A 69,182-nucleotide genomic window follows, 5' to 3' on the forward strand; every position below is an offset into this window, starting at 1 on the left:
GAAGGGAGAAATGTTCACGTTGGCAACACCGAGCTGGTTTGAGATGGTTGCTGGAGGCAATGATGGCTGGTGGTGGGCTTTTGAGGGTTGACTATGAGATCTCTCGCCCTCATCAAAAGCAATGTGAGGAGAGAGGCAGGTGGTCCCTGGCTCTCTAGCCACCCCCATTCCTCCCCACCACACCTTGGGGAACCAGACACAAGCATGTGGAGGTCCCAAACATCTCACCAAATGGCCCCATGGAAAACCAGAAAAACTAAAGCCGGCCTGAAGAGATTGAGGAGCCTCCGGGGAGACTGGCCTCGACTGCAGACAGAGAGGTGGTTGGGGAAGCAACCCCTCCTTGCATGATTGCAGCTCCTCATGCCTCTGCTTTGTGTTCAGTTTTAAACCTGAGATAATTCGGTTTTGTCATGTGTAGTTTGATTTAAAGATAGAAATGAACGACGAGAGGAGGAACAAGGGAAAGGGAGAGAAACCATGTGGACCCAAAAAAGAAAAGAACATGACTCCAAGGATGACACAGGACACAGACACGCACGAACGGAGACCCCTGAGGTATTAGCTTTGCAAACTAGCGCGAGACGAGGGAGAAAGCAAAGACAGCCGCACGGAGAGATGTGCTTTGCAGTGGAGGCAGTTCAGTGCCTACAGGTCCAGAAAGCAGCTTCTTAGCAAGCCTGACATTGGGGTTCGGGGGCAAGAGCTTGGCTCCCCAGCGGGATGGGGGGAAGCAGCCAAACGCCTCTGAAAAGAAGTCGTTTGTGCCCCGTGTGCTTGCAGAGCTTCATGTCTGGCTGGCTTATCCCCACTGGAAGGTGAGGAGCTGGCCCGGAGGGGAACAGGGCCAGGGAAGTCCTGGCACCTGCGAAGGTACCCCCGTGAGTTTCTTGGATCTGAAGTGAAGGATTGGGGAAGCCTAAAAAACCACCAACCCCAAAGGGAAAATGGTGCCCATACTTCCCAAATAAAGTGGCTGAGGTGAGGGGGAGCCAAGGAGCTGGGGCAGGCAGCCAAGACAACCCCCGACAAGAAATCCCAACTACTACCAGCCTCCCCACCCTGCCTCCACTGCGGCAGCTTCCGATACCTTCCCTGCACAGCCAGAAGTGACACCCAGTACCCTTCCCTCCGCTTCAGGTGACTCCCTCCTTGCCCTCTCCAGCGAGCATGGACAGCCCAGGGGAGGGGAGGGGGGCACGGCTAGGATGGGTGATGGCCAGGATGGGGACAATGGCTGGGGTGGGATGATGGCTGGGATGGGGATTAGGAGAAGCAAACAGAGACCAAGGGGTGAAGAAGTGGCAGCAGCTTCCAGAAGAGAGTTTTCTGGCTCAGTTTGTGTTGTAAGAAAGTTTTACGGTTTGCTTGTTTGCTTGTTCATTTCTAGAAAAAGTGCCCAGAAGAGTTTCCTGTCCCCTTGTCGCTGTGCCCGGAGGGAAGGGGGGGAAAATCTTTGTCATTGACATGAGCTATAGAAGGAGCCACAGGCCTCAGATATTGCTTAGAAACTCGTATTTCAGATTTAAATACCATACACAGTAAAAACAGAGCTTGAAGTACCGCCCCACATTGTCTGCAAATCATTGCCAGAATGAACAACTTCAATAAATTAAAAACAAAACAAAAAAATTGAAATATTATTTACGTCTCAATAAAAATTGCAGTAAAACCATTTACCTTTTCCTTTGTGTGTGTGTTTTCATTTTTTTCTTTATATTATATATAATATATATTTATATATGTATAGGGCTGCTCCAGTGCAGCATTTTTAGGATACTTAGCCAGAGAAACATGGGGGAGCATGCTTAGTGCACCGGGGTGCAGGGAAGGGGTGGCCATGGTCGCCCCACAGGCGCTGTTCCCCATCCCTGCAGCCAAAATTGGGACCCCTGCCCCTTCCTGCTCAGATTTTATGCCCAAATTTTGAGCGCGGGTCTCTGAGGGTTGGAACCCCCTGGGGATGTGGGGAAAGGACCATGGCAGGTGCAGGCGGGACACTAAGCATCCACCATTACGTTTCCCGACTCTGGAAAGACTCATCTGCCTTTGCTTCGGTTTCAGCGCGTGCGTGCCCGAAAATGCACACGCAGGTATAAATACTCCCCCTCCAACCCTGCCACCCCCCTCCCCTCTCCCCCAGCTTAAATATTCCCCCACCCCATCCCTGTCCCAGCTCTCCAGGCACCCCGGGTGGATGTCAGGACACCTCAATGATCTCCATGCTGCCCGAAAAGCTGGACTGTTTGCCAATTTTGCCCAGCTCTTCTCGGGCCCTGCCCTCAGACATGGTCTCCTCGAACTCCATCTGGCAGCTCCTCCGCTTGAACTGCTTCTCGGCGCCAGCCTCCTCATGCCAGCTGTGCCGCCCGTCCCGTGGCTCGGCCCGCGCCTTGTCCCTCAGTCTGATCTCACAGCCGCCCACCACCCCGCCACAGCCGAAAGGTGGTGGATACGGGCCGGCACCGGTGAACAGGCTGCCGCCGTTACTGCCAGTGCTACCGGAGTCCATGCCGAAGTACCAGCTAGCCTCGCCGGAGGGGGTGCTGGGGGACTCCAGGTGCACCCCACTCCAGGCGGCGGTGGTGGTGGTGGCGCCAGGAGCAGCAGCCGGCTGGCCGAGCCGCGGTGGCAGCCCGTCCTCGGCGCCGGGGCTCTTGCGTGTGGTGCAGGCCCCGCCAACATTGAGGCTGAGCCCGTGGGCCGGCGAGCCTGCTGGGTGCCGGTGCTTCCGCCGCTGCCTCACCTTGGCCTCCAGCAGGAGGTCAGGCCCGCTTGGCCGGTCGGGGCTGTCCGCCCCTGGGGAGAAGGGGCCAAGGCCACCAGGGCCCGAGGGGCTGTCTAGCTTGCAGAGTTTGGGGGCGTCCCCAGGGCCAGGAGGTCCAGGGGGGTCCTGCCGCAGGCCGGGGGAGTAAGCAGACTTTATGTCCAGGGAGAAGGAGCGTTTCAGGCGGTTGGTGTCCTGGATGCGCTCGGAGGAGAGGTGCAAGCCGTTGAGCCCCTGCTGCAGGGTGGTGGGTGACAGGACCTTCGGGGTCCCACCTTGCCGCTCGGGATCGCTGTGGGGTGACACCGAGCCGGAGCCTCTTGGCACCTCCTCTGCCTTCTCTGAGGTAGGTGGTGGGGGGTGCTGACTGCCCTCAGCTGCCTCTGCTGGGTCCTGCTGCGTGTCCCCCTCGCCCCGGTCGCCCTTTGACTTCAGGGCCTTGAGGAGCTTCAGGCTCCTCTCGTACTCCAGGAGCTGGCCCAGGAAATTGAAGTTGGGTGAGATAGATGGGCGACGATCCTTAACGAACCTGCAGAGAGGCACAGACATCCCCGGTAGGCACTTCGTCCTTCAGCGGGTCACCCCTATTCTCTCAGACTCTTTGGGGAGAAGAGGCATCGTCCAGGACCTTCTGACCAGACCCTCTGACGAAAGGGGTCTTGGGGAACCATGGGGCCTCAGGATGCCCCAGGGGTAGAGCTGGGACTGCCTCCCCTCTGCCATTTTACTGCTCACAACCATTTCTCATTGCATGCACTCTATGAAGGGAGATTTGGTTTGCTTTTACCAGGACTCAGTCAAGGCAAGATAGAGCTTCAAGGAGCTCCCGCCCTCTCCTTCTGGGCTCAGCCTCCTTTCCTTCCCTGGAATGAAGTATACCCCTCCCTGCCCTCTGGGGAAAACTCACCTGTAAGCATCATCTGATGACATACCCATGGTCTTCATGATGTAGGCGATGGCAATGGTGGCCGATCGGGAGATCCCGGCCAAGCAGTGCACAATCACCTGGCAGCTGGACACCTTGGCCTTGTCTGGAGTACCATAGAGGAAACAAAGAGAAAAGCATCAATGTGGTCAGAGATGGTGAGCAAGATGACTCTGGCCTCGCTCCCCAACCCTGAACCCCTTTGTGTGAAAGAACAAGGGTTGCTAGGAGTAAGACCATGGAGGACAGAAGAGTTCAGGTTTTGAAGGCTGAGAACTGGAGGGTCTGCAACTATTGTAATGAAAGCTCACCAATGAATTCAATAGACTTGTCCAGCCAGGGAAGCAGCTTCTCACAGTAGTTGTCATTGACAGGAATGCGCATGAAGTGACTATCACAGATGAAGTCTGGCTTGGGACAGGAATTGCTTGCATTGAGGACATAGCTTATCCCGTTCTGCGTCATCAAGTCCTGGTGGGAAAGAAGCGATTGAATGATCATCTGAGTTCAGCCAGCAGCGAGTGCTGAAGACCTGCCTTACCATGCACTCCCTGCCTTTTCCCATCCCAGTATTTTCTCCTGTGGGTCTCCCATTGCTGCCTTGACCTAGTTGATGGTAGTACACCAGCAACCAGATGAGAAGGTTATGTCAATTTAGATGACACAGTTTTGAACCTCAGCAGATCTTTGGTCCAAGTAAAAGTAAGTAAGACCAAAGACACCTAGAAGGGGGTCCCAGAGGGGAAAACCGAAGAAGCCCAGTATGAGAGGAATAGGAAAACACAAGAAAGAAAATCAGCAAAAACTCTGGCTGAAAGCTTTGAAAGTATCAGCTGAGGGAGAGAGGAGGCATCTCACCAACAGAGTGGGGCAAGTCGTTGGTAGCACCCTATGTTAACCAATGTCAACCCTTATCTTTGCTCCCACACCCCTCAGAAACACATCAGGAGTTCTTACAGATTTGTTAGTTGTTCACTGTAAACATATGCTCTTGTGCTGGGACATAGGGCACGTGGTGAGGGGAACCATCTCTTCCCTCTTTCTGACACTGGAGCGAACCTGGACTTGTTTTCTGTGACTTTTCTGCTTTGGTCACTCAATGGCCACCATCACTGCCCATATTTCTGACTCAATAAATGCAATGGCACAAGAGACACCTTAAGTAAATAGGGTCAGATGAAAAACTGCAATGAGGGGGTGAGGTTTGACCCATAAATCATCCATCAGGGAACTGGCTTGCTGGGTGTGTACTGCTGCATCATTCTTCCCTCCCAGGGCTACAGCCAACTTCACCCGTATGTGGTGCTGACACCAAATTTATGGCTCATCTGACCCCTGTCTCTTTCCCAGTCTCATCAGATTAGGTATCACCTGTACAACTGGGGGCAGGATGGTTATAAAACATGGGGGAACATCTGTGCCAGCTGCTGGGTCTCAATGCCTGGTCTGCAGCATTCCAGGCAAGATCCAGAATTAAACAGGAGGAGAAAACATGGAGATAAAAGAGTCCTTCCACATGTCAGAGTGTGTGGAGCTACCATGTGGGTTCTCCCTCTTGCAACGTGCTGGAGAAGAGAAGCATCACCCATGTGCGGCCTCCACACTTGACCCGTGCTGCCTATGAATATAGCATCTTTTGGCCACATTGTGGGGATGGCAGAAAACACAGCTCCAAAAGATGAACAAAACCCTCTGAGGAGGCAGAAAGGAAAGGAAACCATCCATTTCCCTGCCTGATGTTGGCTCCACAGGAGACTGCACCAGGATTTTGGCCCTGGCTCTCCAGCGGCCAGTTCCTGCCCACCCCAGCAGGCTCTGCGGAGCCCAGCCTCAGCTCGGTGGAGCCAGCCCAGCTCCCGGGCTTACATTCTTGGCATTTTTCATCTTTCATTTCCTTCTACTCCCTGTATATAATTTCTCTCTCCCTCCTTTCTGTCTCCACCCCCTTCTGGCATCGTGGTCCCTCTCCCCCCTCGCCTGCCCCCGGCGAGGACGCCTGGCTGGCTCCCTCCTGCCCGCGGTAGGCAGGCGCCCAGTGGCATTTAACTGCAATTCCTCTTCTTTCTTTCTTTCTTCTTGCTGTTATTTTCCTTTAAACAAAATTCCTTCCCTGGAGTGACATCACAGCCCTTCCAGCACCTTTAAAAGAGCACTGTACCTCTTTTCTCCTCTCTCCTCACAGCAAAACTTTGCTCATTTTTGCATTTTTGGGCATCCTGGACAGCCCAAGCCTCTGCCCCTGGCCACAGCTGCCCATCCCCACACTGAGTGACTGAATACCCTAAGCTTGCTCCCACTCTCTCTAACTCCCAAGGGGATCACAGCGTTGCTGAAATTGGTGTTATCTGGCAACATGGCTGGCTAGGCAGGTGGGTGCAAAGCTGGCTTTCTGTTCCACACCTCCCTCCAGCTGTGGTAACTCCTCTTCCAAGCCCAGGCGTTTTCCTGGCTGTTGCTCCTCCTGTCCCTGAGTTCACTACGGGCTCTTGGGAAGAGTTTGACCAGCCCTAAGCTCATCAATATAAGAGGACTCATCCTGTGACCACTCTTCCCGGCTCTGCCAGGCTCTGCCTATGAACTCCCTGCCTTCAGCCTCCTGGTAGGGCCAGACTGACCATGGGTGGTCCTCCCACCTGGGCAGGAGAAGACGTCCTTAATGCCCTCACCTCTCTGCATGGCTGGGGTCCAAGATGGGACAGGCAGATGTGTCCCCTAAATAGGGCCGTAACCTTGTTCAGGACGTCTTTCTGGGAGCCCAGGTAGAGATGCGGCAGGATGCGTGTGGGGCCGACGTTGGCCACTGGCAAGCATGGCTGGGAGATGCTCATGGGCAGGATGGCAGCTGGTTTCCCCTCGCAGAGCCCCGGGAAGCAGGACGAGAAGGTGGCAAAGCCTCCTGTGGAGAAAATGGGGACATTGAGCTCGTGGCAGCGAGGCTGAGACCATCAGTACCTGGCACCCCAAGCCCCAGGCTGGGGACCCAATGGTGATAACCCTGCAACACTGAGAACAGAGCCTTGCAGAGCAAAAAGCCACCAGCCATCGCTAACTAGCGCAGACATGTTGTGATGACTGTGCCACGCACACGGAGAAAGGGATGGAGACCTGGGTCTGATTTTTCTTGCTGCAGCTGGATGTTAGGCATCCCGCACACCCTCCTGCTCTTCATTCAGACAAACGGCAGGAAGAGACAGTCTTTTTCTTGACTGCCTACTACTCTGAGGACAACCAGGGTCACTTCTTGATAGTTAAACCCACCAGGGCAGGATGACAACAAGTAAGCCTGCTGAGGTGCAAAGCTCCTTGGGTTGGGGAGGTCAGCCCAAAACTTGCCACAACAGCTACACTTACATATTGCGGTTTCTGACAGATGCTCCCTCTGCCCACCATGCCAGCCCATGATTTCCGCCACACTGGACTGGACTGGCACATTGGTACCTGCAGGCCATTGCTGTTTTTCAAGTTCTGACCTGAGTGTGACAGCAAGCAGCATCCATTTACTGCACCAAGCTGCTGGGCAGTCATACCCAGCTTGAGAATCTCGAAGCCCGATATTGAGAGAAAACCCCCAGCTGGGGCTTCAGTAGGTGCCATCTGTCACAGCTATTGCCACAGTGTCTGGCACAGTCAAAAGCATGTCTAAATGTGAATAAGCCTGCCTGAAAGCCAGTCCCTTAGCTCAAGTGACAAGAGTACTGACTTGAGCAGGGCAGCAAGCGTTGCCTTGCCTGCATGGTGGGCAGCTCGTGGAGCTGGAAAACCCACAGTGCTGTTGTATGTCCTGCACGGTTGTGTAAGGCCACTGGTGATCCTGATTTGCTCTTGCTCACCGATCCTGTTCTCCGGTGTAGAGCTGGGTCTGGCTAGTGGTGGCCCAACCTTACTCCCCTCCACCTGAGGACATCTGGGCAGCAGCTTGGTGAAACAGAGAGGACTTTGGGTCATATCAGCCCAACCAGTCTCCCTTGAGGTTTTCCCAGTCATGTGAATGAGCAGATGCAGCTTGACATCACCCAAAGGGCAGAAAACTTTGGGGCTTGACCACCTGTGACTGTCAGAGGGACCAGGATGCCCCCACAAGATCCTTCTGAAAGTCCAGGTCTCTGGACTCAGCACTATGGGAATCCCCGGCTCATCTCCACAGCTAAACAAGACCTTTTAATGAGCTTTTGGTAATGACCTTTCCAGTCAGTCTCTCTCCCCTTCAGAAGCAGGGCAGCCTTGGCACATTCTCAATTTACCTTCTCCAGCATCTTGCCAGCATTTCTGCTGACCCTCCTGGAGCACCTCCCTGGCTGCTGGCGTGGCACCCAGGCTCTGGCAGGGTATGACTGGTGATGCAGAAAACCCACCCCACATCTTTGGGAGGTGAAGGTGATGGAGTGGCCAGAGCAGCACACACAATCGTGCTCACACCACCTAGGAACATCCAAGGTCCTCCATCACCCTCCATCTCAGCAGCTCCTGGTATCAGCTCCCACTGCCCCAAGAGGGAGGTATCCTCCAACCAACCTCTTTCCTCCCCTCTCTTATGTTTTCCTGGCTGGCAGCTAACACAGCTCCAGCTTCAAAACCCAGCCAAGCTGGGAGGGGTAGAGTTAAAGCACCTTATCTTCTCTAGCATTTCCTTTTCTCTGGTTCCCTCCAAAATGACATCACCTCTCAACTGGGATATTAAATCAGAGCAAAAGCAGGAGGCCCAGCACAGGTGCAGTACAGCTCTGGTTACTGCTCATCCCTGTGCTGTGTCCCCATTGCCAAGGAGCGTAAATCACTGGCCAGAGCCCTGTGTGGACACGTGTGACCTCCCTGCTTCGCCTCATGCTTGAGCACATGCTGCTGATGCCTGTGGGATGCTCAAGCAGAAAACCTGTGGGAAGGGTTTCCTTCAGCTGCCCCCAGGGAAGCCTGCAGTGCACAGGGTCAAGTGGGGCACAGATTTGACCCCTGGACTTGTGCAAAACAACATGGGAATTTTTTCAAATGAACCTGGCACATTTTTGGGGAGCAGGGTGCATGCAAGCGCAGCCCTGGGGATTGGTGCCTGCTCTGGTCCCCAGCCTCTTGTGCTCACTCATGCCTATCAAGAGCTGCCCAGGGCTGTGTATGGCTTTGTATCTCTCTTTAATAGCCAGGAGCGCGGGGTGATCTCATAGCTAAAGCAGGTCGGGGCATGCTGCTCTCTTCCCCTTGCCCGCCTCCGCCAGCACTCGCCCGGCAGCAGATCCTCTGCCAGCCCTGTCCGGGGAAGTCCAGGCAGGGGCAAAGGCTGCTGTGAAGCAGGTGGGGATGTTTGCAGAGAGTGGCAACAGCACCCTCAGCTGCAGTGCCTACCACAGCATGCTGCCAGCAACTGGAGGATGCTGGCACCTGAAATGATGCCCATAGCTTGCCCCACTTGTCCCAAGCAAAACCTCAACCCTGTGTCAGGGAGCCTGGGCTTGCTCCCATCCCGCCTGTCCTCATTTCCCCCATGCTTGCAGCTGCTGAGGGCAGCCCAGGCTTGGGGGAGACCCCAGAGATGGGGCCGGGTACCTGACGCCATCCCAATCTCAAAGCAACGCTCACCCCACCCCATGCCAGCTGCTTTAGCATGCCTTTCATTTTTAGAAAGCAAAGCAGCTCTTCAAAACAATCCCAAAGGCAGTGAATGTCCCTGGCTGGGCTCCAACCGATACCTGGGCTTTCCCCGCTCCATACCCGGGGCCATGGATCCCAGCTTTTGCTGGGAGAGAGCAGCAGAGCCCCACGGGGTGAGGATCCAGGGCAGCACTACGTCTTTCTAGTCTTTCCTCTTTTATGCACAGTGCTGGTGCCAGGAGCACCATTTCTCTTGGCATGTGGGGAATTAAGCTCAGGAAGGATTTGTATATGGTGTGGAGTGGGTGCTTGAGGATCTCTGGCGAGGAGCTGGTCCCTGCGCGGCACAGCCCCATGTGCTGCACATGGCTCCAGCACTCCTGAGAGCTCTTAAAACCATTCCCTGGAAAACCCAGTGTCTTCCTGCCTCCTGCAATTACCTGAGGCAGAGGTGGGGCCCAGGAGGAGATGGGGGATGTTTGGGCACAAGGAACTAGGCTAGAAGTGGGGACTCCTTCACTACTCCTACTGAAGATGGAGGAAGGAGGAGCCAAGAACCAGCATCAGGTAGGTCTCTAGGAGGGCTGGGCAGTGAAATTCCAGCCCCAGCTTTGGGGGGTTCATTCAGCAATGCCCCCAGAGACACAAAAACCCTTAGTGGTGTCCAGCTCAAAGTGAGGCTGAAAAGAAACGCAGCTTTCAGGAGGGAGGGGAGCGTTATCACCTCCCCAGAAGAGGCAAACCAAGACATGGGGTCTTGCAGCAATTAAGTGCCAGAAGAGTGCAACAACTGAAACCTCATTTTCTTTCTCCATCCCAGGCTTCACTCATGGGGTGCTGACCCTCCTTTCCACCTCTGGCTCTGCCCTGCAGAGACCCCTTCGGGCCAGCTCCCAGGCCTGCTCTGCATGGCCCTGCGGCAAACAGAGGAAAGAGAAAAATCCTGTAACTTCTGCCCCAACACCATCTTTCCCAGGCCCTCCCCTCTGCACGTTTTCCAGCTGAACATCTACGACAACCTCCCAGTGAAACGATTTGTTGGGAGAACAGACACCGCAGAGGGAAAGCGGCCAGCCTGGGAATCCTTCCCAAGCCTATCCATCAGCCTGGGGGGGGGGAATGTCAGTAGCATCTTTGAATAAGCCCCTGTGGTACCAGCACTGCTGCAATTGTCGGGGAACCCTGCGACTTTTCCCCTTGAGCAGCAAACTGCACAGTGAAGAGCCCCTTTGTCAGTCTCTCTCTGTACCAGTGGCTGTGTAAGACCATGAGATGGCTATAACCAAAATGAACAAAAAGCCCCAGTGCTGGCACCAGGCTGATGGGCATGGAAGGAGATCAGAAGGTGAAAGAACAGAGGTGTTAAGACTACCGAGCTGGGACCCTGCTACACCTGGGGACTGCCCTGCTGCCTTGCCTGTCACCTTCAAGCGGTCTCTGGGGACATCCAGCTCATGGTTGGGTCACTGACAACATCTCAGACATCACTCATCACCTGCAACTTGCCCTGCTCCCCTCTTTGCCAAGGGCCAAGGCAGGGTAGCAGTGGTGGAGGGAGGGTGACACAGAAGGTGACAAAGTCCTGGCTAGGGACAGGGATGCAGTGTGGCATAGTTTTCCTCCTGGCGGTAAGCCCCAGCTTTGGGGATTTACAATCCATTGGGATTGTAACTGCATAGGACATTACGGGAGATGCTTCTGGGGATAAAAGAAGAGGTATGGGGCACATTAAGCAGGGCTATTCCAGCTCCCTGCTGCTGCCTGCATCCCTCCTTGCACTGAGGCCACCTTCCTAGGCTGGAGGCGTAAAGTGGAAACAGGGAAATTATGGGGGCTTGAAAACCCTCTGACATCTCACAGCTGCTGACTGCCCACTCATCTCCAGCCCCACGGACTTCTCTCTTTTAGAGTCCCTTGAAACAACTCAACAGCTCTGGTCTTGATGCTGCACCCTGCCAACTGCAAGAAGCCACAAAAGGGCTGCCCAGGGCACCTGCCTCACCCCAAAAACACTCTTCAGGAGAGCCATGTGCCTCTGGAACATCCCCAGGCCCATGAGTCTCCTAAATGCCCCCTCCCCCCTGCCCCGAGACACACCGAGCAGCAGAGACATGTCCTGTTCACCAGCCTCACATGTGCATGGTGGAGCACATCCAAAAAGCCCCCCAGCTGGAAACAGGGAAGAAGAGGTGACATGTCACCCTGCTGCGCCATCAGTCTGTGGCAGCAAGGAGGAGGGGAACAGGCACAGCTGGAACTGCAGACTGTCCCTGGGCCAGCAGCCACCACACCCTACCTCTTCACCCCCAGCTCTCACACCAGGAGCTGGCAGGAGACCTATGGGGGTATTAAAGAGGTGGTTTATAGCCCACCCTCATTGCTCCTATAATGAGTGCTAAAGAGCGGCAGCTGGAGCTACTCAGATACCGGTTCCCTGTGCAGGTGCTGGAGCTTTTCCGGCAGCCTGCAGCCCCACTGGTGGGTTTTGTGCCTTTGCTCATACTGGAGACCCTCTGCCCCCCTAAAGCTCCTAGCAGCTGAGGGGGCTGAGAGGCTGAGCTCTGCCCGGTTCTCATTAAAATGCCTGCGGTGGCTGGGAGCTGCTGCCAGGGCGGCACGTGGCGAGGGGCAGCGGGGCATGCAAGCGAGCACGCACCTCGGCTGCTGCTGAAGCAGCCACCACTCCAGCACGGCTCCTCTGCTGCGGTGCCAGCTCGGTGGCCAGGACAGTGCCTGGATGTGCCCTCCTCATCACCCCAGCCCTCTGGGGACATGCTGCTCCCAGTGTCCTGATACATCCATCCCCAATGTTAAACCATCTCGCTGAATCGAGGCATGGCAGGAGCTGAAGAGAGTGGGGGGACCTACAGAACCCCAACACTTGCCTGCATCGTGCTCAGCCTTTGCTGGGCAATGAGCTCGAGCATTTGGCCAAGCATCTCTGTGGCAGATTGGATTGAAGGAAGGAAAGTGGAGGGGCCAGGCACACTGCATGTCAACCCCCAGAGTCGCTGGGAAAATCCCTCTTTGCAAAACGCCATCTCCCTGGCTCTCGTGCTTGGTGGGAGCCTGTTGGTGCCAGCAGCTAAGCTGGGCGGCGTGATGAAACACTGCTTACTGCCACCCTTACTCACTGCACTCCAGGAAGCTCTGGGGCTTTGTCAGCGCTTCCCACTGCCTGGGACATTTCTGGGTTTTCCCCCTTCCTCCATCCTCACTGTTCCCCTCTTGGCACTGCAGCTTTGCTTTTCCCCAGCTCTGCCAGCGATGCCCAATGCAGGCAGCCCGCTTGCTTGCATGCCCTCCCCACCTGCTTGGGTGAAATCCTGGTGCTCTGAAGCCTGGCCAACTCTCTCCTGGCTGATGTCCTTTTACTTCCACCCATCTCAGTGCATTGAAGAGAGAAGTCCAGTGCTTGCCTAGTCCCCTGTACCCCCTGCATCCCCCTGCCCAGCCCCTGTGCTCTCCCCCAGCCTGGGTTTCACCCTCCCTTCACTCAGCACCACATTTCATCACCCCACTACTGGCTCCTTTTTTTTTTCTCTCCCCCCCCCCCCAGCAGTGGGAATAAGAAAGCCAATGAATCAGCCCTGTTATGGATTTGTGTGAATTCCCCATTTCTCCAACGGTCACCCCAAACAGCCTCTGCCCATCTGCTGCTACATTGCCCTGCTGCCTCCCAACCCGCACCAGCCTTCCCTGGCCTTGCAGGTTGGTCCCAGACCCTGCTCCCGTTCTCCCAAACAAGCATAAAATGTCCTTAAAAAAAAAAAAAAAAAAAAAAGGAAAAGCAGCAGAAAGTAAGCCCTCCACCCACACAACCACAGACATGCTCCCCAAGCTGCTGGGCTTGATTTGCCTCCAGTGACTGTGCTTGCTTTGGATCAGTATTACTCGTTCTAAGTAAAGAAAAATGTGTCATTTCCAGGAGTGACTTATTACTAATGACACCATCACTGGGTTATGTGCTTCATGCCACAAAAACCTGTCAGGCACTTTTAGCAGGCTCCCATTTTAAGTGGTGATGGAGGGGAAGTTTCTTGATTCAACCCTTTGGTAATCTAGGTCATTCCAGGCTCGGCATATTTTTAAGCTGCTCCAGTTATTAGCCCCTTCCTCCGTTTGCCCTTCACCCTGGCACCGGGGGGGGGGGGGGGGGGGGGGGGAAACACTGCAAACCCCCTTTCTGAAAGAAATCCCCCCGAAGATGGGCAGGCAGCAACGGTGCTAGCAAAGCGAAATGGCTCCGTCGGGCAGCTGCCTGGCTGCGGGCAGCAGCGCAGCGCTCTTTCAGCCGATTGTTCCTTGCACACCTCGACGCCCTCGCTTGTCCTTTCCCCGCCGCGCACTCCCCTTTGCCCGGGGCGCGGATGCCCGCAGACTCGATGACCCCTCCAAACCGGCGCCCGAGGGAGCAGAGATGCCGGCGGCAGAGCCTGGCCTGGCTCCCGCAGCCTTCCTCCTTCCCTCCTCCGCTCCGTCCGCGCTCTCGCCAAAGTTGCCTGGATGGAGAAGGGTTCAGGGGACCCCGGAGCGGTCTCCACCGGCCAGGCAGCCTCACTGGACTCCGCACCAGGTGGGAAAGCTCCCTAACGCCGGGACAGCTGCAGATGCCCCTGCCCGCTGCAGGCAGCCTCTCACCTGCCCGAAGGAGCTGCCCGCTCCGCGCAGCTCCTTTCCTGCTGCTGCCTGCAGGACCAGGCTAGCTGCCTCCGCAACCGCTTCCGCACATTGCCCGTGGCCGGGAACTGGTGATCGCTCCCCCTCCGCACGCTCTCCGCTCGCCTCCATCGCCCCGCTCGCCAGCTGACTGCGCTCTTTGTATCGCCAGCCATCGCGCTCCGCTCCCCGCCGGCAAAGGCGATCTGCGTCCCCCGGGCAAAAGGGCTCTGAGCAGACCCCTCTTCCCCCTCCGTCCCCATCGGAAGGAAAGGAGCCCGACGGCTGACAAACCTCTCATATCCCTGCTCTCCTTCATCCTCCGCACCCTTATTTTCAGCTTCATCTGCCCCTCGCGCATGTCTGTCCAGAACTGGTCCTCGGAGGGAGCAATCATTACATCCACGGGCATCCAGGCAGCTGGGCTGCGGCTCGCGGGGGCACCTCCTGCCTTAGCAAAACAACAACTGCCGGGCAAACAAAATACTAAAAAACCCCAAAAAGCCACCCCCACGGCAGAGCACCGCCAGCCTCTCCCGGCTCCAGCCTTCAGGCTGAAAAAATAAAAAGGATTTAAAAAAAAAAATAAGATCGAGCGAGGTAAGGGAGCCCGGCGCAGCTCCCTTTCCCCGGCCGCCCTCCTCCTCGCCTCTCGCTCCCTGCGTGCGCGGCTCCCGCTCCAGCCTGAATGAGCTCAGCCCATGAGCAACAGCCCTGCTGATCCATCCACCGCCGCGCTCATAGCGCGCTCATAGCTAACGGGTCAGGCATGCGACCGCATTCCTTACTCAGCACACAGACACGCAGGAGAACGCCGGGCCTGACATATGCTTCGCTCCCTGCTTAAAGGCGCAACTGCGATTTTCTCGCCCGCCTGAGGCCCCCCGCAGCGAGCGGCCGCGGCGGGAGATGGATCGCTGCACCACGCCGGATTTGGCCCCGAGGAGTTAATTTGGGGACAGGGACTTGGAGGGAGGAAGCTAATGTCCGCACCTCATTTCAGCATCAGCCAGGAAACCCCCGCGCGGAAGCGGGGATGCGGCACCGCTCTCCATCCCTGCTCCCTGCTGCCCCCCGGCTGGCGACGGGCACCCCACAGCTGCTCCTGGTGGGATCAACGTGCATCCCCTGGGGGATGTTTAACTCTGAACCCCAGCGCCAGGAAGAGCAATGCCACGATTTCAGTTTCCCAAGGGGGGAAACTGAGGCACAAAATATTAAATAAGTTCTCTGCTTCAGGGCAGAGCTGGGGACCAGACGGCAGGTCCCGAACCACCAGCTCATCTTTCCTCTTGATGTCTCCATCGAGAGCATCACCCAGGAGGGATGCTCATCCTGGAGTGGTTTCAAACAGCTGGAGGTGAATGGGCCCCAACAGCTGGTGGGGAAATGGGCTGGCGCTGGGCTGCTCACACCTGCGCACAGCCACGTCAGATGCAGTTATCGGCCCAGTCCCGGCAGAGCAGGGCTGTGATCTGAAGGAGATGCACCCTTCTTCTTTGTATTTGTCCTGGAGGAGAGAATTACATGTCGTCCCCCCCTCCTACTCGTGGGACTCCTTAATACGTCTCCACACAGCTCCTTACGAGTTTATTGGTCTGAGCCCAGGCCTCCAGACAAATCATTCAGATTATAGTAAGCGGGGGGGGGGGGGGGGGGGGGGCATGTATTGTGCCTTTGAAAATCTGAAGCTTTACAGGCTGAAAACCCCAGGCTGAGCATATGTGAGTGACTTCAGTGTTTTTCCTTTGAATGACATCACATGAGATGAGGTCATTAGCATAACTAAGTTGCTCTCCCCTCCCCCTCAACCCTGAGTGGAGCCAGCCTCCTAACGAGCTTTGTTGTTGTAACAAATATGGTCTGATTATTATCAGATGTGGGTCAGAGGTTGGATAAAATTCAAAATGTGCTCCAACTAGGCTGGAAGGGAGAGGATCAGCCTTCCCCTAGGGGTATGCTTGGGAAGTGGCTCCTACAGCAGCTCCCTAGGGGGTCTGTGGTCCCCCACATTTGCCACCTCAGTATCTACAAGGGAGGGTGTATGATGCTGGTGGCCAGTGCCAACGATTCCCAGCAATGGAGATGCCTCCATGTCCCACCACCACTGGACTGGTGGTGCTCTACCTGTGCTGCTGGGTGATTTTGGCTGCAACCTGCTCCACCAGCTGTGCTTGGGGCTCTGCTGGGGTGGAAACCATCACTGGGTCATGCAGGGGAAGTGGCTAGCTAGCTGCTCTGTGCTAGCAGAGGGGGATGCTGCAGGGAGCATGTGGTGAATTAGGGGGTGCGATCATCAACCTTCCCCCGACCCAGCGGTGCACAAGCATGCATTTGCCTTCCTTCGCTGCCCTCCAGTTGCCTGACTCCCTCCGGCTTGCAAGAGCCCACGGCACATTATTTCCGTACTGGCAGGTTCCATCAGGATGTGTTTGGACTGGTTCAGGGCTGCTGGGAGCCTCAGCTGGCGAGCCACGAAGCAGCTGTCATGTCCTTCCATGACACCACGAAGCAGCCCTTGATGCAGGAGACTCACCAGTGTCCCACATCCCTCTGACCCTCAGCAAAAGACAAGTGAGCACAGGTAGTCAGCAACCTCCTTCTTCCACCAGTGTGAGGTCCAGCCACATGGAGATGCCACCTGCAGCCACCATTCCCCAGGCAGCATCCTCCTCCCCACTCCCTCCCCATCTTCTTCACCCCTTTGCCAGGACCAGGTTGGGAGCTAGTGTTGGGGCAAGGGGGAGCTGGCAAGTAGAAAGATGAAAGGCAATGTCCACAGTGCAGAAATACATCCCACATATCAGCTACTGCCCCTCAGCCCCTTTCCCTGGATGCTCCTCCTGGCCAGGCTGTTGCCCGTCCTGCCTCCAGCCCCTATTTAGGAAGCAGAGGCACATCACCTGGGGAGAGATGCCCAGCCTTGCCAGCCCCGCTTCACTCTTATTGCCACAGCACTCATTGGAAAAACATCTACTGCAACGGGTTGGAGAGACTCACACAACCTGCCTGCAAGGGCAGGGGAGCAGAATGAGCCCCTGTTCAGCACCTACATACACTTCGTGACAGTACCTATAGCCTGGCACGAGCCCAGCTGGGCAGCAGCCAGCAGTTCCTCTTTCCACTCAGCACCGGGACCTCATAATAATTGCCAGTGCCGACCTTTCGCAAGCGTGTAGTGCAGGCCCAGGGAAAAGGGGAGGCGGATGAGAGGAGGCAGGTTTCTCAAAAGGAAGGAAACCATAACTGGGCAGTGGCTCCTGCCCATCGGGAACTCTTACTGGGGAAGTTGCCTTCCTCCTGTTGGCTTTCCAGAAATGAGAAACAAAATTACATGGTGGTTTTGTAAGTCTTCGCAGTCAGACGGCTGCTCTTCCCTAAGCCCCTTCTCCTCCATCCTTCTCCGCCTTCGGCCCTTTCACTCGCCTTTTCTGGGTCCCATGGTTAAAAACGCAGCCGGAGGGGGAGGGAAAGCTCCTTGGGGTAATTATAGAATCAGGAAAACAAGTTGTCTGACGACAGTGTTGCTAAACAGGGAGGTTTAGAGCATAGGTCTGGAATACAATCAGCTCGCACATACATGACCTGGCTTAACCCCTCCCAGGGATGCAGCCGCCGGTCCCGCCAAGGCTGAAACCCTCCCAGGCATCTCCCATCATGGCAGAGGGTGAGAACAGGGCACCTTACCCAGACACTGCGCCTTGGGCTGTGGGGCCTGAGAGCACTCCCTAGGGCCACCGCCAGGCTGGATGGCCAGGCTTGGATGCCAGCACACACTGGATGGGGGCTAGAGGGTGAGAAAACATGGTCCTGCCCTGGCCAAAGTGGTCCCAGACAGCTTTGCTGCAGGAAAGAAAGCAACTTCTGCAGTGCCACGGACCCAGGGATGTTTTGCGCAAGAGGGAGGGAGGTTTGGTTACCTAAACCTCCAGGACTGTAAAAATCACAAACCTTGATGTTACCATTTGAAGTCCAACTTCAAGTGGCAGATGCCAATGCTATGATTTTTAAAAAGCGGCTCTCCCACTAGGCTGGCAACAGAGCCCCACCTCCAGCCCTCTGGAGAGTGAAAAGAAAAGCATCACCGCCGGTAATCCCCCTGCACCCCACCACCTATGGCCTGAGAAAAGCTGGGCGTAACCCCCTTCGCAGCACTTCTTGCCCTTCTTCTGTTACCGAGCATCAGGCGGGGAGTTTGTAGATGAAGAACAACCAGGATCCCCATTCATATTGTCTGCAAAGCTGCTTCTTCAAAACTCCCAAATCTGGGAGCATCAAGAAATTGAAAGTCCCACACGAGCACTCTTTCCTGTCTCATCCCACCCCTGTGCACTTCTTATTCATACCCTCATACCCACACTCCTGCCAGCTGAGGATCTGCTGCTTTTGGTTCATCACAGCTATGGGATGGAGATGTCCATGGGTGGGCAGAGGTGCTTGTGGGAGATTCAGAGTAGTAATTAGACTTCAGAAAAAAAACTTGTGGGTACATCTGATGGATTCACGCTAATAAGTACACAAGTACTCTTAGACCTTGCAGTCTGAGGGTACCTGAAATAGCTCTAATGCTTGACCTAGCCATGCATCTTCAGGCCTGTGTACCAAGCAGAGGCTCTGCTGGAATCAGAGGACAAAGTCCACCACCTAGTGCATCCTGCACGTGCTGTGTCCCCAGGAGACACGCTCACGTACCAAAGACATCAGATGAACTTGTGATGCTGTCCAAAGTGGGCAATAAGGAAGGTGACTATCAAATAACCTGCTGCAGTGGGGTCCTGCTTCCCCACTCCCATCAGACAGTTTCTGACTGACAGCCAAAGTGTGGGTGTTCAGGGTGTTTTCTTTCTTAGGTTTTAGACTGTTTTTTTCTTACATTTGGTTTGTAAAGATACCTCGATCCTGGTTCTGGATCCTGCTAAGCTTTTAGCTTCAGCATCAGCCATGACAAGCTTTGCAGATTCATTTGTATTTTTGCTGCCTTTTGGATGCACAGGCTGTCTTCAGCCTCTGGGACTCTGACTAAAAGTAAGACCCGTCTGCTCTGCCCTGCCTATATGCTGCTTTTGCACCTGCCTAGCTCGGCTTTTTTCATTCATCTTCTCTTTTCCTCTAAAACAGCTCCAGCCCAACATGTTTCAAGAGGAGCAGGCAGCAAGGGAGATGTGATGTTGGCATGTGACTTCTCACCAACAAGACATGCAAAAGCATCGTGGTATTTTCAGTCAAGGATGAGCAAAGTCACATTCAGCTGCCCTGATGTTTAACCTCCTTTTAGGACTGTTCCTATGCAGCAAAAAAACCCCAAGCCAGGTGCTTTTTCTTTTATATTTTATTAAAATCATCTGTCCCTGAATCCTTGTTTCTAAAATAATTCCAGCCAGTGCTGAACCCACTCATGCCTGGGCAGCCCAAGTCAGCTCCTGCAATGGAAATCCCCTCTCCTTTTTCGCTACTTCATTTTGTCTGCTCTGAAGTCACCTGCCTTTGGTAGATTCCCCCAAAATCCCCCAAATCTCAGCCCCCTCCCGATCACCGCTGCCGTGCAATTACAACTCTCCCCGGCTGTGCCGGCTGGCCACGACACCACCGGGCTGGAGAGGACCTGGGTCACAGCCAGCGCTGCTCAGGCCAGCCCGCTCGCCGAGGAGGAGGATGGCGAGCGGAGGGCTGGGAGGGATTTCTTGCTGATGATATTGTTACATTCTTTCCGAATCCTGGGAGTAAACAGACACTCCAAATTTAGAAAGAACAGGACTGGAAAATTTAAACATTCCTTGAAGAATTGGTATGGGGGGGGGGGAGCTGAAGATGATCTCACTTGTGCTCCGGAGCCAGATGAAAAGCTCATGACTTGAGTTCAGAAAGCAAGCGAGGGGCCTGTTTCAGGTCAGAGCACGATATCGCAACGATAAAGCTCCCCCAGCACATGAAACTGCAATGAAAAGAGGAACAGAGCCTCTGCTCTGCAAGGAGGGTCCCAACCCCAGCGCTTGGGGCTGTGGGGACCACTGCTGCTGGTCACACTGCCACCCCAGTTTGGTCTCCAGCTGGCATATACAGCGTTGGGCGCAGGGGAGATGAGCCCGGTGCTCGGCCCAAGGACCAGGAGTAAGCACAGGATGCATGCCTGAGCGTTATCTGGATGAGCATCCCAAGCCCTCGGCTATCGCTTTTAGCTGCTGAATGGGAGCAAAGGAAGATCTGCCCACCCTCCGCTGCAGCTGGATAAATGGAGAGGAGCTGGTGAAGCTCAGCACCCAGGAGCTCAGCACTACGCTACGGCTCTGGCTGGGCTCCAATACAAGAGCTGGCAAGCGGGAGCCATCAGGGAGTGATGGAGCCAGACTGCTGCTGCTGCTGCTTCATAAACAGATAATGGCTGTTGATAAAAACCAAGCAAGATTTTGCAAAGGGGGAAGAAGAAGGGGGGGAGGGGGAACAAAAGAAAAAAAAAGAAAAAAAAAGGCAAAAAATATATTAAAAAAAAGGAAAAAAAAGCAAGGGTTTGTGCTGAAGTAAACAAAGGTTAAAGAACAGTCAGGCTCCTGCAGGAATAGCAGAGCTGGGCTGGGAGGGAGGGGGTATTACGTAATGCAGGAAAAATGTTGGCTCCATTCAGTTTTCCACCACTTCATGTGATGTCAGGAAAACCATATAAATCAACAGGCTTTCTGCTCCCACGGATGGAGGGCAGCAAGCAACACTATTTATACTTACACAATTAAAAAAAAAAAAAAAAGGAAAAAAGAAGAGAAGCTGATGATTTCCAAGACTGGGAATAATTGACTCAGATTCCTCCTTCCCAGCCCGCTGGAATCGCTGCTTCTGGGCTGTTAACCCTTGAGGGGTCCCCATGGTTGCTCTTGCCACCCCCAGCTCCCCTGTCCTTGCCCATCAGCCTCCACCAGCTGCTCTGAGGGTCTGAAGGACGATGAGTTGGAGGTGAGCAGAATGGCCAAGCACGGCATTTGCACAAGATGGGGACACTGAGGCATGGACGTGCATCACGCCTGGAGAAACATCTGCAGGGGCTGAGGAGAGCTGGGGAGCACACAGGGGCTTGGGAGGTTTTGGGGATGTGTAGGGGTGACACACAAGTTTGGGGACCCTCAGGACAGGGTTCCTTGGGTTGCTGACATCCACTTAGGGACAGGCTGAGATTTCAGGGCAGGACCCTGAGATTTTGGCAGCCCTTGGCAGCCCGACTCCCTGCTGGGGTCACAAGCCACCTCCAGGGAGGACAGAGGCACCTCTTCTGGGACACGGGATGGGTTGGGGCAGGACAAGATGCCCGAGCCCAGAGCGAACAGACCGAGGGGTTAAACCCCACCAGGGCGAGGGATCAGAATCAGGCCCAGCCCGCACATTCCCCCCCTCAGACCTCCCAAGAGCTGCCTCTAAAAGAACCCGGCTGCCGCCCACACTGCAGGCAGGAGGAAGCTGCGCGTGTCGGCAAGCATGCCCAGCCTCCCCCGGATGCTCTCCACAGCCGCTTCCAGTAACAATTTCCATGTAAAATGCCGCCGCCATGACCCAGTGTTCTACATTTTGGTTCCCGTTTTTTCCACCTGCTGGCAGCCCGTGTTGCCCATTAGGCTGCAGCCCTGCAGCATTTTTATTAGGGAGGTTTAAGCTTTGCTTGGCGCCTAGCACAGCCACATCCTGGCTTGGGGGTCTGGGCTCCTGCAGCCCAGGGAGATAGAAATGGCCACTCTGAAGATGGAGGATGTGTACACCCAAGCAGGGTGCAGGTTTGCTCGTGGGGGGCTCAGCAATGGAAATGCTCATGGCCAGGAGCCGGGGGGAGAGGGGCAGGTCGCCAGCACCCACCCAGCATGGGACATGCCATGCATGCCACTGGGGTGCACCAGTACTACAGGGAACCCCGAAGCCTCCCCTCGCTTTCCCAGGGAGGGGAAGGTTCCAGGGCTTTCAGGGCCATCTCATCCAGCCCCATCCCTGCTCCAGGAGGACTCAGGGTGGAGGGCTTGCAGCCAGCACACGGCACTGCCCCTCACTTGGCCCTGGGAAAGCAGCGGTGGGTTGGGGGGTGCCGGGGTCACGCCACAGAGGCTGTTTCCTGACCCATCCCAGTGACTAAACAGGTTCCTGCCCAGATGTGACCGAATCCGTCTTCTCCTTCTCCTGAACCGCGTGCCAAGCTCTGCCCTTGTTTATGCCGCAATGACCTTGGAGCTGCCGGCGCGGCCGCTGGGGCGAACGGGGGCTGCCGTAGCAAGCTCACAGTAGCATCCTCCAGCACTGTCCTCAGCAGAGCTCCTGCAACCCAGGCCATGCTAATTAGCTTTAACGTGATTTCATGTAGTCCCTGCTTGCTTTTGAAACCCTCGAACTGGGGGGTTTATTCCTACTATTTGTCTGCTCTTTTCTCCACATCACAATGCAGCCACTCCGATTCAACAGCACTTACCCATGCTGTGCATGGGCAAAGCTCCCTGAATGCTGCTTGCTTGTGCCACCTTCCCCGTCACAACTACTCCTTCCCAGGGTTTGTCACACTGCTGGGTTTGCAGGGATGGCTGCTCCATCCATCCCTGCGATGCCCCAGGGACACAGAGGTTGGTACTCTCCACCTCAGCTCCAAAGCAGTACCAAATCACCGCAGGACGAGGATGGGCTTTGTGAACGGAGATGATTCCCATCTCCATGCTTTTGGCACTATCTATGACCCTGGCTGAGCTCAGTGGGATTGGGGGCTGTGGGGGCAGTGCCTGCCCACCCCTCTGTGGGCAGAAATCTCAGAGGTGGGCAGACAGCCAGGCAGATGCCCGGCTGTCCCAGCCATGGGGAATTAAAGGCAGCTTTAACCCTCCCTTCGGCAGTTCACTGCCTCTTTCTCCTCCTCTCTGCTGGGTTGGAGTGTTTCATTCATCTGTCACCTGCCTTACATTTTGCTCTGCAGAAAGGCTGTAATTACGGCAATGCGTGCCTCCTCCTGCCTGTGCACCCGTGCCCGGACACCATCATCCCCAGCAGACCCTGACTCACCCAGTGATGACCCTCTGCCCCTGCTCTTCTTCCCCTTCCCAGCACATCCATGGATTTCCTCTCCTGCTCTCCCTTTAACAGCAGTGAGAGGGAACAGAGTGCCCAAACCAGGTCCGGCCCTTGGCACATTTACTGGGGATGAAACAGTGCCAGGATGGGGGAACGAAGGGCAGCTTTTGGGTGGCTGGATCCGTGACACCACGGCCCCTCCGTATCCTGCCCTCTCATTCACTCTGGCTGACATGCGCAGTGGGAGGGAGTCGGATGGTGCTAGGAATGAATGCACTGGGGGGACCCAGCAATGCCGGTGTGGGTTGAGCCTCCTCAGTCCACGTGTGGAGCTGCCCACTGATGCCACAGCCACCGGTGACCAGGAAAGCAGGTGCAGATGGACACATGTGGCCACAGCCCCATAACTCCAGACTAAGGGCATGAGCACCAAGGGAAGCACTAACGCAGGGCTCCTACCTGTGAGGACAGAGACGCTGTGGAAACAGCTGTCCAGTTTGCCCAGGAGGATGGAGAGGAAGCTGTCGGCAGCCAAGCCGGTCACGTCCCGCGTGCTCTGGTCGTAGACCACCACGTCCTGGTGCTCCTCCGCCTCCACCTGCAGGGGAACGGCAAAAACCGGCTGTCAGAGAAATAGGCTGAGCGCTGAGGATGCTGCTGCCCACACCACCACAGGAAGCATAGTTGAATTTAGCGATCACACAAGCAGGAGACCCCAGCTCCACACTGTCCCCACAAGCCAGCTTCACTCACCAAACGAAGGGTCCAGCCAGGCTGGGATTCTGCTCCACAGCTATGAGGAGTATGTCAGCACAGACGCCCATCAGAGCAGCCCCATCAACTGCGAGCGCTTTTCAGCATCCTACCCAAAATAGGGTCACTCCTCCCCATCGCCCACTCTTGGCTTGCCATTACTTAACCGCGTCCCAGAAGTTGCTGCGACTTCTTCCACCACCTCCTTCTCACCCAACCTTTGCCCTCAGATACTCCTCTGCAGCCTGGCTGGTGTCACAGGGATTTAGGGGAGGTTCTGCAGGCAGGGATGCTCCCAGCACAACCCCTGAGCTGTGGCTGGAGCAAGCGGGGCTGGAGCAACAGCTCTTCAGGGCTCAGCCTGGAAACACCATGCCAGCACAGTAACACCTCTGTAGATACTACCCCTCTGGAAGCTCAACCCAAACCTCCTGCAGATGACCCCTGAGGGCTGAAAGACAGGGAAAATTTCTTCTTTATCTTGGTCGATGCTCAGGGGGATGCTCTTTCTTCCTTTTGTAATGCATGGGGGGATTTGCACACTACAGAGATGTGCTGGGGAGAGGGAAAGGAGCTCTGGGGCTGCTCTTCACATGACTTTATGTGCCACAAAGAGCATCCAGCCCTGCTGCTGCTGCAGGGTCTCCGGGGCAGGTGAGATGGTGAGGTACCCCACAGGCAGGCAGCTGTCTGCAGGCAGGAGTCCCCCCATGCCTGGTGATGGCTGGATTGCAGCAAGAGCACTCAAGTCACAGCTGGCTGTTCCTGCACCTACCTAAAGGCCCATGCATTAAAAGAAGATAAAAATCCTCACAGAGGCATGGCTCAGTGCATCTGCTGAATAGCTGGGTGGATGGCATATGCCTACCTTGCAAGTGACTGCCCTCCCAGCCGGCAGGATAAGGCACATTCATCACCCTGAGGGAGGAGGAGGAGGCAGTGGTGGGCAGGGAGGGAGGGTCTGTACACCAGGGCCAGCTCTCTCCTCTGGCTTGTGTTGGAGCTGCCCATCATCCACCCCCTGCCTGGCCCTCTCCAAAATCTCTTTAGGAGACCATTTGAACTAGGAACCACTCATGGACACCTGCCACCTTTTGCAGTCTTACTGCCATGCCTTGTCTTACAAATTCGAGGAGATTCGCTCGGGGTTGCTGTCGATATTAATGCTGCTTTCACACCCTGCTGCAGGTGCTTCCCTGCTCGGCAACGTGAGCATCATCCAAATAAAACTGCAGGGTGCACCAATTTAGCTGAGCTCATCATGTCTCCTCGCCGCAGCGGAAGGATGGCCCCGCACTGACAGAAATCCCTGCCGGGGCACCACACACAGCTCTGTAATAGGAAGCAGGGAGCTCAAAGGAGCCACCTGTCCCCAGCCCGGCACTGGGCACTGGAGAGCAAAACTGGCCCTGCAGGTCAGTGGGATGACAGGAGGGATGAAAAGGCAGCGGCAGAATGAGAAGGAAAAGAAAAGGATGCAGGAATTTTAAAATAAGACACTGAAAAATGACTGAAGCCACCTGGGGGTAAGCCAGCTGAGGATCTACCCCAGCATCTCTTCCTCAGCTAGCCCTGAAGCAGGACTTTCACAGGAAGCCATCTCAAGCGCAGCTGGAGGGAAACATGGTGGCTGCCAAGCCATCTCAGAGCCGGGAGCCCACTAGTCCTTAGCAGGGCCACTATCCCTTCAAGCCCCCCTAGCATGTCATTAGCACATCCTGAAAACCCAGTCCCCAACCTGAAGCCCTACACCAGTGAAAGCATCTCCCCTAAAAGCACGGTGAGGCAGGGACCAAGCTGCGTTGGGGCAGGGGCTCATCCCAGCTGTGCAGACTCAGCCAGGGTGGCTGCAAGGGAGATACCACCAGCTCTGGCCAAGCAGAATTATCCCACAATAGGATTTAGTGTTCCCTCTGCATGGGGAGGCTTTGTTTGGGCCATTACTGCAGGGTTGCTGAGCGACGGCAGAGATGTGCGACACAGTTTACATCTTATTAAAGTTATAAGGTTTCACTCAATGTAAATGCCAAACAAGCGCTGGCCTTGCATGGCCTGGCTGCAGAAAATAAATACCCCACTTGCTGGGGTGAGGATGCCTTCAGGATGGTCCTGAGGAGCCCTCGTGGAGCACACAAGGAGCCTACACTGGCATGTCTGCTCCTTGACACAAAGGGAAATGAGAGGGAGATGTTTAATTGGGTCCACAGATCTCCCCTTAACCTCATGCAGTCCTGATATGCAGGGGAAGGCACAGCCCGATCTCTGGTCTTAAATATACGGAGGTTAAGAGCTAATTGGGGCCAGGGAGGAGAGTAAAGCTGAAGGGCCAGATTCCTGCCTCTGCCAGGGAATGGGCATGGCTGACAACAGAGGAGTCCCTCCAAGAAGCAGCACCTCCATGGTGGGAGCTCACTCATGGGGGTTGTATATTATCCCAAGACTGCTGAAGTAACCAAACCCCAAGGCATCACCCTCCAGAAAAGGCCCACAAATCCAGCCCAGAAGGGGCAGCGGGGCCAAGGCACAGCAAGTCTTTTGGCCCCAAGTAGATGTTGAGTGGGGTTTGCAAATCTGTGAATGCCTTTGAAAAGCTGTTGGCCCACCCCAGCACTGGAGGTGCCCCAGGGCACCTCCGCAAGGACAAACATCCTCCCCACAAGCATCTCAGCTGGGGAAGATGGCCAGCCCAGAGCACGGACCACCCAGCCAACAGCTCCAACCAAACCCCGGCTGAGACCATACATCACCTTCGTGCCAAGCCCAGTGCTCCCCATCACCCTCCCCAGCTCTGGCTGGAGGTAACTCGCTTATGGATATTCACCCCGGGCACGGGGTGGTTCAATGCAGTTTAGGTCCCTGCTCCACCTCTCCCCGGCTGCCAAGCAGGGATGATGATGCTCTATAGGTGATCCGGGCTAAGATAAGAGCAAGCTATTCTTATTATCCCAATTACTACCAACATCTCAGTCACATATTGTTTCAAAATACAGTGATTCACCCCACTGAAATAACAGGGCTTCCATCAACATAAAGAACAGCCAGGCACATGGCTCAAAAATAAGCCCCGGCTTTCCCTCAAGCAAAACAGCTGCTTGCAGAGCCATGCTCCTAATGCAAATAAATAAATATTCCCATCGCCCGAAGAGACCCTTGTCATGCCTCAAACCGCAATTATAGCTACTCTGAGATAGCTACATTTCAGGAAGTGAAAAGAGGTCAAGAGGTGGGAAGACTTTCCAGGGGGATCTTGAAGAAGTGAAATTTTCAACATTTCCCTCAAGAAATGCTAGTAAAAACCCCAAGCAGGAATTTCCCATAACCTCTGCCCCCGAAACCGTACCAAGGAGCTGAATTATTCCAGTTGTTATTGGAATTTATTATTGGGAGAATTTATTATTGTTAGTATTGGGACAAGGGTTCAAAAACAAAACCAGAGCAGTACATTGGTACCATTTTTGTGCAGAGGGAGACTATTGCTAATTGGAAAATAAAAAGCTGCTGCAGTTTTCCACCTGGGCACCATGGGAAGATACATGCGCCCAGTGGGATGCGGTGCATAATGGGGCTCGGGGAGCGGTGGCTTAGCTATGCCCCCAATCATAGCCACATTTCATTGAAAAAACAAAGGGATTTTTATTCTCCCCATTTCTTCTTTCACACCAAATGGTCCTTTCCTTTCCTTGCACCAAGAGCCAGGAGCTGCTGTTATCCCACAGCGTTGCTCCTAACCGCAGCACCCAGAAGCACCGTTAATGGTACGCTTCCTTAACAGCCGCATGGAAAAGAGGGGTGCGAGCACTGTAGACAAATGCTCTCATCCCCCCTGCACTCGCGCACGCTGGAGGAGCGGAGGGGAGAGCCAGGAGGGGTCCCCAAAAGCTTTGCTCTCTATCAGCCCCTGCACCTTTCCCCAAAAGGCAATGGCCACCCGGGCCATCGCAGAGCCGGGACGCGCAGGTCGAGCTCTCCTTCACTGGGCAGGCGAGGAGGAGCGGGACGAGGCGGAGGCTGAGGGCTGCCCTTTCCCCGTCCGGGCAGCTCCGCGTCGCTGCCTTTGTCTCGGCAGCCCCGGCCGGCCGGGAGCAGGAAGCGGGAGGAGGGCGGGAGGCCCGTCAGGAGGAATAATGGGGCCGGACAATCGCACCACTGATGTCACCCTTCCTGCCATCTGCTCCCAACGCCAGCCGTGCCCCCCGTCCCCCCCCGCTTCGCCCCACCCACCTCCCCCAGCCCCGGTGCGGGGAGCCAGGGGCAGAGCAGGGCCGGGGCGGGGGGGGGGGGGGGGGGGCGGTTGGCCAGCGATTGCAGGTGGAGGGCAGGGAAACGATATGGGAGTAACGGAGGTCTAAACCAGTTTTCAGCATCCCTCTCTGAGGGTCTGTGCACCTCGAGGCAGCAGACCACATTGATTTCTGGGGATCCCAAAACACGGCCACGACCCAAGTGGCTGAAATCGGAGGCGTGGGGGAAGAAGAAAGGGGGAGAGGAAAGTTCACCACCCCAAAATGCAAACTCGCAGATGCAGGCATGAAAAGGCTTGGACACACCGAGCCACGGCCACCACCCCTGCTTCATGCCAGATGAGGATACGGCTGTGACACTCCCCCACCACCCCCAGTCTCCCCCTCCAGCTTCCCAGGGCAAGTGGCTTAACCTCACAGGGGTGCCCTGAGGCTTAATTAATTCCCGGGGTGCGTGTACTGGGAGAGCCAGCGCGCAAAGCGGCGAGCACGGCAGGGGCTGCGCAGAGCGGGCGTGGGGACACGCTGCCTCCTGCCCGCGGATGCGTCGGGAGAGATTTCAGAGGAGAGGAGAGGAGAGGAGAGGAGAGGAGAGGAGAGGAGAGGAGAGGAAGAGAAAAGCCGTGAATTGAAGACGGTGGCAACGCCTCTCCTCCGCCCCCCTAGCATCCCTGGTTATAATCACGTCCCCAGCTGGTACCTGGACCATTGCGCAATGATCCAGGAGCGGGGAGGAGGCGATTGCTCCTTCTATGGGGACAGAGCAGGGACCGCCAGGACGGACCAGCCGACCCCTTTGAGAGCCACTGCTCCTCTGCGGCTGCCGAGCTGCAGGTTTGCAGGCAGACGGCATCAGCTGACGTTAACTCTTCCATGCTTCCCCCTTCCCCGTCATCCTCCTTCCTCCCCCTTGCGCACCGCTTTTGCTGCTGCTGCTGCTGCCGCTCCACGTGACGGCGGCCACTGCAGAGGTGACCCTCGCCGGGAGGAGGGCGGCCGCACCGCGCTCCCTCCTAGCTTGCGAAAAACTGATTATTCTGCTTTATTCTCCCGGGGCTTTAAGAGCAGTTAAAGCCGTTCAGGAATCAGTCTCTGCAATCCCCTCCAAATCGCCCAGCCCGGAGCATCACCGCAGCAGATTGGCGCGAGGCCGCCCCCCCGCGCCGCGAGCCCCCTTGATCCCGGCGGGGTGATGTCACCGACAGCCAATGCGGGCGGCGGTGGCTCCGCGGGGCGGCGGGAGGAGGGGGGGACACGCCGCAGATGGCTCCAGCTGGGCCCAGCATTTGATTAATCGCCTGAATTACCCTCGCTTTGCCATAAAATTACAAGGCGGGAGGGGGGGAACGGTAAAAGCGAGCCGGCGGGAGAGCGGGCTGCGACGGCAAACCACCCTCCGGCCCGGCCCGCGGCCCGGCGCCCACCGGCGCAGCCCTCCGGCAGCATCCCGGCGGAGGGCAGGACCCGGCCGATGGCACCGCCGGGGCACCTGGGGCTGTTCTGGCCGGGCCTCCAGCCCAGCTCCGTGGCTCAGAGCCACCTCTATTATTTAACCAGGAGCGATAGAGAGAGGAGCCTGGGAGAGATAATACGCCGTGACACCGGATAAGAGCTTCTGGCGTCACAGGGGAGGAGGATTACATGTCCCTGAATGGAGTTAGAGATGACAGAGGGGAGGGGAAGAGTTTTTAGCAGGGGATTAAGCTTACAGCTCCAGGAAGGCTTTTGGGGGTTGTTTGCTGGCGTAGGACAAGTCCTAAGGCTGATATACCTGTTAGACTTGCCTGGGGAGGGCTGCTGGAGCAGGGAGCCACGTCACTGGGGTGGGGGCAACGAACAGGTTCGTGAGGACAGCCCTGTGGCCACATGAGCTCATGCTCCAGCTCTCCAAAGGGTGCCAGAGATGTGGGCAGATACTGGGGTCAAGGGATGGAGGAGGAGGATGCACACACCAGGCACAGACCGGCCCTTAGGCCAGCCTGCATCCCACTCCCACCCTGCCCCTTTCTACCGGAGAAGAGGGTGCGAGCATCTGCCAGATACCCTACTAGATACCCTACCTTCATCTTGGAGGCAGGCTGGATGAGCTCCGTGATGGAAACCTTGTCCTGCTGGAGCCTCCTCTTGACGAGCTTGGAGCAGCAGATGTTGACGGAGCTGAGGACATGCCAGGAGTTGTACTCCACGAAGGAGCGGCTGTCGATGACTAGGGTGCCCTCCGCTCCGTTCCTCAGGAGGCTGGCCAGCTTCTTTGGGTCCATCACCTTGCGAGGGAGCCTGTCCCCAGCCATAACGGGCCCGTCCCCTCTATGATGAGTGCAAGGGGTGGGGGCAAGGGGTGGAAGGGCAGGGCAGGAACGCCAGCACCCGTCTCCCCCAAGGGGAATGAGCAAGGGGGTAAGGGGTAAGCAGGGCAGCACCTGTCCTGGTCTCCTCACACTGCTAACACCCAGGATGCCAATTCATTGTGCTGAACCTGGAAAGAGAGGAAAGGAGAAGATGACCGGTCAGCTGGGCAGGACATGACATTCACCTTGGGCCAAGTCCCCAAGGGCTTGGCCTTCAGAAGAGCGTAAGAGTGCAACAAGCTACACTTTCTAGGTATGTTCTCCCAGCCCATGGGCATCTGTGGCTCCAGAGGTGCCCAAGCCAGAGGTTTTCTCTTTGTATTTAATAGCCCTCAGTGGAGCTTTCTGCCATTAATTTGTCTAATTGCTTTTTGAAGCCATGTCAGCTTTAAACAGGCACAGAGGCCAGTGGCAGGGAGAACAGTTTGCCAGCTACAGTGAAGAAGTCCTTCCCTGGTTTGCTCCAAGTCTGCTAACCAATGGCTCCTCTGGGTGACCCTTACTACTTGCACTGGAAGAGGCCATGCATGCCCATTCCCTAATCACCTTCCCAATGGTTCTCACCTCATTTAGACCCCTTTTAGGAGCCTTTCATGTCAGAGCATCTACAGAGCTGCCTGTTGCACAGATGCCTTTCGTCACCCTGGCCAGCTCCAACACACCATGTTTGAGAGGCAGGCACACCAGGGACCTGCATGGGGCAAGATGTCTCCTCCTTTCCCTGTTCTCAGCCCAACAGCTCCTTGCAATCAATTTGCTTTTTCTGACCTCTGCTGAGCACAGAGCTAATGGTTTCACAGAAGCAGCTTAGCTCAGCTCTAAGGTTTTGCTGCTGCATGGTAATAGCTAGTTTGGGGCCCATCAAGCACACCACCAAATCAGGTTTTCTCACGCATGTCCATCACTTCACGCTGGATTTCACCTGCCTTTTTATCAGAGCCTGCTCATAGGTATCTTGCCAGCTTGCCTCCTGGCAAGTCAGGAGAAGATGATCTCTCTTGGAAGCCAAGAAGTCGAGTTGACCTTCACTCCTGCCTTCAAGAAACAGGCCAGGCATTAGGGTAGAGGCCCTGGGAAGCTGTACTTGGATCAAGATGGCCCCAAAACGGCTACTGCTTTCCAGCATCTAAATCGCACAGACTTTGAAAGGGGGTTCATATACCGGGGTACGTTATCTGGGCTCCATCTTAGGAGCTGAGCAGGTGCTCTCTGAAGTGCTACCAGAAGAATGAGCTTTCTCTACACCCAGCCCATGGGGTCTGCAAGAGCAATAGGCAAGCTGGGGGCCATTCAGCTCAGGCTGTCGTCTTAGGTTTTAATGGCACACGTCATTGCAGGCATGTTTTAATGGCATTAGGTTTTAATGCTGCTGCAGTCATTCAGAAAATAAGTCTGGGCTATTACCAGGCTCTTCTTGTCCCTGCCAGACGGTGTTTTAGAGAGAACCCACAAGCTGTTCCATGGAAGCTTTAATGCATCTGAATTAGGAGGACTATGAATACCATGTCTGAAAAGGCCAGAGTAAAGATTTTCATTGACTTCTGTAGGGCCAGGATTTGGTCCATGGACTAGAGCAGGCTTACGAGTCATCCTGATCCGAGTAAGCCAGCAGTTCTTGGAAGCTCCTACTCCCAAAGCCCCTGTGGTGCAGGCACCTACCGCAATGGCAGCTCAAGACACAAAGGAAATGCTTGGGTAGGACACGCTATGGGGTGAAATGACAGGGACCTCAGTTACTAGTCACCAAACCTGGAGGACACAGCCAGCTCGCAGGAGAAGGATGGAAAGCCACAGAATATGAGGATGGGGATTCCAGCATTTACTGTGGCTCATGACCCCAGCATTAACAGCCCCAACTTCCCTGGGCTACCAGACCTGCCTCCCAAAGCAGGGGGTAGATGTCCCAGCCTTCAGCCTCAGAATTCAAGCTCTCAATCTGAGGCCTCAGTAGGATGTGCATTCCTCTCCTGCCCCTGTATCACACCCCTGCTGCCTCTGACAATGTGTAAATTGAAGTTGGGAGGGGAGGGGGGAGAAAATCCCCTAAAAGCTGCAATAGTGATGGACCCTCCTGGCACAAAGCATTTTGGCAGTCCCGCAGCACTACGGCATTGCTGTCCCTGGCCCCACGGCGAGCTTGTATCACTCTGCAGCTCCTTGCAGCAACTCCAATTAGAGCTGCCCCCTCGGTGGGCGGCTGGCGGTCCCCCCGCCACAGGAACCCTGCTCCCCCCACCTCCCCCAGCACTCCTCCAGGAGGGCTTAAAAATTGAAACAGTTCTAATTAGGGGGTCTGAGGGGGAGCGAGGCTGGCTCCTGCTGCGATATGACACACCTCATTACGTTGCTACCGCCTTGCCAGAAGGCCCCCTGCTGTACCTTGGCTATAGAGCCAGGGCACTCAGAAAGGATGCAAATTAGCCAGCTTTTCCCCTTCGTCTTCCTTTCACACCCCACTCCCCAAATCACTTTCTGCCTCCCTTCCCCATCAGGATACCAGGCTGCGAATTCTTCTTGGCTCTTCCAATTACATCCAAGAAATAAAAAGGGAATGGAGAGAGTCTACAGACAAAAAAGGTGGGGACAATACCTCGGCAGAGGGATGACAGTGAAAGACTGAAGTGGGAGGAAGGAGTGATCTGACGTGGGGGGACACATTGCACCATTCCTCTGGAGAAAACAGAGTATCTGCTCTTCAGATAATGAGCAAGGGGTAAACTTCAGGGGTCTCGGACACAAATAGAGGGGTCTGGGAAAGATAACAGATCCTTGATTGCCTAACCACTCTGAGAGAAAACTGTTCAGAAGAGACTTTCATGCATGAAGTTCTGGCAGATGACTGGGACCTTCGGTGGGAGACTGGAGAAGACAGAAGAGGGGCTTCCCAGCTCAGCTAATAGCTGCCCCCCCCCAGAACAACTGGATAAACATCTGTTCCAGCACACCCAGGTGGACCTGGTGGCATATCAGCCAGGTCCCACTCCCAGCTCCACCCAAAAGATGTGGCGGAAGGCAAGGGAAGGTAGGCTCATTGTGCCTCTCTTTCTGTGAGCCTTTATGGGGGATGGAGATGACTGACTGAGCACGGTCATAGGGAGCTGTAACCTTGACATTAGACCCAAGGCACAGGGACTTCTCTAAGAGTATGCCCAGCCACGTCAAAGGCAGATGAGACACTCTGTGTGAGCAACCACAGGATGTTTTGAAGCCAGACTGAGAGGCGGTGGGTTCGTCCCCAGCTAACAGGTACCCCAGGTACCAGCAGAGCCTACAAGACCTTCACAGTACCTCACAGGCTGTGTGTGAGATGGTGTCTAAGAAGAACAAGCTCTAACGCCTCCCTACCTGGGAAGGAAGGAAGAGGTCTTTCTGCTTCTGCTCAGATAGGTCAAACGGAAAATGGAAGAAATGAGCATAACTATGGAGCATTGCTGAAGTAAGAGATCTTCTCACCATGGTGACAGGAGACCAGGGGAAAAGGTTAACCTGGAACCTAAATTAGGGTTTCAGAAACATAGCTGTGTCCCTCTCTTATCAGTTTATTAAAACCATCTTAATCTTCTTGAGTGTTCCTGAAGAACATTACCATAATCCTTTAATCCCACCTCTCCCTGGAGTGCCTGTAATGAGGAGATGGGCACATGGCTTAGCTGAATGGGGACAGCCAAGCAGGAGAGGCCATGCTGCAGCTGAGGGACAGAAAGACAGGCAGAGCTTAGCACACAGGCTGGGCCAATTGCCCACTTATTGGGACTCTGTCCCCAGTGGCACCTCCATGGACGTGCATGTCAGGTGAGGGGTGCTGGCCACACGAATCATGAGTGTGACAGAGATGTGCATGACAAGTTGGGCTAAGGGCAAGTGTTCAACCTGGCTGTGACCCTCGTCTGGTCAGGCCAGTCAAGAGAGCAAGAAAACCTGAAACACGCCCTAGCCTGAGTCTATCTGTGTGGCACAGTGGACTATGGGAACTCATCCCTGTGCTGGCCCAACACAGGTCATGGAGGTGGAGGCCACTTCCCTCAATTTCTCATCTTGCACAAGGCCTCCAGCTGAGAGATGTGGTATGGGGAGGGTGTAGATCTGGTTTCTCTTGTACTGGAGACATCAACTGGAATGCCACCATGTCTCTGTAGCAACCATACACCTCACTAACCAGCATGTCCACTCTTTGTACCAAGCTAGTAGTTGTGCCCTGAAGAGCTCTACCCTCCACACACAGTCCAGTTGAGGAGATGCTCCTCTCGCTGCCTAGGGGAGGCCAGCTTTGCTGTGAGAAGCAGCTGTGACCCCATGAACACATTTCCATCACCTAAGTGAGACTGGATCTACAGCATGCTCCCTGTGATGCTCATCCCAGGAGCACGTTCTTCTGGTGGCATCTCTACCCTGAATTTACCATGGGATAAGAGCATCACAGAGAAATGTCTGCTTGTTTGTCCTCAGTAACCCAGGAAAGCAGCCGTTCCCAAAGAACTGCCATCTCCACTGGGGACCCAGCAGCACTGAGCTAAATGATCTGGCTTTTCCCCCCGCAGGCCACCTGGGCAAATATCCACGTCCTCTGAGCCCTGCAGTGAGATGCTGCCTGGCCAGGGCTCCTCCATCCATCCAGGTCAGCCTTGCCACCAGCCCCAGGCTTACCCCTGGGACACTGACAGTACCCCACTGGTCCCCAGCTCTCCAGACACTTATTAAGATGTAAAACATAGCACTTTTGCCAAGCCCTCCACCCATTTTTCCTCCCCATCCTCTCAGTTCTTTCAAGTGCTCCGGCACTTAGCGAACTCCCCTCAGCAGGCTCATGCTGTTTGAGGGATTCCTAAATCACGGGCCTATTACTAATTATTATTATTTTGCAGCAGCAATCAGGGACGTGGGGCTCATTAACAAGTTAGCACCTCTGGTTTCCCTGGAAACCCGCAGCTGCCAGGCAACGGCTGCATTTCCGGCCCGAGGCGATGCTACTGCAGCACCTTCGGCTTACTCCCTGAAAGATGCTCGGGTCCTGCATGGGCTGATGAACCCAGCTTAGCAAATGGGATGGGGTTAGGAAACTCCAGGATGTGTCACCCTGCTCTATGCCATCTGCTGTGAACCTCAGCCCATCTACTGATCCCATTCTGCCACTCACAGCAGCATAAACCGTGTAGCAGCTTCTCCCTCCCAGCAAGGGATGCAGGCTGTCTCCAAGGGCGAGGAATTTGGAGCACTAATGATCCCCCAGGGTGGCAGTGGGACAAAGCTGTCAGGTGCCTGCAGTAGCTGCTTTGGAGGTGATGTAACCACTGATGATTTCTTAGCAGCTACTCAAGATCCCTTTAAAAGGCAGCACAAAAGATTTCTCTGCTTGACAACGGAAAAATGGAGTGAGGTTTGTTTTTTTTTTCCCTTTTGCTCCTTAAAATGAGGCTGGGAAACACCACTAACCACATCCACTACCCCAGACTCAAAGTCTGCTGGTCCACCTTTTCCTGGTGAATCTCAAGGATGGGAAGGAACAACATGTCCCGAGCCCTATGTGTATGAAGATGTAGGGGAGATGGCAGTGTGGTCCGCTGCTTTGCTCTAACCCCCTGAGACCCACAGGGGGTTTTCCCAGGGCAGACAGAGGACTTCCCCCCCCCCCCCCCCAGCCTCATCCACACTGATCTCACATCCCCATCTCAGCTCCCTCCACACTGCAGGCATCCTTCCCCTGGGACAAGAGCCCCTGCACAACCCCTCCGCGCAGGGAGGGCTTTGGAAAGGGGCAGCCTCCCCTTCTTCCCACAGCACTTCCCCAGGAGGCAGCCACTGCACCTTTGCCAGGGTTTCAGGCCCAGCTGCTTGCTGATCTCATGAGGTTTTTTTTAAATTTTTTCCCCTCCTCCTTTCTATGCCGCAGTCTCCTTTCAGTTCCCATAGGCTGGAAGCAGCATGGTGGGGAGCCCTGCGGAGAGCACCATGCGCCTGAGCAGCACCCACTGTGCCTCCTATTTCCCCTCCGCACCTGCAACCCTCAGTTCAGAAGGTGTTGTCCACCAGAGGATGTGGCTGAAGGACCAGGATGTCATTCAGCAAAGTGCCAGAATGGTGCATTCACACCGGACGAGGGACACGATGCGGAGGCATGCGGCAGCACTGGCATGGGGGTGGCTGGTGGCATGGGGCAGCTCAGGGGCTGCTCGTGCTCAAGACACAGACAGGAACACAGGGATGAAAGGAAAGGGGACAAGTAGTACCCAGATGCAAGGGAGTCTTTCCCAGGCACCCCTCACCCCGCAAGGCAGACCAGCGCTTCTGGTTGTAGTTGAGCCAAGTGAAGGGGTCCCTTATCCCCTCCCACCACCTTATGTTGTGCCAGCAGCTTTGGATGGGCTATGACTGCAAATGCAATTGTCTCCTAGCCTGCTTCCACCAAAGCAACCCAGGTGCATTTAAGGATTTGTATACTGGCCATTCCCAGAACACTTTCTGACTGCAGCCATCGTGGTCAGTCTGGAGATCTGGCCAGGAAAAGCCAACAGGGACAGCAGGGAAGGGAATTTAGCTGCAGTCTAGAGCATCTTGTCCTCTTAGAATTGTGCATTTAAGGTGATTTATATGGTTTTCCCCTTAGTATAAACACAAGCTTTCATTTTAAAGTCTACAAAAGCCAAGACCAAAGGTTATCCATGACCAGCCAGCCATTTAATTGCTGCCTTTGCCCATGCTGAGGATGGTGCCCCCAAGCAAGCTGCTTTCTAATACCAAAGCTATCCCATTTCTATCCTCACCCTGCCAAACCGAAAGCTGGCCAGGCTCTCATCTCAGAGATGAAAGCAGAAGGTGCTTTCAGCAGCTTGGCACACATCACAGAGGACATGTTATATCGGAGAAGGGAAATCTAGTCCTACTGATGCTTCAAGGGCCCTTTCTGCCCACTGCCTGATATTCCCATCATTTGCTGCATGACCCCATGAGCCCAGCAGGCTTATCTTGGGGATCTCCAGTAGTTTGTTTGCCTTTTTGCAACAAGAGCAGACAGAGGCAGCCCAGAAAGGTATGCAGTTAGATACTTCTGCAGGGCTGGTCTGGCTCTCTCATCCTAGGACACCAGACACCATAAATACCTGCTGGGTGCATTTGCAGTCTCCTGGAGAAAGGGTCTCCAGGACCTGTGCACTATTTTCCCGCAACACCTACATGCTAAGTGAAAGAAAGCACAGGATTAAGCTGTGGTTCTTCAAGGCTGCAGATAATATGCCAGCATTTCACTTCTTAAGGACAACCCCAAGTGACATGAGTTTGTCCACCTCAGCAGAGCGCCAGCGACAGTCATGGGTGAGGCCACGGCTGGTGAAGCAAGCACCTAGCAAACACAGGGGCAGTCCGCTGGCACCCACCCAGCACGGCGTCATTAGTCTCCCATACTTAAATGGCAAATAGGACCCCTGACCTCACTGAAGAACAATGATGCTGCTGCCTCCTGGCAGCTTTTACGCAGCTTCTGACGATAACTGGTGCGAACTGAGGTGCTGGTCCCAGCACAGGTCTCCAGCCAGCAGAGGCCAATGTCCACAGTTACGACACCCTACGCCTGCTGAAACTCTGGCCCTCCTTAGCAAACCCAGAATTCAACTAAAATGCAAGGGGTTACACTGGTTTTCCATGGGATGAGACATCCTCCAGGGCAGTAACATAGGCTTTGCAAGGCTTTTCTGACCTGGTTCAAGGCTTGCTAAGTTTCCTATATGCACACAGTAGCTAAATTGCTCACAGTTTTGGGGATGAATTAGCACTTGTCAGCTCAGGCTCTACCTCTGATCACAGCCATGATGAGGCACCAACTCCAGGTTTCAAGGGGTTACCTTTATCTAGAAAAAACACACAAAACAGGCAAAGCCCAAGGTGATGTTCCTGCCCCACTCTCTCCTTTTCCCTTGGGGGCTGTGATTCATTACCAGGTGGTTTGGTTTGGTTAATCTGAGGTGACATGGAAGTCAAAGTGTTTAGCAGGTCCTCCTCCATCCCTACCACCCTGGACAAGCACATGCCCATTGACAATGCAGAGCCACAGCTTGCTGGTCAGATGCCACAATTCTTTGTTTATAAAATTCTACCGCCTAGCCTCTTTACTGAGAGCTGGGTATTGCAACATTTTGTAATATGGGCCTTCTCTCTTAACCTGTATCATCATTGCTGTTGTGGGTGGCCAACTAGATGAACTCATTCACTGGGGTAAACAAGTATCAATATTCCCCTCACCAACCCCAGGCAGACACTGAAGCATGAAATATATATATTTTTAAGCCCAGGTAAAAAAAAACCCATCCAGAGACATATCATGGCATCCACCCAGAGCTTCAACATCCGCCAACTCATTTCCATGCCAGCAGGTCTTGCTCATCCCTGCTTCTGCATCACACAACAGAAAGCATGGGTGATCACACCAAGCCTTGCCCCTTTAGGGCTGCTGGTTGACCCCCCAGCTAAGTAAGATCAGTTCAGTCCTCCTCACCTTCCTGCCTGTCCTGCCAGACTCTGACAGAGCTCACACTTATCTTTGTATCAGTTACTGCTGAATGAACCTTGCTCAGGTGCCAGACAAAGAGGCAGCCAAGCTCAAAGCAGAAGGGATTGCGAGGATGACACAGAATTACAGGCACCAGCATTCAGCAAGCAAGCGGAGAACACGCCGATCTATTTTTAATGGTACAATGCAAGTGCTTTACAAAAGGATGTGTCTGGGGAGATTCTGCCCAGTCAGAGATTTGCATTCGGGTTTTTTGCAGCTGTCAACTTTGCTCCGTGTGCAGGAGGCATTTTGCCCCTGCACCACCCCACAGAATAATTCAGACAGCCTCAGCTCAGTTTCGGCTGGAGGCTTGTCCCTCATGGTCACCTTCCTGTCCTGCTGTGTCCTTCTGACTTTCCACCAGAAAAGCCAAACCTGTGGCGAGTGGCCGGTAAGGTGTAAAGGAGAGCTCCAGGCTGGCTTGGCTTCTGGGTCTCAGCCCTGCTGGGCTAGCCAAGCTGCTGGGGACATCTCTGCAAGGTCCACTGACAGCAGCAAAGTGGTTAATGTGTTTTTTCACAGGCTAGCTCACAAGTCAGCAGTGCTGGCACCCTCTCCGCATCAGCCCTCTACTCAACAGCCTCAAGTGCCAAGTGAGGCTCAGACTGCGCCCATCCACTCCCCACACAGGGCTGCCGGCCAAGGCAGATGAAGATGGCATGAATAACTCCACTCAAGCTACAGCTCAAGGAGGACCAGGCTGCCATTGCAAGCTTGGAAATGAGGGTTGTAAGAGGCAATGCAAAAACAATTGGATGCTGTAGATGCTTCTTGGTTGCTTCTTTTCAACAGCATGTCCCAGAGACGGATGGACCCTCTTTGTCTGGAGCAAAGACTGCCTGGTGTTACCCAGGAGAGGCTGGATTTCAATGGGAGATGTGTGATTTAAGCAGACGCAGATTTAATGCGTGGGAAGGGCTGGACTTGCTTGATGAAAAAAGCCCTGCAATCACCTAATAAACAGACTGAAATTTCTACTAGAGCTTCTGCTGCATCAGCTGAATTACCATGTGCTAGCTTTAGACAGCAGCACTCCTCAAAGAATTAAATCCCCTATCAAAAATAAGAAAAAAGGCAAGATGAAAAGCTGTGTATGCGGGCACACCATGCACCTATATGCTGGATGAGTAACACGGGTAGGCAGAGATGAACCGGAAAGACGCACTGCATCATTAGCAGGGCTGGAGGATGCGTGCTGTGGAGGGGAGGATGCCAGGGTCATGCTGTCATTGGAATCTCCATACAGGATCAAAGCAGTGGTCCACCTCGTTTCATGTCCCCTCACCATCACTAATAACAGGTATTTTGCAAAAGCCTGGGACAAGCAGGATGGTGGGTATTTATGGAATAGTCATAGAATAATTTAGGTTGGAAGAGACCTCAGATGATCATCTCTCCCTTAAAGGAGAGCTAATGTCAACATCACAACAGATTGTCTTGTCCTTCTGGTCACCAAATGACTTGTTCCCAGTCATCAGTAGGCTCAGAAATTATGCTCCCCATAACTCAGCATGCAGAAATGCTACACGGAGAGCCTCTTTTGCAAATTGCTAGAGCACCCTGAAGGGCTCTGGAAAAAATCCTGAAGTACGCAAGGTCTCTGCCCCAAGAAACCTGAAGGCTTGGTTTAAAAAAGGTACAACGAAGGTAGACAAGTCATGCATGCATACATTGGGGTAGGCAAACAGGAACCATGAGGGCTTTCCATGCATAACAAACGACATGGAAAAAAGCATAAGAGGAGTGGGAAGAGGGCATCAAGGAAGGATTTTCAGCCCCAGATAGGTTGCTGGGATGCTTTTAATTTAAGTTAGTGCAAAATGCATCACTTATTTCACCTTCATGCAACACAATCCCTGAATTTCTGTGCTGTTATTGCTCCCTGTTTGCACTAGGAGACTCTCTACATACTCGACCAGCTTCCAGTGAGCTTCTCCAGGTTCTCCTCCAATCCCAGCCTGGGCTACCACTGCACCTATCTTCTGAAATACCAATCCTTTCAAGGCATCACACCAACAGACACTACCTGTCACTTTTGGAAACTGGAGGTCCAGAGCAGCAAAAACCCCACAGAAGCTTTGGGCAAAGCACAGGAAGAAGCCCCCTGCACACCAGCCTAGATTATGTTGTCCAGCTGGGTCTAGAAAACCTCAGAAGAAGAGCCAAATAGCAGAGAGATGGAGCAAGCCATCCTACAGGAGCCGTGGCAGTCTGCAGCGCATGGCCCCCCAGCATGGCTCTCCCTTAATCTTACTCTTCTTGCGCGAAGCAGAGATGGTTGAAAGGAGCCTCTTGGACAGCATTGACCCAAAGGCTTGGGGTAAAAAATCTACAAAGAGCTCTTGGAAGAGGAAGAGATAAGAGCTTGTTCTCCTTTCCATGAATTCATGCTAAAGAGGAGAAGGGGCAACCAAGGCTCCTGCTGCAGCCAGAGCTTAGTATCTCCCACCATGTTCTCAGCTGCTGGCCCACATCTGACAGAGCATCTCTCCCATGGGGATGTGAGACATCCACATACCATGGTCTCCCACTCCACCAGAGGAGCAGGCAAAGCCATCAGGCCATCATCAGGGTGCAATACACCACCCGCCATCCCCACAGGAACCTGCACTGCCACTAATCACATTGCAAGCTCTGCCTGGCTTTGAGGGCAGCCCCTGATAACATTAGTGCAGAGCATCTTGGCATGGTCAGTTTTAACCCCCCTCACATTCCCTTGGCTGTGTAATAAGCCTGCACACAAAGTATGCCCAGGTCTCCTGAGCAAACTTGAAGAAATCTTGAGCGGAGAACTTATTTTAGCTTCTTATCTGATGAATGCTCCCAGACCACTCACCACCCTTCCCCAAGCCTGCCCATAATTACGTCAGGTGCCTCCTTCCCACTTGGCATCAGGTGGGACAGGTGTATCTTCAGAGAAGAAATGTAAAGCTTGAAAAACAGGTTTTTAAACCCAGAGGGCATGGGGATGCAGAGGAGCATGTTGAAGCTTTCCCCACAGGATGACGGCATTGCCAGTCTGGCTGCAGGAGTTTCTCTGCATAGCAGCAAGAAAAAGAACGGTGCGACCCAGTGGCTGCACTTGGAGGACTGGGAGCACCTGGGTGTTTCTGCAGCCATTTCCCCCTTAACACTGCCATTAAACCCACGGTGGTGGGCAAAAAGGTCTGCAAACTCTCCTAGTGCAACCTCCCAGCTGTCCTACCAGACAAAGAGGAGTGAGCAACCTCAAGCTCTTTCTCTTTATCACCTCCTTCCCTACAAGATTCAGTTTGCCAGTGCTGTTTCAGTATCACAGCAGCATCCTACAAGCCCACACCATAAGTGAAGGCTGCCAAGCACTGGAGCACCTCCTTTTCCTCCTTCCATCCCTGATAGTGTTAACATGCTCTGCACCTGCCTGCGCCGAGGGCTTTGGGAGCCAAGCTGCGCACTGGATAAACTAACCTCTGATCCCTAAGAGCAGCCTCACTTAAAGGCAACGAAGCAAATCTAAAGAGAAGCACCTATAACACACTCCCTATCTCTTGCATAGATTAAAGCAGCTGGCGCAGAGCTAAGGGGTAGGAATGGAGTGGGGACTCGCTCATATTCATGCCAAGAGAAGTAATTTCAGAAATCCTGAGCCACAATGGGTTTCCAGCCTTTGGGGAAGTCTTTTTGGGAGGAAACGGCTGCAGGGGGAGAAGCTAGTTTTCTCCCATCTCCCAAGATCCAATCTGGCAGAATGGGACAGACACTACTGCAAAGTCCTACCTAGCCCTCGGGGATGTTTTGGTAGTGGTACTGGCGTTGCACTTAATTTTACGTGAATTTAAGTTCTCCAAAGGCACCTCAGTGGCTTTCTCAGCAAGGTGCCTGGCACCCAGCAAAAACACACTCCACAGACAAACACAGTGCAGTATCTCCATGCAGAGCACCCAGCGAACACTCTTAAGCACTCTGCCCACTTTGGTCAGCTCTCCCAAGCCTAGCTGAGGCTGGATCTCAAACAGCAATGCTTGATCCAGGTTTTCCTTCTCTATTCCCTACCTTGCGTCAAGGCAGGGACAACTGAAAACCACAGGGGGCAAATCTGTTAAAAGCCTTTTGGTGTGAGATGCTGCCATCTCAGCTCTGAGACCCTCCAGCCCCAGGTTTGTGCTGCTCAAGTGTGTTGCCGATGGGCTGAGGGTAGGAATTTCTGCCTATTGCTATCACAAAGAGGCATTTGGGCATCCATCTGCTGCTCACGCGCCCAACTGTCCTCTCTGGTCCCAGCCATTCAGACAGTCCTACACGTACGGGCTCCGCCAGCGTGGCTGTGCCAGGCAAAATTGGGGACAAGACACCTGCAAAGCCCTTGCAGGCATTTTAAAATTCCAAATACTTCCAGCTATGGCCAGGAGGGTTTTCTTGGTGCTGCACAATATTTCATTTTGGGAACCGTTACAAGCAAAACCAAAGCAAGCACAGGAACCGTCAGCCAGACCCAAACCCCCAACAAACCTCTTCTGCAGAGAGAGCTCCCGGCACGGATGCCCTCCGACAGCACGAGCAAACCCCGTCTGACAGAGGTAAGGCCAAACCCATAAGCACCAATTCCCATGCATTGAGTCCTTCCGAAAACAAAGCTCTCCGCAGCCGTGTTTGGGTGCGTAGGCAGCTGTGCCCCTAGCCTTTCGCCTTAGCGCAGGAGGATGAGACAATGCAAGCAAACATTAAACACCGCTCCACAGGCAAGCTGCTTTCAAGGTTAACATGGCCCCTGGACTGCCAGGCGCAATCCTCAGTGCTACCTGTTCAGGGTATCTTGGGCACCCTAACCGTCTCCTGGGGGGTGTCTGTCTTTATACCCCAAATTAGAAGGAGACCGAAACCTCCAGCAACTATTCCCAATGCATTTGTCATCGCTAGCTGCTTGGAACAGGGACAGTCTCTTCCACACATGCTTATGCAGCGCCCAGCTCCCACCAGCGAGCTGTTGATAACTACCGCAATATGAAGGATAAATGCATCCGTGCCCAGAAAAATCCAAATATCCTTAACAAAACAGCACTGCACCGCGTCCTGCCTTCTAACGAAACCGCAAATTACTGACCTGTGCACAGAGCTCCCCCAATGCAAGCTGAAGCACTGACATCAGCTTTTGCTGTTGCTCAGGAATTTAATTCTGGGGGAGGAGAAAAGGGAGGGGGGAGCAGGAAGGAGAAGGAACTTCATTATCAATAAGGGAAACAAACAGGAATCTTTAAAAACAACCAACGCTCAGCACAGAAAGCAACATTTATCACCAAATAATAATTGAGGGGCGGTGATCAATCGGTCCGTGCACATTAGGGGAGGTGGAGGGGATTATTTGAAACGGGCAGCTTAACTCATTAATCGCTAGCAGCGCCTTTGGAGCCGCAGCAGTGAAGTGTTGCATGAAAACCCCCGCTGATGAACACATGCCGGCTCCGTTTAAACGTCAAGGACACAGGGCGACACTCCAACCTCTTTCATCATCAGAAAAACCACAGCGCTGTTAACACCGGTTCCTCAAACACCATTCCTCAGTCCCCAAAAGAAAAGCCCTCCATAAGCGGCCCCCGGCCCAGCAGGACAGCGGGTAGTCCCCGGAGCTTCCCAATCCCCCTCCTCACCTGCTCCACCACCGTCCGGCAAACGCGCACCGTGAAGGCAGGGTGGGATTTTCAAACTGCCCCCCCCCCCCCGAAAACAAGCGCAGCGTCCCCGACATGCGCGGCCGCGGAGCGCCAGCCCACCCCCCCCCATCCCCACGGCGCAGCCCGCTGCAGGGCTGCTCCCTCCCCAGCCTCAGCATCCCCCCCCCCCGCTTTTCCTTGCACAAGAATAATCCAACTCTCCTTAAACCCCCAAAGCCCTGTATCTACATATACCTATATACACGTACATACATAGGTATATATTTTCGCGCTGTCCACTGGCGCTGGGCGCGATGCCGGCTCCGCTCCGCACATGCGGGCGCATTGCACCGCGCCGCGCCCCCCAACCCGCCCTTCCCCCGCGGGGCGCACAGACCCGGCGCTTATAGACATCTATAGGGGATGCACTGACCCGGCGCGGCGGGCGCGGATGGCCGCGCCGCTCCGCGGGCTGTCCGCTGGCGCGGCCGCTGCCGGCGCCGCAGGGCCCGCATGCCGCGGCGGGCGGGGGGGGGGGACCCGCTCCGCGCTGCTCCGCGCTGCTCCGCGCCGCTCCGCGCGCCGCCGGGAATGCGCCGGCGATGAGGTCATGCCTCGGGAACGGAGCGGGGGGGGCGGGGGGGGAGGAAAAAAAAAGGAAAAAAAAAGACAAGCGTTGACGTCACCTGCAGCCAATCAGCGCGGGCGGCGCAGGGACAGGGTGACGTCAGCCCCGCGGGCGCGGAGCGGCGCGGAGGGAGCGGGTGCTGCTCCTCCCCCCTCCCTTCCCAGCCCGGCCGTGCGGTGCTCCGGGGGACTTGCGCGGCCCCGGCGCAGCTCCGCGCAGCGCCGCTGCCCGCTTCCCTAGAGCTCGCGCTGCCTGCGCACATCCCGGGCAGCCCCAGCCCTGCCCAGCTCTGAGCTGCGCGGGGGACTCCCGCGCCTGGAGGTTTTGGGTGATGCCCTCGCAGGGAGATGGGTTACCCCGCGGAGAGAGTGGCCTGAGCCCCGGTGGGCTTTTTTGGGGGTGACCCTCCTTGCCACTGAGGTTCCCAGGGGACACCTCCGCTGCTGTGCTGCTCCTGGCAAAAAATGTGCTTTCACGTAGTTTTGGTTCATAGATGGCTCCTGGGCTGCCCTTCTGGCCTGAACCGGGCAACGCTGAGCCTGGAGCTCTCCTGCAGGCAGGGCCACCCCCCCTGCCTGTCGGTGCACCCTGCCTGCAGTTTGCGTGCCAGCTCTGCCCACCTCAAACACCCTGTTGCTGAACTTGGAGTAGTGGGGTGCTGCCGGCATGGCTCCGCAGGGCTGGCTCACTCTGAAGCACACAAGCTGGTGAAGGAGAGATGTAAACGCAGCGTGGTCTTGGAGGCTGGTATGGCAAAGAGTGGCCCAAAAGTTGAGGGGTTCAGGGGGAGCCTGGCCCACGGGTTGGCTTCTGGCTGGACAGGGTGGGCTCATCTCCATCCCACCACAGTGGCACCGAAGAGCTGTGTGGCTGGTTTGGCTAACGCAGCAGGGGTTTTTCTCTGTCCTTGGCCCTGGCCTGGCAGCTCCAGCTTAGAGAGGGATTACAGTTTAGAAGCTTAGGTTTTGCTGGTGCTTAGAAAGTCAAGGGAACCTTCCTCCCCGCCGATACAGATGCCGGATGTTTTAAAATTAACTCTCATCTCTCCGAACATGCAGCCGGCAGCTTGTTCAAGAAGAGTGTTAAGGTCCCACAGTTACTGGCAATAAAGTCTTTCCCAGAAAGTTCATTTCTTGTAGACCACCAGAGGTATAAAACCCTGGGATGCTAAAAAAAATCTCACTCTCCCAATTGTATAAGCAGTGCTGAGTTTATAGCCTTCTCCTGCCGCAGAAAATCAGCTCACCCAAAGCTGTCAGCAGGGAAACTTTTGCAAAACCGGGGCTACTCCACCTCAACAGCACGGATTTCAGCCCAGTTAGTGTAATAGGCAGAGAGATGCTGGGGTAGCATGGGCGCTTGCTCCTCTAGTGTCTCTGGAGCACTTGGTCCCGGTGGGAGTGGAAGCAGGAGCGTGCCCGGCATGGCTGGAATGAACCTGGGGTCTTTCTTCCATTCTGCCTTTCCTGCTGGTTTTCCTGTCCAGCTCCCTCCTCACAGCCCTGTGGAGCACCCCAGCCAGGGAAACTCTGAGAAAGTCTTCTCTTGCTTCACCTTAGGGCGGTTTCCTCCCCTACCCAACACCTCTTTTCAGGGGTAAAATAGAAAAAAAATGAAGGGAAAAGAATGAGTTTGAAAATCCCAAAGCTTCCTCATAAAAACTATTATCTTATCTAGGCAAAGAGCCACGAGCTCTCGAAGCCTGCTGAAAGAAGAGGATTTCATCAGTTTCTTTTCAAACCCTAGTTAAAATCAACATTTCCAACCCTGGGCTTGGCATGCTGCTGCCAGATGCGTGTCCCGAATGGGCTGTCGGGAAGATTGCTCCCCGGCTGACCGGCGGCTTGGTGCAAGGGAGGAGCGTGAGGAAGGAGGTGGGAGAATGCCGAACTGGTGGGAGGTGAGGGATGGAGAAGTGACAAGGAAGGGACAGAGGATGGGGTGTTCTGAGGGACTGCCAGACACCTGCCTTGGACTGTTCATTCTAGCAAGAGGCCAAGATGAGCTCCCTCTTGAGCCTTCATCTCTGGCAAGCTCTCCTCAGCCACCCCACCGACCCCCTGGTGCATCCCTGGCTGATGGGGACATGGGAGATTTGACCCATGCAAAATCCATAATGGCAGCAAATGGGAGGAGATGCTCCAGTGGGGCCAGGACCGATGGGACACTGGTTCTCATGGCCAGGGGGAGAGGCTCCAGCCCACGAGCCATGCATCTCTCCCACGCCCACTGCTTCTGTGTGAGGCACTGCAGCCAAGCGCCTGGTGGGGAGAAACCAAAACAAATGATTCACTGCTGTTAAACTGCTCCTAGGATCACAGGGCTGGGAGCAGGTGGCAACGGAGGCTTGCAAAACCTCACCTGCCTCCTGAAGCCGGGAGCTAACCCCATTTAGATCCCAATCCCGTTCAACCTGAAATTCTGGCATTCGGGTGCGGACCCGTGGCTACATGGAAGAGAGCAGCCAGCCTAAGTGAAGGCAGTGCTGCGAGAACGCACAGTCAGCTCCGGGTGGCTTGGGCACGCTGACCAGGGAAGCAGCATCCTTATTTTCCCCAGGAGAAATTAAGCGGGGAGAGCCAGGGCAATGCTGTTATGGTCAGGCAGGCAGAACAAAGCAGCCTCGCGCTCTAAGCTCCCATCTACCAGATGTGAATCTACTGTCTCAGCCCTGGGGCTTGCATCCCCACAACCATCATGAATGGAGCAAAAATTATGCAGCGAGTTGCTTATTGCTAAAGGGAAGTGCTTTATTTCAGGTAAATAGCACTTAAAAAATAATTTGCACCGCTCTATTTTTTCATCTTTCCCAGATTTCAGATGCGTCTGAAGATGGTTTGCATCCCAGCTACGTGTTTCGAATGTGAGTTACACTCGTACACGTAATAGTTCTTGCTAAAATGTTTTCCAGACCCCCTAATTGCCCTGGCAGACCAAGCGTAGAAGAGCACAGCAGAGCCTCCTGCATCCTACAGGGATTAAAATCGGAACCTGATCATGAAGGAAACTAAAACTAGGAAAAAGAAACTGCTGCCAAACCAACTTATCCATCAAAAAGGAGAGACTTTTCGCCAACCTGCAATTACTTTAAATGTCTGAATAATTTTTTTTTTAACCTTGCCTCATGCTCAGATGCAGTTCCTTGCACCACCAGCTGAGCCAGCCTCCCTGCACCTCCAAGTTGGCAGCACTGGCTGCGGCGCCAGGCAGTGTGTTCCCACCGCAGGGAGTATTGGCACCTCAAAACTGTGCTGATGGCTGAAGCCAGAGTTGACCCTCGGGCTGACATGGCTCCGCTTCTGCCAAGCGCAGTTGTTTCTGCCACACGTGTGCCTGTCACCCTCGCCACAGCATCCTGGAGAGGAGCATGGCAAGGTGCTGGAGAAAGGGGTTTGCCAGGCTCCATATCACCCTGTTTTGTAAAGAAACATATTGACTGTGGTGAACTATGCATCCCACCATGGGAAGGGCATCGCGACCCTCTTTGGCTCCTGCCCGCGTGCTCCCTGGGAGCTGAGTCTCCAGCTCTCCCACTCTGCGGCTGGGGTGGAGCCCAGCAGATTCCCAGTGGATCCCAGCATGCCACCTTCCTCCTGCAAAGGAACAGAGAGAAGAGAGCTGCTGTGCTTGAGCAGGCAAAAGGCATTCACAGCATCTCCAGGCAGCCTAGTATCTCACACAGGGGGCTGCCCTGGATCTGTCTCCATTTCTCCAGTAGAAATATCTGCCTGTGTGCAGTGTGGCTCAGCACTTGCAGGGCGCGGAGCTGCGCATGCACCTCGCCAAAGCAGCTACCATGCAATTAATTGCAGAAGTAGCAGGCTGGAGGGCTGTGTGCTGTGCCATTCAGCTCAGTGCATGCTGCAGAAACATTCATTCTGTGGCTCCGACTGTGTCGCGAGGCATTCCTGCCAAAGGGAAAAAGGGAAAAAAACCCTATCATACATTGAATAAATTCTGTCTGCTCTGGACGTGTCTGGGAAAAGCTGGGCAGGAGCATAGAGATGTGCCAAACACAGGGCACGGCCGCTGAGTACCAGTATGATGGGTCAAAGTCAGGCGATAGGAGGGGCAGAGAACCAGGACCTTTGCACCGGCATGAAGTGATCACGCCAGAGGAGCCAAGGCCGCTGGTTAGCAGCTAAGCCACGCAGAGGCTTCACAGTAACACCCCTCAGGTGCAGGAAGCATGCCAGCTCCTCTGCCCCCAGTGCTGAAAGAGCGTGCCATGTTGGCATGCACACGGCTTTTTCCCTGGGCAGCGAGGGTAGGCGAGTGGCTCTGGTGTGCCTAGAAGCCATCCGGGGTCATATTCACTCCTCTGAAGGCAGTGGGAGGGGGAGGAGAGAGACAACAGGGACAGGGGAAGGGGAGAGACATTGAAGTTTTGTTTCAGTATATCCAAGTCTTAAAAAATAATCACTGCCTAGCACTCTAGGGCAAGGCATGGTCTTTCTTCTCCGTATGTGATTGGGGATAGGAAAAACATTACCCCGGGCCAGAAGGCAGCACGGAGTTAAGCTCTGTGCAAGGGTCCATCAGGTCTGGACCCTTTTTCTCTATCCCTTGCTGGTTTTTGTTAGGCTGCTCACCAGTTGCTAGGGTTTTTTTGTTTTGTGTTTTGCTTCGATCATTTTCACTGATGAGAGCATCTGCTGCCATCTGTGCCTCCCCCTCCTCCCTCCAGCAGGACAGCGCACCGCCTCGGTCTGCCTGCAGAGCCAGGCGCTCTTCACTGTCCAACCTGCCGCACGTACCCTGCACAGGCCTGTCAGTGGCCAGGGATGGAGGGGAGTGAAGAGGCAGCTCCATCAGCACCCTGCTCTTCCCCTGTGTCTGCTGACCATATCTGAGCACTGCTGCAATTGTACTGGTCGCAGGATGCCAGTGGTGCCAAGGTCCCAAGCAAGTCCAGGACTTGGTGGCACTAAGCAAGGTTGCAGTTGGCTCTGAGAAGCCAACAACCAATGAGACAGTATTGGACGGGAAAACACAGAGGTGAAGGGACTTTGGTAAATTCACCCAGGACATCAGCACGTGGCTGGGAAGAGAGGCCAGAGCCAGCACCGTGACTGTCCCTCCTGGCCCATGGAGCACATGGGAAGCGGGGTTATGATGCTACAGCTCAATGTCAGGTTTTTGCTGGTGGCTTGCACACCCCGCAGAAGAACAGAAGGTGCCGTTTGCACGTCTCTCTCACTTAATTTGGGTATCCACGCTCAGGGCTGCTCCAGCCCTGACTCACCATGCTTTGCCTGCATGCCTGGCAGCTCACCCCTGGCGTGGGAACTGGCGGATGCTGGCTCTGGACCGGAAGATTATTACCTGAATTAGCTCCAGCTCATCATGTTTATTACCACCAGCCCCTAGATGTAGGAGGGATGTGGGGTCGCATTTACTGACCAAACCCAAACCAGTTTACCCCAGCTGGGATTTGTTGCGCTGCTGTCTGCAAACTGGCTTGGCAGCATTTGCACAGGAATGGCATCACTGAGCCCTGCGTGGCAGCTGGTGCAGAGCCACGGGTGAGCACTGAGGCTTGTGTAAGAGTGGTGGGTTTGCTCACGCGCAGGCCTGACACCCGCCCCTGGTACTGCTTGGCCCCCGGCCACCTCTCCTGCCAGTGTGGAGGGTAAATGTGTACCGGCGCTCAGGCCCTCGCGTGATGCACGCATCCTGGGGGCAAAGGGGCACATCCCTGCAGGGGTGCTGGGTCTGTCACCTTGCCTCTACCTGCTCCTGGCTGGTTTTAGGGTGCAGAAGCCACTCACACCACAACTGCTTCTTGCACAAGCCAGTGCTTGCCCTGCGTGGGGGCTCATATCTCCACGGCGGTGAGCTTGGGCTGGGGATGGACCCCCTGCTCCCTGCAAGAGGTAAGAGGCCCGAAGCCTCCTGGCCTGCCCAGAGGCCGTGGAGATGGGCGGCGCGGCGGCGGGCTGTCGGCTGCGGTGGAGCGGTGTTAGGGGGCCCTCTGCCTGCCTCCCGCAGCACGGCTCCTCGCTGGGCAGCTCCAGCTCTCCCTCCCTCCGTGACCTCCTCCCCAGGTGCTGGGGCTGCCGTGAGGGTTCCCCCGAAACCATTTCATTGCCGGGCTGAATGAGCCCCGCTCCCGCAGCATCTCCCCGGGCAAGCGCACCCCTCACCAGTCTCGGTGGCCTTTCCTCATGCTCACCCCAAACGCCTTTCATGTACCAGGGGCACAAAACCCGCAGCAGTATTTTAGGCACAATCTCACCACGTCGACTAAAAGTGAACAATCACACCCCCCCCCCCCCCCCCCCATTTCTCCCCTCGAGTTAAAGAAAAGGAAAAAGAAATCCTCATCAAGCTGTCAAGCTCAGTTTCCTGAAGGAACACAATTAAATCTCTACATGGCAACATGACCGTCATTTCTTTCTCCATCTCAAAAGATGCTTCTCAAGCAGTGTTTGGCTGTTCCTCTCTTCCACCACCTCCTCTCGGTTTTCCTTCCCACCGCTGAGTGCAGCAGGGACTGTGACTTCGCAGCCAAAAAAAGGTGTGATTTGGAGAGCGCGTTGTGAGTGGCAGAAGTGAAAAGGCAGAGAAGCAACCCTTGAAAGCCTGCCTTCTGCTGCACTGGGTGTCAGCCTTGGCAAAACCTGAACTTCCAGAATTTTCTTGCAAAATTAAAAAAAAAAAGGCAATTAGAGGACCTGTTGGATTTGGCTGCTGCTTGTTCCCTCAAAATGAAAAAAAAAAAAAGTTCTCTCTCTCACTTAACAGCACAGTCAGCGCAATCTGGGATGTACCTGCCTGCCAGTATACGGGGATGCAGTTTTGCTGTCTCAGTTTGGGGTTCCCTGACACTGGTAAGATGAAATGAAAGCTAAGCACCTTGATGCTGCTGCGCTTGGAAGACCTCTGCATGAGTAAATCACTTCTTTTTTTTCTAAGCAAGTTTGGAAATCTATGTTCCCCCCCCTCATTTTCACCATGTAGGGCGTGCTTTCCCACTGCCATGATTTTGGAGAGGATCCATTAAAATGAATGGGGGGGCACTAAGAGAGAGGAGGGGGGAGCACAGGGGATTTGCTGCTCCCAGCCCAGGGCCACGGGTGGAGCAGAGGCAAGAGCTGTGATGGAGCTGAGCATCTGCCTGGGGTCTATCATCCCATCCTCCAGCAAGGGGGTCACTGCATCCTCCTCCACTACCCTGTTCTTGCCTGAGGCAGCTCTGGGTGGACCTCTGACCTGCTGCAGCACAGCGATTTCAGCGTTCACACCTTCTCCAACGTGGGCAACAAATAATAAACATGATGGTTACTAATAATAGCCCACCCTCTCCATCCCTGATGGTTTATGCATGCAAAAATGTTGCAGAGTCAGTTCAATATTCCCTCTGGTTCATTAAACCAGCATCCATTTTCCTGCAGATAAGATGGTCTGTCAGGGGAAGGGATGATGGTAACTCATTTGTCACACTTGTTAAATGTAGAAAAGGCTAGCTTTGGGTCACTTCAAATTTTGTGTCAGCTCTGCCTTTATCTGAGCAGCCCCGTGCCTGCATGCCAAGCAGGGCAGCTCTCTCCCATGTGGCACGGGAGATGGGGATGGTGGCACCACACCTGCAAGATTTCAAAGACTTGGGGGGGGTGTCTCTGAGTGCAAAGCACTTGCAACATGGCTCCAGCAAGTCCCAGCTCATAGAGAAACTTGTTATTGCAAGAGGTGCTAGGCACATTGGTCCCGCAGTGACCTAACCTGCAGCTTTGAGCCACTGGCACTGCAGGTGGGGTCACCCTGCATGAGTTATCGCCTCATCCTGCTGGGCTTGTGTTTGTACTGCAAAACTTGAGAGGTATGATGGGCACCTGGATGGTGAAGAATATCAAGCCAAGACCTTGGGAATGGCCAGCATGAGCTTGGTGTAGGTACGGGGGCAGGGGGGAAAGGTGATGCAACCTCACTTCTTTGCTCCTCATAACCCTCAGAGGATTTTGGGGTGGCTAGTCCGTGTCTTGCCTAAACTAGCACCATCCCAGCAAGCTTTAATTTGCTCCAATTATCAGGTGGCACCTCAGGGTGGCTGCAACGCAAGTCATTTTGGCTGCACCCTCTTTGGAGGCATTGTCATTGTGACAGGCCACCTCATTCCCCTGCCAAGGACAAGGACTCGATACAGCCCCTAGATACGTTAGGATGGAAATGCCGATGGCTACGACCCCTCAGATCTTGCTTCAGGGAAGAGAGTAAGAAGTAACCAAGGGAGGTTGGGAAGTCTTGACCTCTGGATGAGTGATCATAGAGCAGTTCATGGTTGAGATACTTCCCAGGGCACCATGTACTGCACTGCAGGCAGACGCTTCAGGGCAAAACAGACCCCTGATCTGGTCTGGTATGGAAATGCCCTCCAGCGAGTGGGGAGCAGGTAGGACTGCGGGTCCTTCTGTCTGTAGCTTCCCCCATAAATTAAGCCTAGGCTGGGGTTAAGGCATGGACACCTGGGCAGGAAGGAAGTGACATCTCATGAGGCTTTTAGGGAAGCATCCTCATGGTCTTTCCCCACAGCTCACTACGGCACGGCCCTCACTGAGCACAGCCCAGAGACAGCATGTTGAGTTAACCATGCATTCAGCAGAGGATGAAGCATCCCACGATGGTCTGTCTGCCTTCCCCATCTCTTGCTGCACCTTCATTTTCATGGTGGGCACCTCCTCCCAGGTCCATGGCTGGTCTGCAGTGATAAGTCTCCCTTGGCACAAGGTCATCTTACATCTGGAAAAAGATGAGGCAGCTGCAGCATATGAGATGAGATGAAGGGTCAGAGGAGCTGAAAAGCTGTAATTTAGTCCTGGTCTTGCCATTCATTTGTGGTATTTTCAAGTCAAGGCGTGTTGATTTGCAGCACCACAGGCAGCTGCAGGCCGCTATCGGGAAGGGCTCCGAGCTCCTGCCTTGTTCAGTGGCAAATGCACAGTGTCTCTGAAATCTGCCTCTTGATAATGACCCTGGGAAGTGTTGTGGGAGCAGCAGGTTCAGACTGCAGTGATTTATTTCTATCTCCAATGTTAGTCCTAGCAGGGGAGGGGGGACCTGCCCACTTGGCTGCACTTTCTTGCTTGCGATTGATTGACCATCACGGGAGCTGTTGAGGTCTCTGCTCTTAAATCTGGATCTGCGCCCTCTTTCGTGGCTGCATGTGGCCCCAACCTGCAGCAGCATCCCTCATTCCTGCTTTAAATCTCTCCCAAGCAGCCGCTGGTGACATTAGCATTTTCTCTTGCCAGCCCGTAGGGACCAGGGGCCCGGCCCTCCTAAGGAAGGAATTAACCCAGCAGCATCAGATATCAGAGGTATCTTTATTGACTGTTTACAGAAATACAGTAGCACTTGGTTTAGGGGGCTTAGGTGAGTTCTCCAGAAGGTGCCTTCCTTCTTAGCGTTGCCGGGAGATCCTGAGGAGAAACCTGCCCTTTAACGCTTTGGGTTTTCTCTGGAGGATTTGGGGGTCCCTAGCACAAACTTCCTAACACCCTCAGCTCTCCAGGGTTTGGGAGTTGTTTGAACCAGTGGATGAAACTCCACTGGTAAGAGGAAAAGAAACCCCATTATGTTGGGGGGTGGTGGGGCAGTCTGATATGTTGTGAGCCAGCCCTGCCATGGTCACCATCCATCACTGCACACACCTCCTGCTCGGCAGGACCCCGCTGCTCCCCAGAGCTCAGCTTTCTGCTGCCAGGTGTGCATCACTCTCAGCTTTGTACCTTCTTGTCACACAGTTTGCTGGCCATAAAATAAATATTTATTGGTCTATTTTTATCTCTGTACATGTGTAAGAATAAGACCCTTTCCTACAGCAGTTCACAAACTGTTTGGGGGCAGGAAGGATATGTTCAGCTGGGCTGATCAACTCATATAATTTTTATTTAGGTATTTAATTGGCTTTTTTTTTTTTTTTGCAATCAAGGTGGAGCGGTGTGGGGTTTTTTTGCGTCCTTGCTACAAGAAATAACTGCAGACACTTCTGGCATAGAGGCATTTTGGCGGCAGCCACTGCTGTTGGCCTCACTCTAGTAGTCAGTGAGGGGGTATCGCAGGAAGATGAAGATGAGGATGATACAGAAGGTTGCAAGGGCTGAGCTGGTGATGTTAAAAAGCCGGGCTGTCTTGGCATCTTCGACTGCTCCATTTAAGTCATTGAGGAGTTTCTTATCCCGGACCTAAGACCAAAAGAAAAAAATTAAAAAAAATTTGGGAGATGTAGAAAAAGACATAACTTGTTTCAAGCAACACCCACACGGTAGGGTACCTGTGCAGTGGACAAGGACTGGGCTGTGCCTCTTGCATTTGAACACTTGGGGTGCTGTAAAACACTCCGAGGTGAGGTTTGCACCCTAGCTCTGTAATGGGTTGAGCTTGCAAAGGCAAGCACTGTAATGACTGTGGGCTGGAAACCCCTGGGAGTGGAGAAGACCCGGAAGAGTGACCCGTTGCTGTTACCAACCAGGCAAACCAGGTCCCTGTGCCCCCTAGAGTGGGGCAGTGCTATTTTGAGCCTGAGGGTGCACAGGGGAACATCGTTCACCCCATGCACATGGGCACTAAAGCATTCTTCCTACTGTGTTGCAGCCCCCTGGCCCTCACTGGACTTTGGCTCACCCGGCCCATGAACAAGAAGGTTGGTTGTGGTTTTGGTGTGCATCCCCATGCCTCCATCTGCACTGAGGGGCTGAGCGGGTGAAACCTGGCACGGCATCCTACTGCAGCTCCAGGGCTGCGCACGAGCCTCCAGCATATTAAGCAGTCCTGGGTTAATGAGTTCCTTTTGCAGGTCTTATGCAGCTCATGTAGCGTCTCTGCCACTGGCAGTTTTCAATCCTGACAGCACGGTCTGCTCTCTTCATTATCCTGCGGGCTGGGACTTTCATGGGCTTGCCTTGGGACAGCTCTGCCGTGAGTAAGGATTGTACATGTCCATGTCACTGGCTTGTTCCCACCTCCTCCAGGCTGCCAGGCAGTGATGGCACAGCTAGGCAGCGATGGCACTAGCAGGCAGCGACGGCACTAGCAGGCAGCAGATGGCACTGCAAGGCAGCAACGCCACTAGCAGGCAGCGATGGCATTACCAGGCAGCGCATGGCAGTGCAAGGCAGTGATGGCACTACAGGGCAGTGAATGGCACAGCCAGGCAGTGCATGGCACTACCAGGCAGCAGATGGCATTGCCAGGCAACGAATACCACTGGCAGGCAGCGATGGCACCGCCAGGCAGCAACGGCTTTGTCAGGCAGCAGATGGCACAGCCAGGCAGTGCATAGCACATGCAGGCAGCAGATGGCACAGCCAGGCAGCCGATGGCACGACCTGCCAGCAGCAGCTCTGCAGTTTAAGCCCAGTAGACGAGCGGTCAGGCTTCATCCCTTCCTATCAGGGATGTGTCCTGGTCCCCAAACCACACTGTCAGCCAGCACTCAGCAGACCCTGGCATCTGGAGCCATGAGAATGTGGGACGAAAATACCAGGAGACTTTACCCCTCTTCCCTTTCCCATATTCAAGCAGGGTATGCAAGGGCTGGCACGCCATAGCAGTGCTTGCTTCACTGCCTACTTTATGACCGGAAGGTTGCAGGCTGTGGGGCTGTGTTTCCTTTGCAGCCTGCCTTTGCTGCAGGCAGCATGAGCACCATGAAGGCACTGCTGGCTGAACGCTAGATGTCCGTGGCAGGCTGCGAAAACCAGCTCCTGAGTCCTACCTAGAAATATTAAAAGGTTTTTATCGACCAGAAGCTTTCAAAAAAGACTCTGTGATGGATTCAGACCACGTCTTAGTGACTTTTTTTCTCTCCCACCTGCAGTGCTTACCCACAGAGCTGTCCTGAAAGCCTGCAACTTGCTGGATATGGGGAAGGGTTGCTGAACCCCTCATTTCCACTGAACCACGGTGGTTCACAGGGCCTCCAAAACCACGTCCTAGACCCTCAAGCAATATGTCCCCTCCTCTGTCACACCAGTGAGGACTTCTCTGCACAAGCACCCCCTGCTCTTCATTAATCCTGAACTACAGGGAAGGAGGCTGCTGCTGGCATGAGGCCTGCCGGAGCCCGCGCTGGTAGGCACAGAGGCAAGAATGAGAGATCCGTTTTCCTCCTCATATTAAATCCTGTGGTGCCATGTCCTCGGCCTCTGTTGTGCCCCGCTCCCGGAAGCCTGCAGCTGGAGCTGGGGCCATCCACCCATCACCACGCTGCTGAGTGCTCAACAGCTTCAGGGCACCCTTCTGAGAGCGCGGACAGGGGAGAGTCACAAACTGCATGTGGCTCTGTGGCACGCTTGGCTGGTGCTCCCAGCAGTGGACGTGACTTCTAGGAAGGCAGAAATCTGGCAGCCTGGGAACCTGCACCCCTTTTTGTGTCAGCTGCGTGTCTGGGATGACTCACCTTTGAAATTATTTGGTAGGTTTAGCATCCTCCCAAAAAACCCCGGCTGCAGCAGCACCAGGCAGCCAGCATTTCCTCACCCATTGGTAAAAAGCACGGAGGTCCCTGCAGCCAGAGCCCCAGGGGCACGGAATTCAGGCCAGAAATCCTGCCCGCTGCTTCTGGCAGGCTCTTTGAAGCTTTCACACTCTTTCCTCTTCCCAGCGGTGGGGCTGCCGGAGGCAAACCCTGCGCAGAGCAAATGCCTTTTGCCCCTTCCTCCGCTGTAACCCAGCTGTGTCTTGGAGAGGTCACTTGTCACCACAGGCAAGCTGGTGTCTGCTGTCGGTGTTTGCCAGGCAGAGGTTTCTCCAGCAGACCGGCAAGCTCTGCAACCCTACTGCCGCTGAGCCACTTGCTTTGCCTTTGTGGGGCCAGTGCCTTTTGGCCCCAGGAGGTCTCCCCCACTCCTTGCCTCCTGCTTCTCCTTTCCCTGGGGTGCCCTGCTGCCCCAATTTCCATGCCCAGCCCTCTCCCAGTGCTCCCAGCAGCCTCTCCCACCTGACACCAGCTCGCCCTCTTGACCGACACTTTAGCTCTTTCCCACGCCTGCTTCAGCCATGCCTGCCCTTGACTTGCCTGTGGTTCTCCCTCTGTCCCTGCTCCAGTCCTGCTGCTCCTCAACATCTCTAGCAAGGGGCGCCTGGGGCTGCCCGCTCCCCAGCGCCACCATTTCCTCCCAGTTCCTTTCTTTTGTCCTTCCCATCTCTTCTCTTTCCTGCTGTTTGGGCCCAAACGATGATAGGGACAGCCACCTTCGACTCCTGCCAAAGGGCACCCAGCTGCCTCTTCTCCCTGCCCCTCTGGCCAGTCCCGCCCACCCACTCCTGCCAACCCCTGCAGCACACAGGGCTCTGCCTGCATTCCCCATCTCCGGCAGCCCCCTGCCCTTTCCCTGCCCTTTCCCTTCCCTAGCTCTCCTATGGCTGCTCTGGCCTTGGTTGCCTAGATCCCTCATCCTCACTGAGTCCTTGGTCCCCTTCCTCGCTTCCCTCATTATTTCCCCATACGCCTATGGCTTCAGTGGTCACCCTAACACAAATCATCCTTTATTATCCATTATCATTTATATTGCAACGGAACCTCCAAGCGCCAGATAAGTTCCAGGGCCCCTGTGGCACACAAGCACAATGAAAATGTGTTTCTCCTTCCAAACCACTTGCAGCCCTGGCCTCCTGCATCTCTCCAGGGTGGCCTCACCTCCTCCTGTCCCGCCTTGCGTCCCCAGGCGCTCACAGACATCTCCCTTCAACATCCTGCTGCAGCATCCTAGCCAGGCTCTGGAGGAGGGGCTCTCCTGGAGCACACATACATGTTTTGGCTCCTTCCCTGTTCTGTCCTTAAGGAGATGGCAGTGTCTTTCTCACAGCGCAGCCTCAGCTGTTCCTGTTTTCCCGCTCCTGCAGCCACCATTGCCATAACGTGCTGGCAGCCGGTGCACAAGCTTCTGGGAGGCCTGGAAGCTGCTTCCTTCTACAGCCAAGGAGGTAAGGCATGGGGGGTACAGGTCTCCAAGGTCACAAGGCTGAACCTTCCCAAACCCAAGTGTGTTTCCTTAGTCACAGACTCTTTTCTCATTGTCACTTTGACCCTTCCCACCTTGCCTAAAATTATTTGGGGATTTTTGGCCCTGCTTTGCACTGAGATGACAGGTGTGTAAGGATAATTATCCTGCATCTACTGACAGCAGGGTTTCCCCAGGCACCCCAAAGCACTGCATGGTGACCCTTTTGGAGATCCCACGCTGGACAAGGCAAAGCATATTTCTGATGTGGCTTGACAACTTATAAATTTCCTTTCCTCTTTCATGCCCAGCGTTCAACAAAACACAGCCCACTTTTGTGGTTTAACATGCAAACGTTCCTCCTCCCCTCTCCCACCAGCAAAAGCCAGTGGTGGCCTTTCCCTCCATTCTGCTTGTCTGTTGCCTCCCTGCTGCTCACCTTGTCCTCCAACACCTCCAGTGTGCCAGTGGCTAAGGGCTCTTTCTTTCCTCCCTCTGACCACCAGCTCCTGCCCTTCCTCCCTTTGGGGCTTTGCCTTCAGCTTCCTCTCCAAGCACTCCCCTTGACCCCTGCCATCCCACTCCTTCCCAGTCCCTTCCCCAGCAGCCACCTGCCCTCTTGTCTGCTCTGGGGCTCGAGTCCTCTTGTTTTTGGGACCAGGGAACTTGCTGTGTGGGTATAAAGCGCTGCCTCAGCTTGCAGGAGGAGACGAATGGTTTGTTGATAATGAGCCTAATGAGGCTGCATTTAAGGCAGCCCAGCTTTTAGCGTGCAGCTTACAGCTGGTTGTGTATAAACCCATTTCTGTGCAGAGTTCTGCATCCCTACACATAAGGAGCTCTGGAGGGGATCCTTGGATTTATTTGCTCTGTGAATCGGTCAAGAGCTCTCCAGCTGGTGTACTTCTACCACGCTGGCACCGGTGTCACGGGGCTGTCGCCTCTGCATTTCACCCACCTCTGTAAACCATTGCTCCTCCTGAGAAGCAGGATGAGAGCCTGCCTGAGAGGTCAGGTGCTGCAGCCTCTCTGCTTCTTGGGGTTAATAAATAGTTACGGATTTGTGCTGGTCCGCTTCCACTCAAAATGGGGAAGGTCAGCACACAGCAAGAAAGGAAGGTAAAGAGCTCTCTATACAGACAGGACGTGGCATCCGTACCGCAACTCGTCTCAGATCCCAGCTCCTCTGATATACCTCCTCATGGCGTAATGGGTACTGAGAAGGACTTGGCTCACCCTCACGGTCTCCGGAGATGGACCTCCTAACAACTGAAGTGAGATCTCCTGCCACCAGGCACAGATGCATCGTTAATTACCACTTGGAGCTGGGACAGAGGAGGGGAGGGGGCTGCCGAATATTGGGCCATGGCATTTGCTCTTGATGAAAACCAATTGAATCCAAAGCATTGCCATTAGAGCGATCCTCGCATCTGTGCTGGGATGGGGTTAAGGTTACTTCAGGGTTTCTAACTTCCCTGGTCTTGCTGCTTATCTCTTCTTCCCCAGCACCAGTGCATGCTTACATGCGACCGCGTTGCTTGTACTCCGAGAGGCTGACCTTGAGAAGCATGAGATGCTAGACATAACCCGCAGAGGGATACGTGAGTTGGTGCAACTTTGTTGCAGCCCAGCTAGTGGTATCTGCTGAGGATCCGGCCTGCTATGGGTGTAAGTAAAGACGAGGCATGCTGTCACACTGTTACTCAGAGCGCTTGGCTGGGGTGTCTGTCACAGAGTACTTGGCTTGGATGTCACAGTCTTTGCCCTCACCTGAATTCATGTGTTTCTTTGAGTAAGAGCATAAATTCTTTGGTGCCGGGTGGGTTTTTGGCATTTTTTAGTGATCACCAGGAACTAGCATTTCCCTTCACAAAGCAGTCTAGAAGGCTGCAGCTCGTGTACAAAAGGCCAGGCCGACATGGAGGTACTGTTTCCGCAGCTGTGACTGAAACCAATAAAAGTGGGCATGGGGAAGGAGACAGCTTTACGGTAATATTCAAGTGTAGCTAAGCATACATCTGGCTTCCAGTGTGGCCATTGTGCTGCTGAAACTGGTGGAAATGCTAAGGATGTGCTAAGGTCCGTAATGAAACAGCTCATGGACTTGGGGCACGAAGGAGCTACTGCTTTATTAATGGTATGAATCTGGCAAAAGCAGATGATATTTATGGCAGGGTACTGAAAATGCTATTTCTGATAATGAAAATGATGATTCCTAAGGTTGCTAGATGCTTCAATTATTTAAAGAAAATGGAAAAACCATAACCTGGGAACTGTTTAATGCCATCAGTACCCTGATGGCCCTTCAGCCAGGAAACCTGTGCTCCACTGGCCGAGGGCTCTGCTGTCAGAGCTCCCAGAGTGGGGTCAGGGAGAGGAAGGTGCTGTTCCTCTCCTCTCCCTCCCACAGCACCTTACTCAGTCTCTGCAGAGCACAGACATCCTAGAAAGGCTGGGATTTAAGTTATCTGCTGCTAAATTGTCCTTACATTAAATTGCAGAGGAACAAGAGAAGTCTATTTAAGGGACATCTGTCCCCAGGGCATTCCTTTCTTCCTGCTCCCTCTGAACTTCTGGAAAAAACCTTATTGACTGTAAAAGAGATGAAAACAAGAGGTTTCTGGAGAAATGACATCCAGCCTGGCCAGGATGTTGTGAAGGTCTCTGCAGTAGCTGTGAGTAAAGAAGGATCCCGTCTTTCTTAACATCCCAGTGGTCTTCTCCAGGACAGACCTTCTGCTACTGCCCCAGCATCCGCATTGCCTCCCACCACCCATCCCAACAGCAGCCTGTGAGGGCATTCGCCATCCCTTCAGCCACTTGCTAGCCCTGTCCTGTGTCTCTGAGGGACCTTTTGTTTCTGTTTTCCCCCTGCCACACAGTTACAGCCACTGGGGAGCCCCAAGACCAGAGCAGTTATGTCTACCTGCTCAGCTCTGCATCTGTTTGGGTACCACCACTACATCTGATCGGCTACTGCCTTGCAGTCTAAAAGTCAAGGCTGGTTTTTGACAGCCATCTTCTATTTTTCTTCCCCTGATTTGGAGCATATTTGTCCATTTGCCTTCCCTCGCCACCGCTTCTTTTTTTCGGACTGGAGTTTATGTCCTCTAGACCTTTGCAGCTGGATGCTGAGCCCACACCTTTGCCCCAGCACGAGGCACTGGCCCCGAGTTACTTCTGGGCTTTGCCCTTCCTTCCAGCTCAGTGCAAGAATAGTGAAGGGTCCAGCCTTTAAAAACGCTGTCGGTGGCAGACCCTACTCCATCCTGTCCCCTCAGGATAGGTCAGCCTGGTCCTCAGGCTGTCCTGCCCCCACTACTGGCTGCAGCTGAGGGACTGCATCTACCCAGATACCGGCTGTAGCTACTGCTGTGTCCCCATGATGTGAAATCCTTTCTTAGCCCACTGTGACTGTGCCTCTTGCATGGGAAAGGCGCTGATCATTAAAGTCAAATTCAGACAAGCAAGGACATAAAAAAATAGGAAGAAGCCAGGTTTTTCCTTTGTTGGCTAAATGAGTGGGGGTGTTAAGGGACTCCCACCCTCCCTCCCTCCCACTCATGTTAGGCTGCCACTGCCCAGATTTGCCCTTGGGTCAGTCCTGCTTGTGGTGATGCTCAGCCCCTGCATGATTTAAGCTATTAAATGCCTCACCCAGGCAGCAGTGAAGCCTGCTGCATGGGTGGTGGATGGGTGCTCATTGCCCACCTCAGGGTAGGGGGAAACTGAGGCAGACACCAAGGTGCCAGTGCTGGGCGAGCCCAGCGCATCGGTCCACGGACTTGACTCCAAGCCTTTCTGCTGGAGACCCTGACGGGCTCAGGAGCAGCCTCCTTGCAGTGCTGGGCACTTGCAGCCCAGCTCACGGGAGCTGGATGGGGTTAATTGATCTGTTTCTGTGATGAAGCCTGTCTGTGCCCTGGCCTTCCTCTAAATGCTGCCTGCCAAAACAAATCAGCTAGCTCCTCTGCGGGGGCCACCCAGCCGCCCCCAGGCTCTCTGCACATCCATTCAGTTAGTTTTGAGGCTGGCAGGCAGGGAAAGGAAGGGCAGCCCAGACCCCTCTCTCTCTGCAACTGCCGGGCACCATCCCTGCTGGGCTGCTCTCCCCTGCAGCTACTGGGAGTAACCCAGTCCTGTACCCTTCACCGGCTGTGCTCCATGCCATCGCCCTCTCCATCAACACAGCTCTATTACCCCCCAGCCCCAATGCTGTGCAAAGCCCCCCTGCACTCTCTTCCTCCTCCTCAGCTACCCAGGGCTTGTTCCCGTGATGCTGGCAGGTCTCCAGGGCTTGCCTTGGGATTTATAGGGCTCGGGGTGGGGGGGTATGGGAGTGGAGGTGGTGTCTGTGCAGCTGGCCACCAGCTCTGGTGTTTTAATTAGGGAGAGGGCAAGAAGGAACCAGGCAGGACTGCCTGCACCTTGGCAGTCTCTGCACCTCGCAACTTGCCAGGCACTGGCTGACACTGGCCGGCTGCTTCTTACTGCTTCTGCCTGTCCACCCGACACTGCCGGATCCTACCCTGGCAAGATCTCTAACCAACAGGATCCTAAAGAAGGGACCAAGTGCCAGGGTGCCTGTGGGCACAGCATGAGCCGAACCAGCCCTGCGTTCCCTGCCTGTCACCCTGCCACCATGGTACAAAGGAGCCTCCGAGGCTACCAGAGAAAGTCGAAGTGCCTCTTCCCCACCTGAAGCAACATTCCCAGCTCCAAAACACACCTCGGCTCTCCCCGTCGGGTGCAACCTCTCATTTGGGTGACAAAGATATGATTTACACCAACAGCAAGCCCCAAATGCCCCCCCCCGCCTTCCAGCCACCCCTGTGCCTCGCGCTCAGTACTCACTTTCAATGAATAGGCCAAGGCGATGAAGCCGAGGCAGCAGAAGTTGAGGTATACGAAGTTGAAGATGGACCAGAGATAGTAGTCATTCACCTCAGTGGTGTCGGGGTAGATTTCGATGACTGTGGTGGGGTTGGTCATCGTCTTCTTCTCCACTGAGTGCTTGCACGGGACCGCTGGCTGCAGGCTGTCCCCTTTGCAGCTTTTGGTCTCCATGAGATAAACGGCAGAAGAAGGAGACAGAACCGGCGAAGCTTGCCGGAGAGCTGGGGGCTTGGCAATGCAGGTGAAGCAGCCCTGCGGGGGGCCCTGAGGGGGTCTTGGGGTCCAGGCCACCCCCTCAAAGGGGCATGGCGGGCCCAGGGGGGGATCCTGTGTCCTCTCCGTGGTGGCTGCCGCGGTGTCACCGCGCTCTGCCCTGGCAAAGCGAAAGCCCCCCCGGGAAAAATGGGGGTGAGGGGATGGAGAGGCAGGGGGTGGGGGGGGAGAAGGAAAAGGGGAGGAAGGAGCAGAAAAGGGGAGATGGGGGGGGGAAGGCAGGAGAGAGAGAGGGACCAAGAGACAGAGGAGAGAGCGGGGAGAGGAGTGAGGGACTGGGCAGAGGAGAGAGGGAGGAGAGGAGGGCAGGCAGGAGGGGGAGGAGGGAGCACCGCTACACCGGGGAACCACGAAGCCGCTGCCTCGGCACGGAGCTGCCGCCGGCCCCGGCCCCGCGGCGGGGGGCAGAGGAGCGGGCAGCAGCGGGCAGCAGCGGGCAGCAGCGGGCAGCATCCCTCCCCCCTCCCTCGTTCTCCCCCCCCCCCCGCGCCCGCTGTCCTGCGTGACCCGCGCCCGAGTCACGAGTGGGGAAATAAATTAAAAAAAAAAAAAGAAAATAAAGAAGGAAACAAATAAAAGCAGAAAAAAACACGTGGGAGGAGCCGGGTGTGTGTGTGTGTGTGTGCGCCCAGGAGAGTTGCCAGCTAGCCGCGCTGCATCCCCCCGCAGCCCTCTCTGCCCGCCTGTCGGTCTGTCTGTCTGTCGGGGCCTTCTGTTTTCTGTCCCATGCCGGGATGGGAGCGGGTCGTTCGGCTGCGGGGCTGCGGGCGGAGCGGGTCTCCCGGTGCGGCAGAGCAGCCCGGCCCCTCGCCCTCCCTCCCTCCTGGGGGTTTTATTTGGAGGGGGGCTTTTTTTTTTTTTTTTTTTTTTTTGGCTGAGTCCTCATCTCTGCGGGATTCCAGACGGGATTGCATTTCCCGATTTCTTCCACCCGCCAGCAGGTCGTCTCCCCACGCCCCCTTTTTTTTGCGGGGGGGAGAATATCGTGGCCGGAGAGAAGGAGGAGGGGGAAGAGGGGGTGAAGACAGGATGGGGAAGGGAATGTGGGAAGAGGTCCCCCCCACCCCAGCTTTGCAAATAGGAGAGACTAGTCCACCTCTGGCTGCCCGTCCGACCGTCCATCCGTTTCCTCCGAAGGCATCAGGAGGAGCGAGGGATACTCACAAGGAGGGATGCGGGGAGTCGCGGCATATCCGGCTCAGCACTGCCTCCGGCTCGGCTTCCTCGGCACTGGAGTTGCGGGAGGAGGGGAGGGCGGGGGGGGGGGGGGCACCCATGGGCTGGGGGTGGGTAGGGGGGAGAGTTAGGGGCTGGGATGGTCAACCTGCAGCCCTTCTCCTCATAAACATGCTCCACGCAGGAGAACCTATCTATCTCAGCCCTTCTCCTCGTGTCCCCCCCACGGACGTCACCTCCTGCTTGGAGCATCCTGGTAGCAACCCGCTGGAGAAGGGCATCTCCCGGGCCGGCCGAGAGGCTTCCCCAGCCATCCGGAGGGGATGCTCGGCCCGACTCTTCCCAGCATCACTCAGAGAGACCTCTGCAGCAAGGACTTGCTGCAGCCTGGGTTCGCTCCCATGGGCCCGGGATGAAAACCCAAAGCAAATGTGGCAGGCGTGTGTGGGGATGATGGGGACAGTGTGGTGAAGGGAGGTGGTGGCGATGCAGCGTGATGGAGGGAAAAAGTGCTCCGGTTGTGGGAGATGGATGGAAAGGGGATAAATCCTGCATGTGGGGTGATAAATCCTGCCAGCACTGAGCAAATCCCAGTGTGGGCAGGGCGGGAGCACCCCAGCAGCAGGACACAGGGTGTGTGGCTGCTTTAGGGGAGGGAGGTGGGATTGTCACGAAGGATGGACAAGCCCAGGAGGATCTGGCCATGCCAGGGCTTGGCACAGGATCAAGGAAGTGCTTGCTGACTCCCATTGTCAACTGCCCTGGGAGCTGCACGGAAACCTGATTCTAGGGTGTTGTGGCAGCGTCCCTCCAGGGATGTGATGCCAGAGAGCAGCGGGTGCCATGCAGGGACAGCTTGCAGGTCATTTGGGAGGATGTAGCCATGGCGCAGGAAGGGTGACACCATGAGGACAGGCTGTGTCACCCTGCAGGGGCAGAGCCTGGCCCAGTGCAGGTGGTCTTGAAGCAGCAGCCAGTTCAGCTGTGGTGCTGGGGAAGGGGAGCAGAGAAATCCCAGAGTACTGGAAACAGGCTAGGTAAAACAAAAGTTTGTGTGAGCAGTACCTGCAGGGAAAGGGAAATCCTCTGGAAATGCCTTAAGTCTACCTGCAAAGTGCTGAGCTAAGAAATAAGGATGGTAATTCACTCAGCTGTTCACAGGCAGGTTTGGCTCCTGTGTAGGGGGACACACCTCATGTTCATCCCCATGGGCTGGTGTGATGCAAGGGGACTTCTCATGCAGCCACAGTGCTCCCAGGCTGGAGGGGGTCCAGGTTTCACGAGGCCAGTTTAATCCATCTGAAGGCGCCTGCACTGGTTAAAAAAGGACATACTGCCCTTTGGTTTGGGATTTATCGCTGCCAGAGTGGTGTTGGGTCCTGCCAAAGTAAAGAGGGTTTTATTAGTGCTACAACTGACTGTGACGAGACCCAGGTCTCTCTCTCTCCAAGAAGCTGCTAAAGAGCAAAAGCAGCACTGGGGTGAGAATGATGTTCCTGTGGGATTAAAATATTTGCAGGAGAGGCAGAGCTGCAGCCAGCTGTCGTCAGCTTTTCTGGAGGGCTTGGACAAACCTGGGCAACCTGCAGCTGTGCAGAGTACCCTTCCCTCAGGCTCAGGAGGAGCAACAAAACCCCCTGGATACAGATTGCTGTCTGCTGTAGGAGCTATGGATGAGCCTGCTGTTCATTCGTCTGGGGAAAGTCATGTAGGTAGGTAGGACTGCTCCTCTTCTTAACGTCAGGCAGGGATGGAGGGTGAACAGAGAAAAAGGTCAAAGCAGGGGTCTGGAGGATTCAAGAGGAGACAGCAAGGTGGTGTAGGGGATTGTGCAATCAACAGAGGTGGGCTCATTCCCTGGGGTGAATACGATTGAAAGGTCAGGGAGGTTGAATGGCTGTTTTTTTTCTCTTTGGGTATCTTAGCAATCCTATAGTTTGCAGAGCACTTTTGGGTCTTTGGGTTGGTAATTCATGATCTTTCTCAATGCCAAGTGTGAGCAGTGAGAGGTTTATTACCATGGACCACAACGGCATATAAGCAGCATCACCGGTTCAAAAACTATTCATGTGACCCTTCAAAGTTAGGAAACTGGCTTAAAAAATGACACAGAGAATAAAACCCCGTCAATACTCTGCATTATTTTAACACTTCTCCTATTTTCTGGGAGTCTTTAAAGGTCATGTGTGGAAGTCCTCAATCATAAGGTCTAGGATCACTTTTCTTTCAAAGAAAAGCTGGGATGAGTATGAATAATCGCCTGTATTACTGTGGCATCAAGGCCCGCATCCCCTTGTGCTAAGCATGGCATGAACAGAACAGAAGGATGTTTCCTGCCCCAAAGCAATTCTCCTGTAATCGTGTTAAAGACATGTGGGCTGTAACATAATCAAGTGCTGTAAAACCCGTGAGAATGTCTTCCATCTCAAATCCTACTCCAGCTCTCCAGAAAACCATTAGCAGGACCTGCCTCTGATTTTTTCTGAAAGAGAAAGCCCACAACCTCCTGAATGGTCCTTCCTATTCCCATTATAAAATTCCTCAATGGGTTGCTAAACCACATAACTAGTAAGGTAGCCTGAGACTTTGAGGGGTAAATCCTATCTCCCCGCTCTCCCTTGATTTCTGTCTCCTGTCCTCTAAGTTTTCAATCTGCGCTTTGCTTTTCCCTCTCAAAGGAACCTAAAAATAAATCCAAGAAAGAGCAGAAAAAGCCACCAGCCCCCAAAACAACGTTCTTCGTCACCGATGGTGAGCAAAAATAGTTTCCCAAAGCCACAAATTGCTGCGCCAACAAGATGAGCCAGTCATCTCCATAAACAAGGGGTCTCATCCTCCCTCTCCTTGGGCAGGTCCCTGTCTAAGTGGGCTTTTGGCAAAGCCCTCATCAGATCTAGAGCGGAGTCAGGTGGAGAAGGATCAGGCCCATGAGGACAGCCCTGAGTGTCAGAGCCAAGCACCCTACTACTCAAGGGGACGTGTAATGAAAAATGTTATCTTTGCATCAGTGGAGACATTTAATACAGAGTGAGCTATCAAATTTTCATGTGCATGGAGTTCTGCAGAGACGGTGCAGTAAATGGGGGCGCTGGCACAAACCCGAGGGTTTGCTGGGCAAGGTAACGTGAGGCCGCATGCAGGCTGCTCGCAGGGTGGGGTGTGCTCTGCTCCCTGCTGGAAAAGCATGGCTGGACAATCCTGGCTCCTGGCTTCTCCAGCTCTTGGCCAAGATCAAGCCTGGGATTGTTTCCGCTGAGACGTAACATTCAGCACTCACAGCACGATTAAAGGCTTAGGGACAATCCCCCCTGCAGAAACAACACCCTTGTATTCCCATCGATAAATATTTGGCAGCAGATGACTTGTCCCCTCGGGCTATTGAGGAACAGTGGGCTGCATGATTGGTTTTCAGGACCCAGCCAGGCCTTTTGGGTTAAATCCATCTCTTTAGGAGAACAGCTGATTGGGGTATTAAGGCATCCTGGGGGAACAGAGGCTTGGGACATGCCAGTGGGGAACTCAGTTAAGCTGTGTGCTTAGATCTACGCTCAGAAAATGGGATGGGACTTGGCTGCATCTGTCTTGCTTATGTAGATGCTTTCTTCTAAGTAGGGATTAGCTCTTATCTTCCACCTGGCACATGGGGCCTTCATTCTGCATCAGAGTCTCCAGCTCCTGTACAGCAGTGCTAGGACTAAAAATCAGCCAGCCAGGCAATAGGGATAGCTTTTTCCAACATTTAAAAAAAAAAACAAAACCCACCAAACCTGTGTTGTTCATCACCGGGCTCTGGGAACATAAACTTCACA

At 54.6% G+C, this 69,182-nt stretch overlaps 2 protein-coding genes across 4 annotated transcripts; both read right to left on the bottom strand.

Moving 5' to 3' along the window:
• Positions 1-2,139: 2,139 nt before the first annotated feature.
• DUSP8 (dual specificity phosphatase 8) lies at positions 2,140-45,031 on the bottom strand. Of its 2 annotated transcripts, XM_075754913.1 has the most exons (7): positions 44,891-45,031; positions 30,004-30,419; positions 23,409-23,547; positions 6,422-6,588; positions 4,004-4,163; positions 3,675-3,798; positions 2,140-3,296 (listed from the first exon to the last, which is right to left on the bottom strand). In XM_075754913.1, the coding sequence occupies exons 2-7, from the start codon at positions 30,232-30,234 to the stop codon at positions 2,201-2,203; spliced, it is 1,917 nt and encodes a 638-aa protein (XP_075611028.1). In that variant the 5' UTR covers positions 30,235-30,419; positions 44,891-45,031; the 3' UTR covers positions 2,140-2,200. The 2 variants fall into 2 exon arrangements, with proteins under 2 accessions (XP_075611028.1, XP_075611029.1); XM_075754914.1 differs by lacking the exons at positions 23,409-23,547; positions 30,004-30,419; positions 44,891-45,031 and adding an exon at positions 14,226-14,692 and having other exon boundaries at positions 2,141-3,296.
• A 9,019-nt stretch (positions 45,032-54,050) lies between these two features.
• IFITM10 (interferon induced transmembrane protein 10) lies at positions 54,051-65,751 on the bottom strand. Of its 2 annotated transcripts, none has more exons than XM_075754917.1 (3): positions 65,294-65,402; positions 63,883-64,297; positions 54,051-55,269 (listed from the first exon to the last, which is right to left on the bottom strand). In XM_075754917.1, the coding sequence occupies exons 1-3, from the start codon at positions 65,317-65,319 to the stop codon at positions 55,120-55,122; spliced, it is 591 nt and encodes a 196-aa protein (XP_075611032.1). In that variant the 5' UTR covers positions 65,320-65,402; the 3' UTR covers positions 54,051-55,119. The 2 variants fall into 2 exon arrangements, with proteins under 2 accessions (XP_075611032.1, XP_075611031.1); XM_075754916.1 differs by having other exon boundaries at positions 54,053-55,269; positions 65,362-65,751.
• Between the last annotated feature and the right edge of the window lie 3,431 nt (positions 65,752-69,182).

Source organism: Balearica regulorum, chromosome 5 (genome assembly GCF_011004875.1).
Source record: "Balearica regulorum gibbericeps isolate bBalReg1 chromosome 5, bBalReg1.pri, whole genome shotgun sequence".
Taxonomy (NCBI): Eukaryota; Metazoa; Chordata; class Aves; order Gruiformes; family Gruidae; genus Balearica; species Balearica regulorum.

What these genes read in the sequence shown, in the direction of transcription:
- DUSP8 (XM_075754913.1), bottom strand. Translation starts at nt 30,234, where the DNA reads ATGGCTGGGGACAGGCTCCCTCGCAAGGTGATGGACCCAAAGAAGCTG. An exon ending in AGCCTGCCTCCAAGATGAAG is followed by an intron (nt 23,548 to 30,003) that starts GTAGGGTATCTA and finishes GTTCCCCTGCAG; the next exon opens with GTGGAGGCGGAGGAGCACCA. An exon ending in TCATCAGATGATGCTTACAG is followed by an intron (nt 3,297 to 3,674) that starts GTGAGTTTTCCC and finishes GCCTCTCTGCAG; the next exon opens with GTTCGTTAAGGATCGTCGCC.
- IFITM10 (XM_075754916.1), bottom strand. Translation starts at nt 65,474, where the DNA reads ATGGGTGCCCCCCCCCCCCCCGCCCTCCCCTCCTCCCGCAACTCCAGT. An exon ending in GACTCCCCGCATCCCTCCTT is followed by an intron (nt 64,298 to 65,361) that starts GTGAGTATCCCT and finishes TCGCTTTGCCAG; the next exon opens with GGCAGAGCGCGGTGACACCG. An exon ending in CCTTGGCCTATTCATTGAAA is followed by an intron (nt 55,270 to 63,882) that starts GTGAGTACTGAG and finishes TTTTGGTCTTAG; the next exon opens with GTCCGGGATAAGAAACTCCT.